The 72089-nt window shown below is 38.5% G+C and overlaps 2 protein-coding genes across 5 annotated transcripts; one reads left to right on the forward strand and one right to left on the reverse strand.

Annotated features, from left to right (window-relative positions):
- The first annotated feature begins 9258 nt into the window (after positions 1-9258).
- LOC148853188 (WRKY transcription factor 55-like) lies at positions 9259-27415 on the forward strand. Of its 4 annotated transcripts, none has more exons than XM_088943337.1 (7): positions 9259-10012; positions 10167-10337; positions 10415-10798; positions 11518-11593; positions 22589-22904; positions 23118-23243; positions 26698-27415. In XM_088943337.1, exons 5-7 carry the CDS (start codon positions 22627-22629, stop codon positions 27158-27160), a joined length of 867 nt encoding a protein of 288 aa, XP_088799463.1. In that variant the 5' UTR covers positions 9259-10012; positions 10167-10337; positions 10415-10798; positions 11518-11593; positions 22589-22626; the 3' UTR covers positions 27161-27415. The 4 variants fall into 4 exon arrangements, 3 of the variants coding, with proteins under 3 accessions (XP_088799463.1, XP_088799464.1, XP_088799462.1); XM_088943338.1 differs by having other exon boundaries at positions 9259-9514; XR_016098919.1 differs by lacking the exons at positions 11518-11593; positions 22589-22904; positions 23118-23243; positions 26698-27415 and having other exon boundaries at positions 9259-9514; positions 10167-10333; positions 10415-11502.
- A 15864-nt stretch (positions 27416-43279) lies between these two features.
- Positions 43280-45036, reverse strand: LOC148853189 (WRKY DNA-binding transcription factor 70-like). The gene is made up of 3 exons (XM_088942934.1): positions 44588-45036; positions 44127-44231; positions 43280-44020 (listed from the first exon to the last, which is right to left on the reverse strand). Exons 1-3 carry the CDS (start codon positions 44935-44937, stop codon positions 43495-43497), a joined length of 981 nt encoding a protein of 326 aa, XP_088799060.1. The 5' UTR covers positions 44938-45036; the 3' UTR covers positions 43280-43494.
- Positions 45037-72089: the final 27053 nt, after the last annotated feature.

Below are 72089 nucleotides of genomic sequence, written 5' to 3' on the forward strand. Positions count from 1 at the left end.
AGAGGGGAACAAAGAAAGTAGCAAGAGAGAGGACTAAATAGTAGAAACAAAGATTTCCAAAAAGAAAAGTTCTAAGGAAGTCCGTGCCACCCTTTGCCACTAATTCTTGATCTACCACCATACACTAGTCCAGCCATTTTTGTTCATGGCATTCTCTGCAAGAGAGGATGCATTTGGGATGAAATTTCAATGGAAATCAGGGTTTGTTAGATTATTTGGATGGAAACCCAAGATTTGGTTTTGGGTTGGTAGTGAAACTCAAACATCAAGGATGTTTAGGGGGTAGTATCAGGACATAGGCGTCAAATTGTATTCCACTAACAATGTCAGTAGGGGTCACAATCAAGGTTGGTCAGGGGTCTGGTTTCCGGGTCAAATAATCTGACTGTTTGAACTGAATGGATGGCTCATTCTGACAAAAAATAAAAAAATAAAAAAATTTTAAAAATAAAAAAACGACCAAAACCGTTAGATGGTTTGAACAGTTTAACCACCTAAGCCAATGGTTTAGTGACAAAATCAACGAATTTTGGTAAAATAACGGTTCTGGGGTAAAACAGAACAGATTACCTGATCGGTTCCCGGTTTTTCTAGTCTGACTATCCGGTCCAATATGGTTTTGAAAACCATGGTCACAATTGTAGTCTCTGTCAAAATGTTGGTTGGTCATTGATCAATCCAAGCAATTACAATTATTCTAATTTATAGAAACTGCTATAGTTAAGGTTGGATTGAAATGTTTTGTTTCCAATTTCCATATAGGGAAAAGTACGGATAGGCCCATTGCAGAAACCTGAACCCCAAGCCAGCCTATACAGAATTTATAATAACAATCAAATTCAACTTTTGAAATTGTAGGACAGATTCCCACGCCAACTAAGCATCATACTTTTTCCTATGCTTTTCCTGTGAGGTGGCAATCCAGCTTGGATTCGATGTCATGATAACATTTATTTAAATTTTTATTTTGAAATTTAACCTTGAGTTGTATACTAACAGGTATTTGACAAATTCTTTGTACATAGTTTATTTTGTTTTAATTTATGAAAAAGTCCATTCAATTACATTTGTTTGTTGATTCTCCTTGCATGCCTATTGTACTAAATGTACGGTTGTTTCTAATTCACTTTCTAACATTAGTTAGTTGGCGTGGAGTTCCCAAATCTGAAATGGGCCAAATTCCCAAATTTAACATTTTCGTTAAATTAGGTATGAGTGAGGATGCATGACAATAATATGAACTAACCTATATTGGTACCTATTTAACAGTTTAGGGAAGTAGAAGATATTTACTCTGTTTCTAATTCATTTTCTAACATTGGTCTTTTAAGGTTTGAATGCCCAAATTTGCAACCAAGTAAATATTTATAAAGTTGGATATGAGATATTGGCAAGTCAATTTTACTCTCATTTTAATTTCTTTTTGTAACATGAAGATCTATTTTTTATCACATATAGTGATGGTTATTGTATAGTCACATTGACTTTGAATATCCCATCTACTATCTTGGTAAATATTTCTTGGGGTGTGGGGCTGATTTCAAAGATGAATTTACATGAAAACCCCGAATTTAGTTAAAATTTACCTAAATGGTTTTGAGGAACTATTTGCACATTGCTTACCTTTACATATGATTCTTCATACCCTTAATGCCATCTTTGTGAGCATTTACCTATTTGTTAAATCGATGAAACTTATTAATTTATATCTTTATAAACATTTAGCTTAGACAAGATCACGACAAATGTATTATTTGCACTTTCACCACCTTCCCACATTAGCCTTTAATGATCTAGTTGCTAAATTGGTAAAATTTTAATAAGATGGGATTAAGGGATTGATTTAAAATACCATCTAATATGTGATTGGAAAAATTACACAACACCCCCAAATATCCCCCTTGAAATATAATAAAGAGACTTCGGTCATGATTATGCCATTTCATAGACTTAGAAATAAGTATGGCAAGGAAAAGAGAGAACTAATGAATTATTTATTAGTTATTTGTGGTCATTATGGCAATCATGGCATTACTTGCCATGAATGCCAACCTTATAAAAATGTACAAAGATAGGTTTAAGCTGTTGGTTGCATCCATTGGCAATAAATTACACTTTTATTTGGCTTTCGTATTGCATGGTGATGGTCTCTTGAACAAAAAATTAGTGGTGTCAATTAATTTCAAGAAAGAGGGCACATGGAATTCAGGTTTTTGAATTTCAACCCATCTGATGTAGATTTGAGAAAGACATCTAAGATATTTTTTTTTGAAAAATTGGGACAGATTCGCTCCCTAACTAAACATTTTTGCTATGTTTGTGAGGTGTCAATTTAATGTGGATTCCATGTCGTATTCCCACACCAGCTAAATTAATTATGGAAACTTGGGGCAGATTTCTTGCATCTCTTTCTCTTTCTCTCTCTCTCTCTTTGCTTTAGAAAAGAAAGGGCCCAATGTATCCTGACCTACACCTTTTTTTTTTCTCTTATCTTGAGGTACACACATGTATTGAATCAAGTGTTCTCTCATGTTCACTTCATTTCTCTCTCATTCTTGAACCAAGTGGGTGTAATATCTCTTTCAACAACAAAAAAAAAAAAAGTGAGCGCATTGAAGACTTGAAGAAGGTAAGGTAATGTTTTTTGAGATAACATTAAAATCTTTAAATAATCAAATACAAGTAGTCATTTAAACCAAATTATATATTAAAGAAATGAAGGGAATAATGATATGGTTTTTTCTTTTCCAATTTATAAATTGTCTACCTTAGTAATCATCTTTGAAGAGAATGCAAATACTGAAATGCGAAGTAGTGTGATATTTTTTATGCGAACATTTTTTTTATTAAATTATAGTTCAAGCATATATATTGTGATGATTAATGATTTACATCCCTACAATCATAATCACGTTGTCCAATAGATGTTTAAGCATCATAATTAACACATTTTATAGTGTACTATGAAATATTTATAGAGGAAAAGGATGGGATAAAAGATCAATATGGATTGAATAATTCATAGTGATAAAAGTAGATCCATGATTTGTAATATTTACAAGATCGCATAGCAATTTTATTTAAATTTATATATTCATGTCTTTATTCTAATTTATGACAATGTTTTCATATTGTTTATTGTGTAGAAATGACAACAACTCCACACAAGGTCTTATTATATTATTGCATTTTTGAGGATACTATAATTGAGGTTCATGTTGATAGCTAAACAGATTTTAATGAATTTATTGATAAAGTGTGGTAGTTTGAAGGTTGATGCTAATAGCGTGAACTTATACTATACAATACATCTCAACAAAACATGATTCTTGCCACTAAATGAGCTACGTAACCTTTCAAATCTGTTGGAGTTTAATAATAAGATTATGATAGTGCAAAGGTGCATGTGTTTTGGAAGGGCATAGAGCAAATTAATGTTGAAACTCAGCCAAGCCCTCATGCACATATTGTACATATTTAACAATATCTTCTAGACAATTAACAATTGAACTTAACATCAACAGTCATGCCAATTTGTTACCAGTTTGGGAGCATGAGATAATTGGAGTGAGGCAAACATTTGACAGTGGAGATGATTTTTTAAATGCATTAAGTAAAATTTCCATTGGTGGAAGATTTGCATATAAGTTTCTAAAGAATGATAGAAAATACATACAATGTAAATGTACTATCAACACTTGTGGATGAGAAATCCGAATAAGTGCAGTTAGTGGTGGACCGGCATACATGGTGTATAAATATAATCCCGTACATACACATTCATCTGGTGATAAATCAAGTTGTCAGCTTTATGTATCAAACAAATTCATAAGTGTTGTTTTGTTGGAAAAGCTTCCTGATTTTCTTTAAGTATCTTCTATCAGATATAATAAATGATTTTAGTTGTGATTATGCCATTTCATTGACTTATAGACAAATATGGTGGGGGAAAGAGAGAGCTAAAGAGTTACTTAATGGGTTTGCAAATGATTCGTATAAGCTTATTCCTTGGTTGTGCAAAAAGTTGGTTGAAACTAATCCAGGAACAATTGCTACTTTTACCACTAATGATTCAGATAGGTTTAATCAATTATTTGTTGCTTTCCACTCATCTTTACATGGCTTTCGAGTTGGTTGTCGTCCAATGCTATTCATTGATGTGGTCTATTTAAAGGGTAACTATCAATGACAATTATTAGTTGTTAATGCATATGATGCAAATAATCAAATGTTTCCAATTGCGTTTGTAGTTGTTTCATCCAAGTCAATTTCAGATTGGACTTGGTTTTTAGAGAATTTGAAAATTGCATTGAATGATAATCGAAAGCTAGTAATCGTTTCTGACCGTAATACTAGCATTTGTCATGTAGTAGAAACTATGCTTGATTCTGAATATCATACTTTTTGTTCAAGACATTTGATGGAGAACCTTAAGGGAAACATGCGTCGTCTACGCATATTAAAGGCTGGGTAATGGATAGTGAACCATCACATTAGGCAAATTCTTTATTCAAGGGTCGACGGTATGATAAGTTTACATCTAATCTTGCAGAATGCATGGGTGTTAGAGGCACAAGAACAACCTATCATGTCCTTAGTCAACATAATTCACTTGAAAATGACAGAATTGATATTTATGAGGCAATGTGAAGCTAAGGGATATAAACAGCCAGTGGGCCCTAATATCACTATAAGAAAAATGACTATGGGAAACAGTAAAAAAATGTTTCCAATATAGAAAAAACTGTTGCCAAATGTTTTACTTATAACTGAATGAACTGTTGCTAGCGAAGTCGTTAAAAGTATTTTGCAACAATCAAGTGTTGTGAAATATATTTTTTCACAACAATTGGTCCAATTACTAGCAAAAGTAGCGTTTTGCAACTGTCGCCAAACAAATTATTTTAACAACAATGAATAAAAAACTGTTACCCATATAATTTTTTAGCAATAACCGATTACTTGTTGTCTAATAGTATCATCCCTAACAATTTTGTTAATTGTTGCTAATTGTAATTTGCAACAGTTAAAGGCTTGTATCTAATAATCATCTTAGGCAACAACCTGTATAAATTGTTATTGAAGCCCTAAAGTTTCTTATACAACGGTCAAATTAATTGTTGCTAATTGTAAATTAGCAATAGCTGAACAATTGTTTCTCATAAATATTTATGGCAACAATTATTATGAACTGTTGTTGAATTAACAACAATCAAGCCCTTATTACCTTAAGCTTCCATACACAACAATCAAAATATTGGGTGGTCATTGATCATCCCAAGCATTTACAAAGATTCTAATTTATAGAAACTGCTATAGTTAAAGGTTGGATTGAAATGTTTTGTTTCCATATAAACGATTACATAGGTCAGAATTGAAAATTTTAATATAATGGTATTTCAGGATAGAGTTGAAATGGCTAAGCATGTGTGTGACACACATTATCATGGCCTTTGATCTTGATTTGATATTGATCTCTGCTAGCGATACTTCGGCTCATCTTAGAATATCAAAAGGGTTGAACTTAAATGCTGATTGGGATTGCACGTCTAGTTTCGACTCATTTTTTCAATGAATTTAAGTATAAGGGAAAAGTGAAAAGGGTAAAATTGGATTTTCAAAAAAACTTCAGCCATCAGAGGTCTTTGTATTTATTGTATAAATGAAGATAGGTTTAAGTCTTTGTATTTATTGTATAGGTTCAGATCGGAAGGAATACAATTGCAAATATGTAAAGGAAAAAACCTTATATTTTGTATTATTTTATATAATGTTTTTGAACCATTGTTGACCTAGCCGGACCATTCGACTTAGAAATTGTTCAAGTAATTGGTTCTGTTTCACTCCTAACTTGTTCGTAGGTAAAAAACCATTGACTTTGTCAGAAAACCGCTGATCCGAGCAATTAAACCATCGACTCGTTTGATTCGGACAACAGTTTGTACTATGAAGTTGCAAGAGAAAAACACACGAACTTAGATCTGAGTTAGTGTCTCAGATCTAAGGAAGAAGAAGAAGAAGAAGTTCACAGATGTTGGATGTTGCAGAGAATCTCAGATCTGAGATCCAAGAACTCAGATCTTAGATCTCACATCCGAGAACTCAGATCCGTGTCTGTTGCCGCTGCTTCACCAACGCTGTTGTTATTATCGTCGCCGATGAGTGTCGAACCATCATCCTCCTCTTCTTTATTCTTCCCTCTTTCCCTCCTCCTTCTTCCCTCCCTTTTCTTTCTCTTCTTTTCTTTTTTTCCTTTTTGCTTTCTTTCTTTCTTTCTTTCTTTTATTCTTTCTTTTTGTCTTTCTCAGCTCACACTATCTCTTCTCAAGTTCTCCTTTCTCAAATCTCATATAAAATATTTGCCCTAATATGCAAACCATATGAACCGTTCGACTTGGACAGTCGAACCGCTGACCTGGAATCTAATAGCTAAAACGGTTCTGTTTCCAAGTCGGTTTTTAAAACTTTGAATTTATATGTATTTGTATTGTACATATTTGTATTTGTCACTGTTTTCAAAACCGGATCGGACCGAACGGTCAGACTGGAAAAACTAGGAATTGGTCACCTGACCGGTTCCGTTTTCCTCCAAAACCGCTTTTTCCCTCAAAACCGTTGATTTTGGTAAGCAAACCGCTGAACCGACTAATTAACTGTTTGAACTGGTAACCGGACCCCGGACCGATTCGATCACCGGTTTGTTTTTAAAAACCATGGTATTTGTAGTTTTTTTCAAACTTGGCCTTAGAAACAAATCTCAATATTAACTGCATGAATATTTTAGACGCTTTCATACCTCTTATTAGACGGTTTCATGAAAGGGGTCTTTTTGCAACTATTTCATAAAATTCAGGAGAAGTTTAAGCAAGGTAAAAAGCTTCAGGGTTTAGCAATTTACCATTTATTTATTTATTTTTTGAGTTTTTACAATCCATACCACCTCAGAATTTTTAATTTCATTGTACAGTTTGGGTCAGTGTGAAGGGGAAAGATGCCAAATTTACGGGTGGGGAAAATAATTTCGCTAGGTGGACTGAACCGTAAAAATCCTTTTTTTTTTTTTTTTTTTTTTTTCCGCTAACGAATAACAGCTTCATTACATGTTTAAATGCGGGATTCAGTTTTGCAACCACTTGTCCAACGAGTTCAGTTTGGGCTGTTTGGTAAAACAGTCTGGACTTTTCTTGTTGGAGCCTTTACACAGGACATCTTAGTTAATTTACGTCTTCATTTGTCTTTTCAATTATAAAAGATAATAACCAAACTCATTATAAGATGCCATTGATTGAGGCTTCTAAAACAGCAAACAGTCAAAGTTTTTCCCTCGTTCAATAATTGGGATCTAAGTATAAAATACTTTTGAAAGTTTGGATATTGGATTGTCACATTTTAAAGTTCAGAAACTAAATTATCACTTAAGCCTAAATACAGGATATTGTTCGGAAAATTTTCCTTTTTTTTTTTAATTTGACAAAAGACTAAAATATCATATTAACAATTATTATTAAAGAAGAAAATATTCCAATCTAATGATAACCTATTTCCACGTTAACGCATTTTATTCATTGCCAATCTCTAAGAAAGGCTAAGAAATGCATCTCATACCACACATCCGGAATGTTATGTGCCGGATCCGGTTGGCTACATCTGAACTTTTGTTTGAGAATCATGGGAACGAGCCCATCAGCCAAACGCTTCATGGGTCTACACAATGGGGGTAGCCCATCCCCCAAACCCATAAGGCATAAACCCACTTATCATGAAAGGGATCTTGCATCCCAGATTTTCTACTCACTTTTTATACCCACACTCAATCTGCCGTGAATTGCAGCCACCCATCTCATCAGAATTCAAGATGGTGACGTGTGGCTGCAATTCAAGGTGGGTAGAGAATAGTGGGCAGGAAATCCAGTCTAGAGATCTTCTGGGTTGTGCTGAAACTGGGACTGGGAGTAGGAAAGCTGTAGCTTTTACCCACACTTTGGCTGCATTTGTTTGCTGTGTAAATATTGGACCGTTGTTATATTTTTCTCCTGTACATTGGAAATGAGGTCTAATATGAGTCCATTACAGATGGATCAGGTCCAATCCGATCCAATGAATATTTTGGACTGATCCAATTCAATGTCTGGCCCATCCAATCTTTTCAAATTGGTTCCAACTCAAAGCTGATTCATTGACACCTCTATTCGTATCTTCTATCAATGCATCGGATATTGGTTGAATCCGACCCAATCCAATAAAAATCTATTATAGATGGATCAAGTCTGATCCAATCCAATAAATACTTTGAACCATTAAGTCTGAACCGATCCAATTCAACGTCGTATTGGTCCATCCAGCTCGTCCAAATTAATTTTGATTTGGATAGACAATCCAAAACCGGTCCATTGACACCCTTACTAGTGAGGGCTCTGCATTGACGACTATTCAAATATACAGCATACAACATAGCCTCATGCCAATCGGTTGTTTTTTGTTTTGTAAATAGACATACAAAACACTTTAATACTAGCGAGGGGAGCACGGGCGATGATTATCGAATTGATACAATTGTAAAAAACAAAGATAGTTTAAAAACAAACAAAGATAGTTATAGCGAGAGCACTATAACTTAATTAATGGCATAAGTGCAAAGGTTTTATAGCCATTTAATTGTGGATATCATGCTTGAACTACAAAAGCGAATTGCGGTTTTAATTGTTTGAATTGTTAATAAAAATAAACAAGTTATTCAATTCAGAGAGTATAATAACAATCAATGTTAGTCTTAAAATAGCTTATTTATGTATTAGATATATTATTACCATAAATATTGTAGCCTTCTAAAAGTGTGAGTTGTTAACTGTAAATGTTGTGTTATTTACCTGAATCAGCCAACATCTTTTCAATTTCAGATAATAATCTTCGACTTTTACCTTCCCAATCCACATTTGATATAGAAATGATAGACAGGAGAAAATTATTGCTAAGGAGACTCAGCAATAATAGTGTATGATTTCCACGTACATGATTGAACCAAGTTGCTTACTTCTTCATTGCCATTCTCGTAAAATTATTTATTATGAAATAAATAGATATATAATTTGTTTTGAATTTTGTTGTACATATTTTAAAAATGAAATTATGAAAATTACCTGAGAAATTAAATCTTTCAATTTTGAAACAGGTTTTCTGATAATATATTCAGTTTGTTTGTCAAATGCCGCGAATGTCTTTGTAGCAGTTAAATCTTGTATGTAGAAGCCAAACATTGCATTTGGTTAGATGGAATAGGACCCTGGAATCGGAATCGGTATCCTACGGTTTGGTTGAGTGGAATGGGATTTCCGACCCCACCCTAAGGAATGTGATTCCCATTCCGGTCCATTTATTTAATTAATTATTTTTTGACGGTTCCAACCCTTACTCCATTAAAGTTTGAAGGCTGTGTAAACAACTCCTTCAACCTTAGGTGCCGCCGCCGACCCCATCTCCGATGAAGCAAGACAACCGTCAACCAACCCCATCTCTGGTGAGTTAAGACCGTCGTCGACCATCCTTCGTCCTCTCCTCCTCCTCCTTCTTCTTTTTCTTCTTCTTCTTCTTCCAAATCAGCCACCACCGTTGCCGCTGCCAATCCCATCTCTTCAATTTCTGGATTTCTGTAAATATCAGAAACCAGAAAGTAGAAGCATGATGTACGAACGCTATGTGAGAATGCAGTAAAAGAAATCGACGGAGCAAAGAAATTCATCAAGGAAGAGAAGTTTCAGGTCATCGATCTCAGTGACATGTCTATGGAGTCTATCCCCAATCCGTTTCTGAATCTCGCCACTATCAGCAACCTAGATATTTCTGTTATCTACAACTTTTCATAGCCTCTTGGTTTCTATTTCGCTTAGCTCTTGGAGTTCTTTTTATCTCCACGTATCAAATCTAAATGCAGTAAATGAGTCTCAGATTGTATGGCTTTTGGTTCTTCTACTACTTCTGAAATTATTCTTTCTTCTTGGCTTCATAAACTCTACAGGTCATCCAATAATATTATTTTATTTCTTTCTTGTATTTTAATGTAAATCCAAGCATGTCTATAAATAGAAAATCTTTTAAGCATGATTCTAGTTCAGTTATCTTGTTTTATTCATAAATTTAATTTATCTATTTTTTTTCTGCAATGTTAACAGAGCATTCCAGTCATTAAACAGCAAGACTATTGAACATTGTGGTGTCAAATGTTCACTCAAACCAACTTAAAATCTCTCCCAAACTCGATTGGGTGTTTATCCAAGCTCCAAGATCTTGAATATCTCTGACAACCTTATCGAATCCCTCCTTAAAACTATTGAGAATTGTAGGTGGGTCCTTTCTTCTTCTTCTCCTTCTTCAGGATTCCTCTGTTTCTTCACCGATACCATTGAAGTTCTTTTAACAGGGCCAAAGTTGGAAATTTAAGCTGATTCCCGTTCTAGCTTCCGGTTGAACAAAACAGCGATGGTCGGAATCTGATTCCGGTTCTTGATTAAACCAAACAGGCACCAGGAATTGGTGATTCCGATTCCGATTCCTGGAGATACTAATTCCGATTCCGATTCTGATCCTGGCCACGAACCAAACGGACCCTAAATGCTTTTAAGGCCTTGAAGAATATGGTCAATAGAAAGTCATATTAATTACCTTGGAGTTGTGGAAACAGCTGGATGGAAGGTTGCAATTGTTGCGAGCATAATTCTCATCAACTTGAACAACTTTATTCTTACAAGTGGAACATGCCTCATACCAAAATCTTTGGTCCATCTCAACATTTGTAACATATCCAGTAAGTCGATATGGCTACATTTATTTGCATAAATATAAGTATATATACAAACTTATATCTTTAATTATTTTTTATTATATATATAACTGACATACCTGTTGAGTATAGAAGAAATATCTGTTCCACTTGGAGCTATTAGACTATTGAATTCAGCAATAGTAGCTGGCTTTGCTGATCCCACTAGATGAGAAGACAACGTAATGTTCTTGTAGTGCTGTATTGTGTTTTGCAAGGTATCGTTTTGTTTAGCCCTATACCCATGAAGTTATTGGTCAAAATGATATCAAATATATAACATAGTTGCCATATTATACAAAAGAAAAGAGTTGAAGTGGATACTACCATGAATAGAGTTCTTCTGCTTCAAGAATGTTCGGGTTCCAAATGATCTTACTGTATTTAATGGTTGAAAGAGACAAACCTAAGAGATGAAAAATGAGAATAGACTTATAATGAAGATAAATTCATTTCTGAACAATTAAAGGGATTATTGTGTAGAGAGTATTTTGTTTACCGAGATATGAAGTGACCTTAACTGCTGAGCTAATCAAAACAACATAGTCATTTTCTATTTGTTGTAATGTATCTTCATTAATGTCTCCATTATTATCCCAATTGGACCGTTAAGTTATACATGGAATTCGACACCATTAAGACATCTCCAAATGAATATGAGGATCCAAGGAGGCACTAATTAACCAATCTCCAAATTCTATCAGGCTCTTTACAAGAAGTGGAAGCTTTCTCCAAATTACCATTTGGCCCTGTTCATTTTTTGGGAAGCTATTTATCCAGGTATGTGCATTTATCCATATTATTTTGTTTCCTAGATAAATATGACAACAGTCGTTTTAGCCATACAAAATCCATTATTAAGAGGTTAATTTTGTCCCATCCAAGTGTTGTCAACTCCCGGTGGGGGAAAGTTAATACCTAGGTAAGTGATACCCAAGAAAAAATGAAAAATGAATCCATATATTCCACATAAATCTGAAAAAAGAACATGCGTATTCTGGTAAAATTCTATTGACCAACTTCCCCCTCTCAAAGTCTGAAAAAAGAATGGGCCTTTGGTGTCAAAAGTTAAAACAAACTTATCCTCCGAAACATGCTGTGAATTTTGACAATCAAATACTCAAGACTTCACTTGCTGCCACCGGGTCCATGAAAACAAACTGAATTTCCTGCCCACTACTCTCTACCCACTCTATCCGTCGTGAATTGCAGCCATACATCGCCATCAGTTCATGGCAAGTAAAGTATGGGTGGAGAGTAGTGGGCAGGAAATCTGGATCAAACTCCTCACGACTTCTTCAGTACAAAGTCCTATTCTTGTTTATCACACAGGCCACCTTCAATCTAACAACATGATTTTCCATTACAACAGGTTTGGACTTATGTAGAGCATGGATACAAGGGTCTTTTGTTACCCTGATCAAATCAACCAACATGACCCTAAACTTAGAGCTTGTCTACCTTTTAGGCCTCATTTGCTTTTTAGGAAATTATTTACCCATGTTCTTTCATTTTCATGTAAATAAAACAATGACAGTTTTAGCCATTAAAGCCATTATTAAAAGGGGGGATTTTGTCCCATTTAAGTGTTGACAACTTTCACTTCAAGTGGGAAAGTTATTTATCCACTTGGAAGATAGGTAAGTGACACCTAGGGAAAATAAATTTTCCGTTAACCCCACATAAATCTGGAAAAAAAATAATGAGTATCTTAGTCAATGGGAACCAAAATTTCATTGATCAACTTTCTCTCTCTCAAAATCCAAAAAAAGGGCTATTAATAAAATCTTCTGCACATAAAAGATGAATTAGTTACCTTTTAACCTTCCCACTAGAACTTAAAGGATCCAAGCAAAAAAGTCAAAATAAGCTACTTAGATCACCTGATTGGTACAGTATTTTCAAATGTTGTTTTTAAATCATTTTAAGGGATTTTATAGTTCAATCCACCTCAGAAATCTTAGCCCCACCATATAGGTGGGATGAATCCTGACCATGGATTGATGCCAAATCCACAGGTAGGATGCGGTTTAGGGGGGGGGGGATACTAATAGGCTAGGAGGGGGCTGTAATTTCAGATTTCTGAGATGGATTGCAGTCTACTTATCCCATTTAAGGGTAATGTACAAAAACCTCCCCTAAAGTTTCTGACAATCATAAAACCTCCCCTATAGTTTAATTATAATAAATATCTCCCCTGAACTTTTGAGAAACTCAACAAAAACCTCCCTTCCTTCATTGACCCAGATGGAAAATGTATACATTTACAAAATTACCCTTACGGTGTCATTTAAAAAAATCACAAAATATCATATTTTCCCTTAACAACATCTCACAATTTCCCTCGTTTCCGCTAACGAATAAGCATGAGCTAACTACAACCATGGCCATTAAACCACTCTCATTCTAATGAAAGAGGGGATCCTCAACTGAACTCATTCATTTTCATTTGAATGAATTCTTTCTCCCACTTAGCCAAACATTTGCCGTCCAAAAGGCATTTCGGAATACCTTTATCATTGATGTCACACATCTGCTCTTTCAGAATTTCAGAATTTCAGAATCTTCAATCCATTTTTCATCATCTCCATTTAATCTATTAGCCTATGCTTTCTTCAGGGCTAACTGCTGCTCAGCAATTTTGCTTCGTATTTTTTTTGGAACTTTAAAAGGCGATTAGGGCTTTGATGATAATTGATAAAGTCAACGGGAACTTATCAGTTAGTCATTGTAATCAATACTAAACCCAATAGCTAATTTGACTAGTTTGCTGTGCAAAGGAGATTTTACGAGGAAAGAACCCAAAAAATAGGCAAGATATGGTGTATATCCTGAGTAAAATGCTGACTTGACAAACTAGAAGATGGCTCGTTGTCTCTTGTTAGAGATCACATGACCAAGTTATAACAAAAGCATTATTTTTACTCTGGACTTCAAATCTAAAACTTGTATCAGGAACATAGAGGCCAATACTTACCAAACAATGAATATGATGTAGTTGTATAAATTGTTTGGACCCTAGGAAACTGCTTACCTAGGTGTTGTATAAACATTCAAAATTCTCTTTAGTGTTCAAAGGATTTGAGATAGTGGCTAGGAAAGAATGATATGGTTTGGACTTCGAAGCCATAGTTGCAGTTTTAGAGTCTTCCTTACTCCACTATCTTTCAAAGTTGGAAAAACAATAATAATACAGGGCCATTACTTTTACGTCAATTAAAACACAAATTGATTCATATGAACTCTCAAATTGTTCTTGTGCTTTACTACTTTAGTCTATTTAGTCTGTAGAAGAGAAGAAACTATTTATGGCGGGCATGGCCTCAGGCATATGCGTACAGAGGAACTTGTGGAGTCCGTGTTCCACATATTTCTCTCCTTCCTTAGCGTTCTTGTAATAAAGTTGATGTAGCGTGATCTGACTACTCCCTACTGGAGGATGATATGACTTTCAGTCGGGTGACGAGCTAGGTGAATCTACAAGAAAGGATCAGAGAACCCGAGGTGATTAACCCAACGAGGTCGCTCTGATGCTTAAGTCAGTAAACTAATGCAAGCTGAAAAGCTTTGAGAGATTAGAGAGCTAGAGAGTAGAAAAATCACGCATGTACCTTGCACCATTGGGGTTGGTGCCTTTATATACTGAAGTAGTCGTGGAGCTCACAAAAGAGCTCCGGGATATCCGGGGTGTGGAGATAGAGTTTGTTCCACTTCTGAAGGAGCAGTATACATGTAAGGCTTATCATTCCACTTCTGACTCCGGCAGAGTCGGGATGAGTCCTCATCGTAATCTCGGAAAAGTCGGGATCTATTAGTTCATTGTGATCTCGAGAGATTCGAGATCCGTTGTCGAGACCTCTGGAGTTGGTTATGCGGGAGTCTGTTACGTGGTGATTCATGTTGTTGGTCCTGAGTTGGTATTTCGGTCTTTTAGTTCCGAACTGGATTGAATACTGAGGTGCCTCGATGCCGAGGTGAGCCTTATGCTGAGGTGGCCCTGCATCGAGGTGAGTCTTATGCCGAGGTGACTGAATACCTGAGCTCAATTGTTGCGAACTAAACTTGTCAGGTTGAGTTGTCATCTCTTGGTCAGGTTGTGTCCATGTGTCCCCTTTTCGCTAGGTCGGGCCAAATCACCCTTCATCAAAAGTGTGGGTGAGTACAGATTTAACTAGTTAGCCGTTGGGTGAGACATCAGTTCTTGTGTTTACTCAACCTAGGAGAATAAAACAAATGCAAAGAGAAATAGGGTAGTGTGGACGTGGCAGAGGAAACGAAGATGTAGATTTGTTCCCTCGACAACAGAGTTCAAGAGGAAGCTTGCGGTCATTGACAACGTTTATAATGGCAGAGAGACGACAAGAGAGCTTTTTCTTTTTGGGCTTAAACAAGCCGACGAGGAAGTGGTTGGGTTTTCCGGCTGGTTCGATGAGGAAGAAACATATCTCGGTCTAAGTCTGACCTGGCCTAGGAGAAGGAATAACGCAAAGACCTACCTTGATCTCGGAAAAAGCGATGGCGCCAATGCCATTGCCACATGGGTGGTCAGTGACATTTTTCCATTTGGGTCAGTAATAAAAGGGTAAAATCAGTATTTGAAAAAAAATATGCATCAGTTAACGTTTTCTGTCTAGGTCAATGACAAAAGGGAGGTTTTTATTGAATTTTTCAAAAGTTCAAGGGAATTATTTGTTACAATGAAACTTTAGGGGAGGCTTTTATGATTGTCAGAAATTTCAGGAGAGGCTTTTGTATTTTATCCTTATTTTAATGTCAACAAAAATATTTTTAACTTGTCTGAATGCACTATTTGTTACGGAAAATAATATATTAATCTTATCTTCAAGTCAAATTTAACTTTTTAATGTAAGAAAGTTCTATTCCTCCTTGGAAGCTAGCAATATAGAAACTTGGTTTCTAATTCTAACTCTGGTTGAGATTATAGTGACGTTCTTTGCAGGGAAACCATTGCCGAACCAGGTTTAAATCTTTGCCTTTTCCATCAATTCCATCAATTTTGTCTTCTCATGATGAAAAATTTTTCTTACAAACCTTATATTCGGTTTGAAGGAAAAAGTAGGGAAAAAGAAACGAAAGGGAGGAAAACCCTTACAAACCTAATATAAATTTTTCTATCTTTCCTTTCCTTTCTTTTCCCTACCTTTTCTTTCAAACCAAACATGGCTTTAATGAACCCCACTCCCCAGTCCCCACCAATGGTAAATATACCAACATGTCATCTCCACGTAAAATTCTTAATCAACTCCAACGATTGAAAAGAAAAATGTTGGGTCAGTGATGGCATATCTTTAATTTCTGATCATACTTTGACAGTTCAAAACAGAAAAAAAAAATTCCCTAGTTATTTATAAATACAATACTCGAAGATTGAGGCCCCGTTTGGTTCGGAAATGGAATTGGAATCCAACTGTTTGGTTGGGCAGAATTGGAATCTCATTTTCATTCTTGCAGGTATGGCATTCTCTCATTTGAGTGAATGGCCATTCCCAGCCCCTCTCTTGGGAATGAAATTGCATTCCTGCTGATTCCAGTTCTTATTCACATTCTTGTTTGAACCAAACAGACTATAGGAATAAATTATTCTGATTTCGATTCTGATTCCGATTTCAGCTGTGAACCAAATAGGCCCTCATTCTTTGGCCATCCATATTTTAATAACTGTTAGTATATATTATGAAAACTATTGTTTGGTTCTCAGTTGGAATCAGAATCAAAATCCTTCAGAATTGGAATTGGAATGGCCTATTCCCATAGTCTATTTGGTCCAGACATGAATGAGAATGGGAATTGGAATCAGCAGGAATGGGATTTCATTCCCAAGGTAGGAGCAATGAATGACCATTCTGCCCAGCCAAATGGGATTCTGATTTCGCTCAACCAAACAATTGGATTCGGGATAACCCATTTCGATTCCGATTCTAGACCCCTATTCCTATGAACCAAACAGAGCCTCAGTATAAGTGATAATTTATTGACAATCATAAACCAAATTCATGAAATGAGCAGGAAAGAGGAATGCAATGTGTCTATACCAAGGTTTTAAAACTAACCCAGGACCAGAACCGTTTTGGGCACTAGTTTTTGGGTTGATAGTTCAATTGTCCAGGTTAAACGGATGGCTTGTTATGATGAAAAAAAAAATTAAAATCAAAACGAACGAAACCATAGAATGAGTCAAATGAGTTGACAGTTTGACCGCCTAGGTCAATAGGTCATTGATCAATTCAACGGTTTCTGGCCAAGGACTGGTTTTAGGGTAAAACGAAACTAGTTGCCTAAACCAATCTTTTCAACTTGCCATTGACTCGGCCGGTCGAACTGGTCATACCATCACCTGGCCAGGATTTTGGGTCTGGTTCAGTCAAGATCTATTAGACGGTAAAAAACTGTTGACTTGGTCAAGAATTGTTTGACTTGGCCGGTTCGACCATTGACTGGGTCGCCGGTTGCACACTCAATGCATGCAAACTTTCGGAGGCCATAGCAGTGCACTCCGATGTCCGATTGAGGTGATTTTTTTTATTATTTTGGGTAATTTTTTGAGATCTATGCATCCCAAGGTGACGTAGGTGCTTTGCACGACTATTTTTACAAAAAAAAACTCTTTTTTGGCCTTAAATTGCAATTTTTAGTATTTTTTATAAATAAAAATTTTAAACTGAATTAAAAAACATAAATTAAATATAAAATAATACATATAACATATCTAAAACATATTTATACATTATTTATTGTTAAAATATATATTTGTACACACATATATACATATACACACATATATGCATATAAATATATAATACATATATGCACTAACATGGCACGGTCTGAATCGTTCAACACAGTCGTCGAACTGGTGACCCACAACCCAAAGGCAAAAACAATTTGGCCACCAAGTTAGTTTTTAAAACATTGGCCTGATCGGTTCCCAGAACGAACGGTCTAACTCTCTAGGTCAATAGCGGTTCGAAATCATTGGTCTATACTACATTTCTCTCCTCATTTTCTTTCATGCACACAAGAAATGTAGATTTCCATGTCACAGTCCCTTTTTTTGACCTTTTTCTTCTCAAGCATTCTAATCACCCAGAACTGATTCAGTTATATAATATTACTCCATGGATTATATTATGGTAAATCTTTTAAAAATCAGTTTGTGCATCGCAAGGCTCTGTTGAAGCTAGTACATTTTAAATAATCTTTTTACACCAAATGATGACCAATCATAATAGTCAACAAGGTAGCGCACCGGAATTCAACAAAATTCCCAACGATCAAAAAAGTCTGAGAAGAAAAGGTCCTGTGTCGATAGAAGCTTCATATTTCCTAAGACTGTTGGGGAATATTCAATTCTCTGAACGAGCAATTAACTGCAATTCTGCATTAGCGTGATTGTGGGCTCTATCGCTCCCAATATTAACAATTATTGCCGCGAGGAAGACTTCCTCGAGTTTAGAGTTCAGATTGGCCACGCCCTCTCAGCATGCATTAGACCATTTTTATTGAATTCACATCTCCGCCCCACAATGCCTTATAATACATTATCGCCGTGTATTGAGAATATCTCTCGATAATGATATCATTAGTTCTGATACTATCATCGAGACATGTTTTTAATACACGGCGGGGATGTGCAATAGGGCATTGTGGGGTGGAGATATGAACTCATTTTTATTAAGATGAATATTAATTTACAAGTTGTAAGATGACAATCGGTTGGTTGGTAAGTTCTCTTGTTCAATGTAGATTTGGGATTGAGTCATTGAATTTCGCCTACACCTGGGTTGGGAGGGTTATGCCATTATGGGTTGGGAGATGGGCTACCCCGTTATATTGCCCTTGAATAAAAAAAAAGAATATTTTCAAATTTCACTACTTGCATAACAATTCTAAATAACTTTCTTGTATTGTCAGAAGCGGATTAATACAACAAAAATAGACTATTTTGCACGGATTTTTCATATCTATAAGGCTGCATTCGGTAGCGGAAATGCAAATATGTATGGTTTATGAAAATGTGAAGTTGGTTTGGTTTTCCATTGATAACTTTTGTATTCTTATTGATACAAATATGAATTCTAAAACTCTAATATGCTTTTTTAGGAAAAATTCCCGATTAGTATCTCGTACTTTGGGCCTAGTGCCACTCATGGTCATCAAACTTTAAAATGCGACAATTCAGTAACTGGACTTTCAAAACATGACAATCCAGTACCTGTTACTGTTAACCAGTCGTTAAGTGGCATTTGAAAAAGATACAAATGCCCTTCAAGTGTTATTTAATTTTCTTTATCAACCATCTAAACGTTGAGAAAAAAATAACAGTCTCAAATCCTTGCCTCTTCTATTCAAGAAAGTTGGGGTCACCAAAATGCCCACTCAAACATGACCCCAACTTTCTTGAATTAAGAGGCGGGGATTTGAGATTGTTAATTTTTTTGTCAACGTTTAGATGGTTGATAAAGAAAATTAAATAACACTTGAGGGGCATTTATGTCTTTTTCAAATGCCACTTAAGGACTAGTTAACAACTAGTTAACAGTAGGTACTGGATTGTCACGTTTTAAAAGTTTGGGTACTGAATTGTTGCATTTTAAAGATCGGGGACCAAAGTGGCACTAAGCCCAGCATACAGGGTACTAATCAGAAAATTTCCCTTTTTTTTTTATATTGACCAACTTGGAATGCAAAGTTTGTATCCATTTTTTCAAAGCAAACTTTGCTCTCATCTGAATGCAAATATGTTAGAAAAAACAAATATATTGTCATTTTTAGTATAAAAACATGTTCTTATGAAATACCTTCAAAATTGAATTCCGAAGCTCAAATTCACTTTGGTCAATAAGTAAAATACCTTCACCTTCACGCAGTCCTCCAGTTCTTCCACCCAAACCCGATCCAAGTCAACTTAATAACAAGCAATTTTCATACCCATCCGGGTCACCCTGACCTTATAGTGTTTAACCTGATACAAATTCAAATGTAATCTTCCAAATGTATATTTTTATTATATATTTTAAATATTCAAAAATCACTAATTTTTAGACGACATGCACTTCCTCCCTAATAAAAATATTAGGGGGCGTTCTCTTTTTGGATTTTGAGAGGGGAGAAGTTGATCAATGGGATTTTGGTTTTTATTGACCAAGAATCCCATGCTCTTTTTTCAGATTTATGTGGGGAGTAGGGAAAGTTTATTTTCTTGGATCTCCTAGGTGGGTAAATAATTTTCCCACCTATGGGGAAGTTGCCAACACTTTAATGAGACAAAAATACCCCTTTTAATAATTGATTTTTATGGATAAAATGGTCATTGCCTTATTTACATGAGAAATAAAAGAACATGGGTAAATGCACTTGCCCGGATAGGTGTTTCCTATGAAAAACTTACCTAGGTAACTGCACTTACCTGAGTAAGTAACTTACAAAAAATTGAACGAGGCCTAAAAACCAAACTTTAAAGTTATGGGGTTGAAAGTCATACAATCATGACCCGAGGGGCTAGACAACGAAACCCAAGCCCAATTTGTGTTGAAGAAACCTCCCCTAAAGTTTGGTAATTGCAATCACTTCTCCTAAAATTTATGACACTGTTGCAAGTAGTCCCCCTCTAATAGAATCTTCTAAAAAAATGAAAATGTCTAAAATACTCGTACTATTATTATTGAGATTGGTTCTACAGAAAATAATATAAACTTCAAAAAATAAATCAATTTTACTAAAAAAAAAATTGGAAGGATTTGGGATAGTGATTTATGTAGAAAAATTTTGAAAAATAAACATTTTGATCAAAAGTAATTGCATGGATCTTTTGGACATTTTATTGCCTTTTTTTAGAAGATTTTAACATAAGGGGTGTACTACATCTATGCCCAAAATTTCAGGGGAGGTGACTGCAATTACCAAACTTTAGGGGTGGGTTTTAGCAATGGTCCAAAATTTTAGGGGAGGTTTAAGCAATTTACCCTTTAACCCCAACTAAACCCAAACCCAATTCGGATTGAAGAATTAAACCCTAACCCACACTATTAAGTATACCATTTAGAGAGAGAGAGAGAGAGAGAGAGAGAGAGAGAGAGAGAGAGAGAGAGAGAGATGGGGGAGGTGGATTTCGTATCCAAAGCCACATAGTTTGAAGTTTGAACTATGAATTAGTCAGGGCTAGGAATGGCAACGGGGCGGGTTCGGGGCAGGGATTACATTCTCCATCCTTGACCCTGACCCCCAAATCAATCCCATTCCCATCCCCAATCCCCAATGGGGAAAGGAATCCCCCTCCATCCCTGACCCCAATGGGGATGCAGAGACACGAATCCCCGATGGGCTGAGAGTGATTACCCAATTCTAGAGAGATTGAGAGAAAGACTGAGAGTGAGGTCGGCGGCAAAGAGAGAAATAGAGAGAGATTGAGAGAAAGACTGAGAATTTGAGATAGAGATAGAGATAGAGAGAGAGAGAGAGATCGTTGCGAGAGTTGAGGTTGGTGATTAGAGAGAGTCCGACGGTGTCGACGACGATAGACAAAGGTTGAAGGAAGTTTAAAGAACCAAAACTCTTCTTTAAGTATCTCTTCTCTGTCACTTGAGTATCTCTATCCTCTGTTTGATGTTTGAGGGGCAAGTGGCGACAGTGACGGCGGTAGGCGAATTGGCAACGAAGACGAAGACGGAGGAAGACGAATGCATGAAGCTAGGGTTCAGAGAAGAGTTCTCTCTTGTCTCTATCAAAGACTCGAAGTCGAGTGTTTTGTGTTTTAATGTCGAGGGTTTTAGTGTTTTATTGTTTTTTAAGTTTTAATATATATATATATATATATTGGGGCGGGGTCGGGGCAGGGATTGCATTCCCCATCCCCGTCCCTGAACCCGATCGGGGATTCAGGGATTGCCTATCCCCGACCCGGACCCCACCAAAGTATCCCCATACCCGACCCCGTTGGGTCGGGGAGCACAGGTACCGGTCGGGGACGGGGAAAATTGCCACCCCTTGCCGGGGCCTCACAGAACAGACTACATAGGTAGCATCCGCCCTACGAATCTCAGTGCTAGTAATGGTTGCGAGCCGTGAAGCAGGGGTCAGGGGTGACCCCAATTTACATCCCACAGCCGGTACCATGTCTTTCCGCTATCAATCGATAGATCGATCGAGAGAATGCGTGGTCTTCTTCAAAGTTCAAAATGAAAGGCAATTTCAATGGGAACGAAGTCTTCCCGTGGACTCTTGTTGAGAAAACAAAATCTGCTAACCATGACCAAGTCATTCCTTCCCTTCCTACATTTTTCTGTTTTTTTCTGCTTCGTAACGTGTTCGGGAGTCTCAAATACTTTGAGTATTTTATTTTTTGTTCAATATTTCTTCTGCAAAGAGACGAAAGAGGCAGGAGCGTAGAAAACCCACCACCCAAAAACCAATAGATATTGCCATTTAAGAACTACCCCAACATCGATCGTTCAATCATCGATACACTAAAACAGCCCGAGGAAAGGTTACGAAAAACTAGTATTTCTGCTGCTGCTGCTGCTGCAACAATGGACGACAAGACCTTGTCTTCAATCATCCATGGATGCAGTTTAGCCAAGGACCTTGAGTCAAATCTTCCAACCTTATCAAACCAACCCAGTCTCCTCATTAACTCTTGTGAGGAAATCATGAACGTCTTCAAAAGCGCAACCGGTCGACTGCGCAGTCACAATAACCCATCTTCCAATTCCCAGACAACCTTCAACCGGGAGCCTCAGCCTTCTGCAATTGATGCAGCTGTGCAGGAATTGATCGGGACTGGTTACACACAAGCCATGGATCTCCCCCAGGCTCAATTGTTGGCTGATCATGACAGAAAACCGTTTGACGCGCTTGTGTTTCCCGGTAGTAGGACCACCACCACGACGGAGATGTCCAGATTGGGCCTGGAGATTCCGGTGGCTACCTCTGGCGTAAACGTCCTTGGATTAGGTGCAACACATACAGACGGAGCAGAGGGTTCCTCACTGTCGAAGAGCGGCGGAGAGTTTCAGCTGGTGCCGGAGGGGTCGAACTCTGGAAAGAGTCGAGCGGTGCAAAGATCACGAAAGAGGTAATGCACTCCCAAATTTCATTTACAAAGGCGTGCGCCTGATTGTTAAAGATGGGACCCATTAAGGGGACACGTGGTAAGTTATGGGTCCCATACCCGTATAAGAGTCCTGTGGAAAGGCAACAAACTAGCATGAGAGAAAGGAGACATGTATATTCAATAATTCAAACTCCGGGGAATTTAACGGTTGTTTATTTGATTGATCGATTTCAGGAAGGATGGATTGGAGACAAAATACGAAGCTGCACCTCTTATGGGAAATACGGAGATTCCACCTGATGACGATTACACATGGAGAAAGTATGGACAGAAAGAAATACTCGGTTCAAAGTTTCCGAGGTGAATTTTCTGCAACTCATATAGATTAAACTATGGATAGGATACACTGGGTTCATCATATTCATCCATGTACATTTGTACAATGTACATGATACGCTATAATTCTGTGTATCCTACCAATTATGTGTATCGTTATGATACATTTCTGTGTATCATACTCTATCGATGGATATGATCAAATATTCATTGATATGGAAGCATGTATTGGCATGATAAATTACTGTGTATCATACTCTATCGATGGATATGATCAAATATTCATCGATATGGAAGCATGTATTGGCATGATACATTATTGTGTATCATACTGTATCGGTGGATATGGCCAAATATTCATCGATATGGAGGGATATTGGACCCTAATTTTACGATATATTCAAACATTGATTTAAGATTTATTTTTTCCTAAAAAATTAATAAGAACTGAAAATTATAAAACTAATTTATTTTATTTATCTTAAATAATTTATATATTTTATTTACATATAAATTATATATTAAAAATAAAAAAACATATTTATTATTTGAAAATATAGATTTATTATCTATATAAAATAATAAATAAATAAATTTCCCAAAAATATAATAAAAAATTGTAAATTATAATTATAAAAATTGAACTAAATAAATTAGGAGTGAATTTTCCCCAGAATTTTACTAAAAAATATAAAAATAATTTATTTCATCTATCTTAAATTATTTATATGTTTTATTTTAAAATTATATGTAAAATAAGCAATTGTATGTTAAAAATAAAAATATATTTATTATTTTAAATTTAGAGATTATTTATATAAACATACTAAATAATTTTTTTTCCAAAAATTAATAAAAACTGAAATTTATAATTAAAAAAACTGAAATATAGTGATAATTATTGTATGATATGTACATCTTCTAGAGTCCAAGTATTGTTGATTGTAATGTTTCTCTTCATATAACCTATTAAAGTGTGCATTTTGTCATGTATTTATACCTCATTCATAGTTAATTCACCTTTAGATTTAGTGTTATTAACATATTTATATGATTTGTATGCATTTCCTTAATGTATCCAAGCATTTTCATATTTTTCGTTCATACCTATGTGTTTTCAAAGCGTATTTGCATCTGAATTTGTATCGAAGCTGTTGAATGCAATATTTAATACCGATACTTTAATCCTTACATATATACTACTGTTGAAAATGGGATTTGGAAATGAGGTTTAGGTTTTGGTATCTCTTTGTTATGAGGGAAATATATACAATTTGAATTACTACATTTAAATTTATTTTAGTGATTTCAAATCTCCTAATAAAAATCTCTTTGAACATATTCCAACATGATCTATGCTAGTACATTTCAAACACATCCCATCAATATTTGAGATGTGCAAGCATAGCTCATATTAATTGGAATATGTTGGCAGGGTTTTTTATTGGGAGGAGATCTAGACTTTATTCTATTCCCTCTCATTAGGTCCTAAAATTAAGTTACTATTAACTCACATTCCCTCCCATTAAATTTTATAGTTGATGGATATTAAATAAATGTTTTTTGTGTTTTGCTACAACACCTTTACTTTTTTCTTTTTTGAATTTGGTACATTTTTAAATGTGAGGGAAGAAAATATAATTTGAATTACTTTTCACTTTATTTGATTCACTCTCATTAAGTCCTATTATTAATTGTGAATTCTTATTCTCTTCCATTGGATCTTTTATTCTAAATTTCATTTAAATTTTATTAATTATATCTATATCTAATAATTTTAACAATGCAAAACCAATGTGTTTAAATTTTGCATGAAAAGAGACACAGTTCTTATGTTTGGGCAGTGGATAATTATTTCAACCAGCCATGTCAAATTGATCAACCTATATAATGTTATGGTTAAATAATAAAATTTTAAAAATAAACAAAAATAAGTATGATAAATAAGTAAGTACTAACACATAAACCAAACTGTTTTCCTATTCAAGTGGTGGATCAATGCTTCAATCCTTTCAGTTTTAGGTCAAATGGATCAGCCTGTGATATCATTTTGACTACATCTTGAATATTATATATTTATCATATTAAACAAAAATAAGTATAGTAAATAAGAGTTCTTTTTATTAACAATAAAAATGAAATAAAAACAATTAAACTAGATTAATTGAAAATAAAACTGTTTTTTCCGTTTAAGTAATGGTCAACGATTCAACCATTTTTCCATTAAGGCCAATTAAATTGCTCGATTGATGTCAATTTCCCTCTCAAGCATAAAAAAATGAAAGGAATAAACAAATGGATGCGATGAACGTTGACCGAGTTTCCTTGTCATAAGGCATCACGACGAGAAAACTTTGACTGTCCACGCTCGACAGCCTGTGGCATCCAATCTCCCTACACATGGACCACATGACATGACACGTCAGTCTATAATTTTATGCCATGCCTCTGCCTTTTTTAGCACCGTTCCGTTACTACTGTTGTGTTGCATAAAATTCATAATGACTGACGTATCATGCAGGGAGAGTCCTGTGTGTCCAATTTAGCAACCGAATACATCCCCCCCCCCCCCCCCCCCCTCTTTTTTTTAATTGTGATTGTGAGCTGGATTGTCTCAAGTTAGAAGTCTCAACCCCGTTTGTTCAGTCTTCAGGCGAGGTGACGTGGACGTCCACTCGGCCCACTCGAGTCATAAACTCATAATTAAGGTGATGTCCATATCTGCCCGCCCGCCCAACTCTAGAATAAAGTTGACCAGGCCAGAGCCCAGCATCGGTCAAAGGTCTGACCTCTTACCACCGTCATTAATTGGACGTGGTCTGAGTATCGAGTTAAGTGCTGTTTGGCATATTTTTTCATGCAGTCTTTTGGTTGTTTATAAGCCCAGTAGATCAGTTTTTGGTTATTCCCGTTTGGTTTGTGAAAGATTTAATCATCAAGAGCTAGAGATCGAAAAAACACGAAAAACCTAATTTAGGTTGATTTTGAGAAGCTCTAAATAATGCTTTTTGAATGAAAAGACATGAAAAGATGCATAAAAAAACATGCATCTACATGCAAAAGCTCAATACGTCTGTGAGAGCTACCGAAAAATCTTCCAAAAAAGAATTGCCAGACTAACTGTTTAGAAGCCCGATAGTTCGTGTTTTCATTTTTTAACCATTGAAAGACTATTTCAAAAAGATGTAAGAAATTAGATTCAAACTTATTTTGGAAAATTATAAATAGAATTTCTCGCTTTTTTTTGTTTTATCTTTGTACAAAAAAAAGTCCAAAAATATGCACCTCCAACCAAACGATCTATGAACTGACAAGATCTTTTTGTAAAAACCTATTACATCTTTTGATTATTGTAGCCCATGCATGTGTAGCACGTATCAGAACTTAAGCCAGAAATTTTGAGTTGTGTAGAGATGAAAGGATGGATGAGATCAGAGTCAGAGCTCTTACGTAGTTTTCTACTTGTTCCTTATTGTAGGAGCTACTACAGGTGCACCCACAAGAACTTCTACGGGTGCGATGCAAAGAAGCAAGTTCAACGATTGGACGACGACCCGAATACCTTCGAGATCATCTACTATGGCGTCCATACATGTCACTTGTCATCCACCGCTCCATCTGCGCGGCCTTCGGTTGACATTGACCGAGAGGTGCTTGAATCAACTAAACCACCACCTTCTTCACTTTCAATTCCTCTAAGTAGATGGCTTTCTATGGATCTCGAGGAAACGACCAGCGGAAAAGGCACTAACATCCCTATGGATTTGCACGTGACAACAATGTATAGGGACTTTGACATGGGTAGTTCCGGTGCAGTTGTGCCGGACGGCCAACAAGCGGCGCCGGAGTGTCCAGTGGTGGATCTTGCCGATGCCATGTTCAATTCTCGGACCTGTAGCAATATCTTGGATTCCATCTTCCCTTCCATCGACGAGAATTAATTGACAAGAGCAGCAGATCGGTATGGAGACAACGAACACTTCTTCCTTCAGCTTAATTTTCGATAGGAAGCTTGATTGATTATTGTTAGAATGTTGAGGATGGAGAACCAATTTTGACAGGCCAAACCGACTCCCAAAATGAACTGATGAACACGGTTTTGAGAGTTGCATGAATCATTCATTTTTTTTCTACATGTAGATGGAGACCCAGTATTCATTTGGCCATTGCTTATATGCCTTCAGTAGAATTTGATAGATTAAGACTCTAGAATAACTACTATAACTCATTCTTTTATCGGGTCCATTTCCTGATGAAATAGTCTCAAAGGACAAAAAATGTAGCGATTTGCATTGATTCATCATTAGCATTCAGAGTTCATCAAATCTAGATTGATCTGGGATTTGTATCTATTTTGAACAACATTAAATACCATTAATAAATTAAACTAAAAAAATTATCAAATTAAATATTGTAAATCAATTGAACTAAAAATGAGAATTTGATATTATATGTCACAAACAAATGAATTGAAAATAAATTCTACGGGACTTGAACCTATGGGTACATAGAATTAAATTATTTCATGTAGATATATGAGTATTTGTGGGATAGGGGCAATATCTATATTCTGGTCACCCTTAACTGGATTAAATTCGAATGGGATAGTATAGGTATTTTGAAAAAGTATTTATTTCAAATGGGATAGTATAGGTATTTTGAAAATTACATGGTGAGTAAAGATGGGCCAGAAATACAATAAGCCCTTTTCAAAAAGCACTTGCAAAAAAAGCCAAAATTTTGAGCCTATTCAAAGGGGGGCTTATTTTCTTGAAATATGCTTATCCAGCTTATTTACCAAGTACATATAAGTGCTTATTGATGTGGCCTGGCCTCAAATAAGCACTCCTTCCAGTAAATGCTTAAAATTAAGCACTCCCAAACGGGGGCTCAATATCGTTTTTAAACACTAGAGGCAGTTTTAGGCAATTGCAGAAGATTATCGAAATAAAAATATGGCTAAATTTCATGTGTACTTAATTATTTCGATTGTGATTTCAGAATATATTACAATCCACTCATTTTAACAAAAAATCAAGCTTATTATTTAAATTAATAAAATATAAATGGGAGAATAACCAATAACCCCAGGGTCAGAATTTGTAGGCTCAAAGCACATCTAGGGTAGGTATCAACTTGGAATTGATGCTAATTCACAGACAGGTATAAGGGCATAGAGTGTGCTTTTTAGACCTTCTGAATATTTTTAGCTTTGCAATGAGAATCAGAAATCTGCATTATAAATACAAATTTATAAAGAGCGCAAAATAAAATCATAAAAAAGATAATAATTTTGTCAGGAATTAAAACGATTAGGACTGTTACTGTGAACAAGCCAGGTTTCTTAGATATATTTAGGCTGTGACAACTGACAAGACTGCCGAAAACAAGCTTGTCTATTATTAGTTATTACTTAAAGATTCAAGCCCAATCATAGAAATCTTACGGCCCACTAGTTAAAGCCCAAGCATGAAAATAACTAAAATCAGCGCCCACATATATTCATTATTCACCACAGAAGGTATAGACCAGTGAAGAAAAAAAAGAAAAGGAAAACTTAGTAGATTCAACTACTAACTGACAACATTAATAGAGAACAAAAGTTGCAGTTACCTACAAAATTAGATTGACTAATCAGGAATTGGATTTGGTATTCGGGCTTGCAACTTGAGAGGATTGGGTTTGGCCCATGGTCCACGTAATCCAATCCTAAGTTGAGAGTTAAACCACCAACCCAGTCCGGTATCGTACATGGTCAAATCTAAGGTTGAAAGTATCGATACATATGTTTGATATTATATATATATTTTTTATTTCAACACATCTATTTACAGGTGTTTTGGGACCTATTTATATTAATAAAAAACCCCTTACAAAACATCTCCAAAAATCAAATTAAAAAAAAAATCTAAAAAAAATAATTAAGGGAAACTCTTTCAATACTGATATGCGTATCGATACTTTGAACCTTGATCAAATCTGACCTACGCCTCATCTAGGTATCTGGTATATATGAGAAGCAGCTCGCCTTCATTCTGAACAATTTAACTGCTAGACTCAATAGCCCAACCTAACTCAGATCAGACTAATCTCTATCAGCTTGAGACTAAACTGAGTGAAAGGTTGCTCTTCCAAGCCCAATCCATGAAATGATGGATTTGGGTCGACCCAGATCTTGGGTTGCGTGAATCCAATTGTACTTATTACTATTACTAATTTTACTTTTCATGTTCTAAGCAAAGTTACAAAGTCATCATCATTATCTCAGCTCTGTACCAACTATATAAGTTTGGTTATATGAATGCTGTTTCACCATTTTAGTCAATTTAGTGCCGTATCCATTGTTAAATTATAAATGCATAAATTATTTCTTATTACTTCAACCGATGCCCTTTTTCTAGTTTCTCCTTTGGCCCTAGTGCCCTTCAACTTGTAACAGATTGTTTCTTTTCACCGGTCTCTATCATTCTATGCATATGATGAAAACATTTTCATCTAATTTCATTTTATCATCTATTGTCACTATTTTTAGGATGATGTTTTCATTATCTAGATTCAAGTAATAATTCTAGGGCAAGAAAAAATAATACAATTTTCACTATTATTGATATTACACGTGATGAGGAAAAATTTGGCTCGCCAAATGATGTGACGACACGTGGAGTGGCAAAACGATGTGGAGATACCTCAACGAACTCGGTGACCTCAGCGGTCCCAATTACCTCGCGCACCTTGGGTCACTTAGCTAGACCAAGGCTCAAGTAGCTCAACTATATGCACCGATATGCCAAGGTGCCACGTAACCTCTATATAGAAGCAAACCAACTGTCTCAGGTCTCCTCAGGTCCTGACACCACGTCAACGGAGTTCATCTTCTCCACACCCGATTCAGACGAACCTGGATAAGCTTTATCAGCTTATGCGGAGTTCATCTTTGGATGTAAAACCAACTCTAGACCAGACGAGCCAAGAATCTTGGACATGCATCGTGAGGTCCACGTCAATTCGCCTATATAAATGCCTTGCTTCTAGCCTTACAAGGTATGTGTGACTCAACTCTCTGAATTCTCTTATAATCTAGCTTTTAGCTCTCTCAAAATCTCCAAACCACTAACTTAAGCATTAGAGTGCCCATACTGGGTAAAGCACCCTGGACACTCTGACATACTTGTCTTGCGGCTTGACTAGGCGACCTCACTAGCCTGATGTTCGAGTTATCCTCTAGTAGGGGGTACCAGATCGTGCACCATCAACTTTATAACCTGTAATTGGCCATAAATGTGTAGTATTACATGGCAAACACATAGGGATGCAAACGGCTTGTATCAGATTCAGATCAGGGTATATTCAAATCTAATCCGACACTATTTATGTCGAATCCAATGAGATCTGATAGGACTCGATTTGAATTCGAATCCTATTGGTAAGTGGGATCTTTATATCTGATCCAATCCGATTTGTATTCTTTAAAAATTAATAAATTATTAAAAGAAAAATAAAATATATTAATTTAAATAAAGTAAAAACAAAAAACAAGTATTTTTTAATTATTTTCATCATATATATACATATTTTTTATAAAAAATAAATAATATAACAAATTTATAAAAATATATTTATAAATAAATAAATAACATATATATATTATATATTTATATTTATAAATATATAATATATATCAGATCGGATCTTCTCATATCAGATAGAGGGATCCAAATCTGGTCTAATTTCTGATTGGATCCTATTATCCAATCCGATCCAAAGATCCAATCAAGATGATCCAAATTCGACCAAATGAGATCTAATCTTGAATCGTATGATCCGATCCATTTCAATCCCTACAAACAAATCAGATCATCATCCGATCCATTAGCACCCCTACACACACATGGGATGTCTCAAAATTCCTAATATATTTAGACCCTAGTTGTAATTATAGAAATTCTTTTCCTAAAGCTCAATTTGTTCATTTGTAACAAGGTTGAACTTTCTTTAAATTTGTTTCTTTGCCATTTATCTAAAGAAAAACACTGCCTAGCAAAATTTCATCTACAACAGAAGCAAATAAGGAATTATGAGTAAAGGGCCCAGCCATCTTGAAAAATAAATAAAGACAAACATAAGAAATTATTAAATTAAGACAAACTAGCAAGCAGAAGGATATTGGTTTGAAAACTGGAACCCAGCTTTGACGTACCAGCACACAGACTGTCTAAGATATGAAACGAAAGAGAAATCTTATAAGAGGGTCATTTAGCTAGAAACCCTTTTATGGTTTTACATATTTACTATAAGACTTACCTTATTTCATATATTATCGAAAATACCCGCAATAGTTTGCAAACTCTATCAGTTTCTAAACAAATGGAGAATGAGATGCATTTCAAACAAGTCCCCATCTCTGAGAAACCTTTCTACTCATTCAAAGTTTATTCAATAAACCAGCAGGTTCGAGATCTAGAGTCTACACTTCTAGACCGAACTCAGAACTTTGACACCATGGTGGAGGCCGAGCGAGATAAGGCGGTCTGGGACTTCAAGGACTCCTAGGAGTATCACGACCTCCAAGTGGAGTATGGCTCGAGATTGTACCACTCTGGGTTCAAGCTCTACCGTTGGTTGGTCCAAAAGAAGTTCTCTGGGCTCAACCTCGACACCATCACAATGAAGGGCCTGGTTCCCGAGACGGCGGACCAGGCGGAGGAGGAGGAGCCTGACTCCTTGGAGGATGAGGACGAAATGGAGGAGGTGGACCCTTGAGGCTGGCGGCTCTGTTTTTCCATTTTTCTGACTGACTTCTGGTGATTCCCGGGTGCCAGAACCCGGTTTTGAAGAAATCTCCTTCTTGGGCAATTGTGCCCTTTTTACTTTTTGTTGAACCTTCCCCAGCCATTTAGCTCAGTTTTATTTATTAGTAATGAAAATTTTCTTTTTCCGCTAAGTATGATGTGCTCTTTTTATTTTTTGCCAAAGTGATCTCATCGCTCGAGCTATTAGAGCTACATACCCAAAGTAGGATTTTTCAGTAATCGTTATCCCGAGCTATCCCTTAGTGTTTTAGGCATTTTTATAATATAACGTGAAGTAATTACCATGTATGCCTAAACTGTACGTTTGTAGGTTGTACCTCATATGGTCCAACCGGTGTATTGAGACGAGCTATGCTTCATAGGGTTCAGACCCGAGTTGCTTACGCCTCTGATGCTTCATACTTTGCCTTCGCTGGCGAAGAGGCTAGGTCTTTCATTGTGTCGAGGTCTTGGTTAGCTCGGTGTTCTAGCCCTTAGGATGAAGGGTGATTTATATTCTACCATTGAAGTTTGCCCATGCCATGGAGGCGATTGGGTCTCATTGTGCCAAGATCGTGTTAGCTCGGCATTTTGGCCCTTTGGCTCTAAGAGTGACGAATGGTCTACTCAGTAGTTTGCCCATGCCATAGAGGCGACTGGGTCTTATTGCGCTGAGGACATGTTAGTTCGCCATTTTAGCCCTTAGGCTCTAGGAGTGACTCATGGTCTACTCAATAGTTACAGGTAATACTGCCTTAAGTTGACAATATTCCATGCTCGAGGTACTTGTTTCCCTTCAAGGTTTTCGAGCTCGTATGTTCCTTCCCCGAGCACCCATTTCACTCGGTAAGGTCCTTCCCAATTCGGTCCAAACTTGCCAACATCGGGCTCAAGTACCATAACTTTACGAAGGACCAGGTCGCCGACACGGAGGTTCCACTTTTTGACCCTGGCGTTATAGTACCGAGCTACTCTTTGCTAGTAAGCTGCGGTCCTAATATATGTGAGGTCCCTTACTTTGTCGAGTAGGTCGAGGTTGGTACGTAGCTCATCTTCATTTGCCTTGTCGTCATATGCTTTCAGTCATAGTAAGGGAACCTCGATCTCACCTGGGATGACTGTCTCGGTGTCATAGGTGAGGTTGAAGGGAGTCTCTCCTGTGGTGGTCTTCTCGGTGGTTCGGTAAGCCCACAGAACACTGGGCAGCTTGTCTGGCCATAGTCCTTTAACTCGGTCTAACTGTGTCTTCAGTTCGTGGAGGATAGCTCTATTAGTGACCTCTGCTTGACCGTTTGCTTGAGGGTGTGCGACGGAAGTGAAATTTTGTCGGATCCCCATGTATTGGCACCAGTGGAGGGAGCTTGAAGTACCTTGGCATGGGGACAACAAGTTCTGGAGATAATGGGGAAGAAACTGAGAGGAAAGGGGTATTTTTCACTTCACTTGAGCATACCTCCTATTTTTCTTTGAGCTCAGGAGAGACTTGGGTAGCAGTTCGGCGAGATCGTTGACGTCTTCGTTGCTGCTTTGCTGGCTCGGCGTTGGTGCTTTATGCTTCAGTGTCGTCGAGCTCGACGGGCTCAGACTGCTAGTGGTGGCTCTGAACCGAAGGGCCCTGCCTATAGTCTGTGGCTAGGACCTCGAATGGATTCTCTGCGAACGAGAGCTGGAACCGCGAAGGCCGGGGCGATACGGGCTTGGTTGGTTGGGAGGCCCCCGACCTGCCCATAGGCTGTGAGGCGGGGGTGGCTGGCCTCTCCTTCTGGCTATGGGAAGAGGCTTGGCTCTTGGTGGGATCCTGGGCCTGGGAGGCCTCTCCCCGGCGAGGTTGTTCGCTCTGGTGGGAGGGCTTGGTCTGCTTCATGGCCAGATGCCGGGGGAGAAGTGATGGCTAGGCCTAAGGCAAAGAGGGAAACTGTTGTTGTTACTGGTATTGGGAAACCTGGTGTAGCACTTGTTGTTGATAGAGTTGGAATTGTTGAAATTGTTGCATTTGAGCTTGCATGGCTCGCAAGCACTGCATTAAGTCCTCCAACTGGTTCAGGTTTTTCGCTAGGGGTACAACCAAGGGTTCAACAAAGGTTGCTCCAACTGTGGAAGGGAGTGGAGCGACCGCGAGTGCCACTGTGAGAGGCACGTTCAAACTGGGAACTCTGTCCACGGAGAGGGAGACAGTGAGCTGCCCAATACAGATAGTAGGAAGTTAGGGCTGCTCCCCACAAGCGTTCTAGCTAGCACCACATCTGGCGTTGTTGGAGGAAGCCATGAATGCTGAGTTTTCAAAAAAGGAAACTGTAAAAACTTAGAGGAAGGCTTCTTGAAGCGTTTCCCACAGACGACGCCAAATGATGCGGTGCGATTCGAGCACTCCTAGCTGGCTACTGATTGGCTCCTAGCTGGTAATGGATGGCACTTGAGAAGAAGAAGGTGAAGATTCTCAGGGGATTTGCCCGACGGGAATACTCCGAAGCTTAAGTTAGAACACTGGGGGAGAAAGCAAAAAGTGTAAAGAGGCTAAGAGTGTAGGTCGCGCTGGATCACTGAGTTCTCAAGATTAGCTTGAAAGTAAGTAAGTTTTAGATAAGATCTCAGATGTTCGAGAGAGAGCTTCCCTTCAACTAGGGAGCTCTTCTATAGGCGTTCTTGTCAAATCGGGCGTAACCGCCACTAGGCTTCTGTCATAGTCGTTACCTGCCAGGGCTGCACAGGTAACTGTTGCAGGGTACTTCCCAATCGGGTGAGTGACACATCCCGGGAGGACAGGCACGCCACCATCTGTCGAGAGATGTGGGTGCAGTGTGTTGAATTGGCAGGGACTGCGCCGTCGATCAGGAGACGTGGCGCAGTTTGACGGGTACGGTCTTGTCAGATAGAAGCTTCCTAAAAGCATCGCGTCGCTTAGCCGCGAGCTACCTTGTAGCGAGCTATCAAGTCGCGAGCTACTTTGTAGCGAGCTCCTAGGAGTAATTCGAGGTGACTCTTCTCAAAGTTGTCTTTGGGGCAGTTTCTCTGCCTAAGTGTTGGAGCGAGCTGGTTATCCTAGCTCGCGAGCTGGGATAGACTTGTCTTGGAGTATTCCTTTTCAGTAGCTTGGGGGACCTTGAGGTCGCGTTGTGACGAGCTCCTCTTATAGCAAGCTATGACGTAGCTAGTTGTCTTGTAGGCTCGCTATTTAGTCGCAATGAGGCTATGGTGCTGAACTGTTGCTCATGCTGAATCAGTTCCACATGTCATTGTCTCAAGGGGTCGGGTCAAATCATCCTCCATCAGTTCTCATATCATCCTTATGAGTGTGACTTAGGTTAGGTTTTGATTAAAATTTGAATAGGCCTGATCCCAAACAGTGTAAAATACTAAGTGGAGCCAATCCGATTATCTGTCCTAACAACCTTTAGAAAATACAAACAAAACCCACCCCGTTCCCCCGCCCACCCCATGTTATGACTGTTTTGAGAAGGTGAGGAGTGCATCAGAATTCTGATATGAGAAATGCCAGGGGCATTTTTAAAATAAAAAAACCTAGATTCATGGACCAATACACCCAAATAAAAATATAAATAGTTCTTAATAGAAAATCAATTAACTAAATAAAACAATTGCAAATCTTAGGAGATATTTTAATAATATGCAAACTAGAAGATAGGTTTTAGTAAATAAGTGAGATTATTAAGAGGTGGTTAAGTAAGTGAAAGTGATCCCAAATTTTACAACCAACCCACGAAAGATTGCAAAATGTTTTAGCATCTCAAAATCAGTCTCAATCTCAAGCAGTGGCCCGGAAAGATTGCATGGCCATCTACATTTATCATCTCACTTGTCCCTTCCATTTTTTATTTCGAAAAGTATGGATTTTCCCAATACAGATTTCTGATTTACACTGCAGGATTATAAACATTTAAATGGGTCGATAATCACATTCTATGCATTCATGCCCGTATTGGTTGTATCCCTATCTTATCTGGAATGTTTGTTTTTTGTTTAAAAAAAAAAACAAAAAAGAGGTAACGAAAGGTAAGAAAGCTATGGACTTTTCCTTTCGAACCAAACACAACCTAAATCATAAACCTGTATGATTCGGAATGTCAATGGGTCAGGTTCGGAATGGGTTTCCCTCAATCCTAACCCGAGGGTGCCCCAACCCAAATCCGAACCGATTCTATAGGGTCTAACCCGATACCAATCCGATCAGATTTGTAACATTCTAATTGCATGTTGTAAATACGTTTTGAAGACATAAAATCCATTAATTTAAGTTAAGAAGTTGTTTTATAGATTTTAGTCACTTTTCTCATTTAAAAAAAAAAAAAAAAAGAAGAAAACCAAAATCAATATGTAACTAAATCTTACACTTTAAAGCTATAGAGTTAAAGTCAAAAACTTAGAACAATACTTTGTATATATTAAAGGTATCATGATCCATCAAGATGGGTCAGTCAATATCCAAACCCAATTCGAGTTAAAGAATCAAAACCCTAAACCAAATATATTTGTCCCTAACTTGACCTTATACATTTGGGTCAAACTGGATTAACCATTTAACCCGACCCATTGACATCCCTACGTTTAATTTGATGAGATTCTTATACAATCAAATAAACAAGTGACTAGAAAATCTGATAGTGGTAACACAAGATGGCAGCTTAGTGAGCAGTTTGACTGTGTAGAAGCTTCATCGTCATCTATGCCTTATCCCAATTATATGGGATCAATTATACGAGTCTTGTTTCATTGTTTTTGTTCTATTCACTGTGATATCCATTGTTAAATTATAAGCACAGTTGATGTGAGGTGAGAAGAGCTCCGGCTCTGGGCTATTAAATTTCTTTAATTGAGTCTCTGAAGACGCAAGATTGGGAATATATGCAATAGAAAATAGATGGATTAAATGCAAAGGCAAGAATTGACAGAAAGAAAGAAAGATAAAAAGGAGTCGTAAAAGAGATGTCCTTAGAGACGTTAATGGGATAGGTGGCTAAAGATTATTAGGGATCCAAATCACCATCCAGCAGATAGCTAATCAATAGATTGGGACTGAATCAAAAGAACAAATTTGGAGGGGTCAATTATTCTCGCAATTGGGATCCAGTAACACGAGGGTTTGGAAGCCTTCCTTTCATACTTGGAGAGCATATCGACCACCGAAATCAGTCCTCACGAGACCTGTTCACACTGTATTCAACTATTCATAGCCAATAACTCCGTATTTAGACGTTTTTATTCGTAGAAAGATATTCTCAATGTACAGTTATAAATGTCTGTGAGTATCAAATGAACACGATCTTGTGAGAATTGAATCCAAATTTCTATACCATCTCGCTGTCACCGAAGGATGGTGATAAACTTCCTGTCTGTTACTCCTTTTTTTCCTCTTTTGTCTTTAGTGGAGACAAATGTACATTTTATCTTGTTTGGTTTTAAAACAGGGTACAAATTTCCGTGAAATGACTGGAAATCTTCGTTGATAGTCATTATTAGAGTTGAATATTCTTCGTCTCTTCCACAAACAAATAATTTCATGGCATCCCATCTCATCTCTACAACTTGCTTAGAACTTGTCCTGTTTTTTCTATGAAACTTCTTTTCGCTTCCCCATCTCCACCCTCTCCCTATAGAGCCATAAAAGCCATGTGAAGTTTGTTGACAACTTCTCGTCGTTTCTCTCTCCTCATCTCATCTGTCAAACCAAACATAGCCTAAAACAAAATTCATATTGTTCTGCAGCCTTTTTGTCTAAATGGGTTCAGAGTATTTCTCTTTCTTTGTTGTTTTGCTATATTTATAAATTTGTATGTGCCCAACAGGGGATGAAATTCAGAATGAAAGCCTGACATAGATACTAGAGATAAAATATATGGAAAAGTAAGGATAGATTCACTGCAGATTTCTGATTTTCACTATATAACTATAAATATTTAAAATGTCAATAACCCACATTTTATGCATTAACCCCGCCTGTGAATTGACATCAATTCCAAATTGGCATCTACCCCAATAATATTTTGGACCTACAAATTCTGACCCTGGGGTAAAATATAAATATTGATACATGCCTCTTCTGCCAGATTTAAAATATTAACACAGGTGCATGTATTTTTAAATTACGTTATTTTTGTTCTTTTGTGATACTCCTTTTTAAAAGGGTGGGGACAGAATAGGATACACATGAGCTTACCATGAAGAGCCAAAAGTTAGATGGGCTTGATCTTATTTTTAATAAGGATGTCAAGTGATTAACTCAGCTACTGCATCATCAACAACTTTGTCTTGAATTGCATTTTTGTTGCATGTCAGTTTAGCTTGGGTGGAACATTCATACTAACGAATAATTTTTGTATTAGTCTACATGTCCGGATCTTCTCGTAATTGGGTACGGTTCCAATCTTCTAGAAGACAATCAAATCGCCTACTAATAAGGCAAGATGTCAATATTGTTTGTTTGTATGCTTTTGACATTGTATGTTACAGGTGTAGGCTTGAAGAAAATGCTTAATCTTGACCTTCTATTTTCCATAAATAGATTCAATGTTTTTTTTATATAGGCGCATGTGGCAGGGTCAGGGAGCAATTCTGGCCGTCCGCTTCTAATCAACTCCAGTTCATCCCAAGGGAGTTCAAGTATAAATAAGTAGCATCATTCCCTAGGTAAGCTATCTTGGATTCTATTGCTCTTTAGCTCCCTAGCTCCTGTGTGACCTCGTTTGAGTACTCTTTCCTTAGGCCTCGTCCGACTCCTTTGTTATGCACCGACTAACTTGACCATTGGAGACTCCACCCTTGGGATAATACCTAGGGCCTTTAACATGCTTTCTCCCTCTTAGATCGGACTTATGAACCCTTGGCTAAGAAAGTAAAAGTACCTTGTTGCCCTCGGCCCATCCTTGGCAGCAATATTTTTAAAAACCGGGCCAGACATGAAATTGTTTTGGAGACTAGTTCCCAGGTCAAATGGTCCAACTATCCAATTTGAATGGATGGCCTGTTCTGATTTGAAAAAAAAATAAATAAATAATCAAAAACTATTGTCTAGATCAATAGTTCGATTGCTTGGGTCAATGATGTTGCTGATCAAATCAATGGTTTTTAGTCCAAAAGCGGTTTTAGGGTGAAATGGAACCAATTGCCTAACCAGTCCCAAGTCATCTGGTCTGACAGTCCTGTCTAATCCAATTTTTCAAAACCATGAATACACCTTTCTTCTCTTCTTTGGCCATGTTGTTTATTTCTTTTAGGCTCCATTTGGTTTGTGAGAAGATTTGGGTGGGATGGGAAAAGATGGGATGGGATGGGAAGCTGTAAAAAATTAAGTTTCCATTGTTTGGTTTTATTGGAATGGGAAAATGCAAAAAGGGGGAGAAGTTTACGAAGAAACACTATTCACTCTCGTCCTCCTCTCGATCGAACAGAGCAGTGACTAGGAAGAGAAGCGGCGGATCTGAACCTATCTCTGGCTTCCCTCTCCCTCTCTCTCTCCCTGTCTTCTTCTCTCTTCTCCTTCTTCTTCCCCTCTTCCTCCATTTTCTCTCATTCCATTTCATCATCGCTACTGCAAATTGCAGTGGCGGTAGATCTGCACATCGTGTCTCTAATCTCTCTCTCTCTCTCTCTCTCTCCCTCTCTCTCTCTCTCTCTCTCTTCTTCTTCTTCTTCTTCTTCTTCTCCACTACTCTATCACCACTGAACCAGAAATGACGAGAGTGGCGGCGGCGTACTGGTGGATCAGCGTCAACTTCGGCATGGTCATTTTATGGGAGTGGTGAAGGCATACCAATAAATTCCTTCTCTGTTACGGGAGGAGGGAGATGAAACTCGAGTTTTCTCATCGGGGTTGCACGGTTTTGGTGTGACCCCAAATCCATGATTTTGGGATCTGACATCCCACACTTTTCTCATCCCATCCCTCTCTTTCCCTCAAAACCATGTTTTTTAAAACCGACCCGATGATCGAACCGATTAAGGGTCCGGTTACTAGGTCGAACGGTCTGATCGTTCGAACCGAACACTCAGCCCGTTCTGAAAAAAAAATATAAAAAATAAAATAAAATACGATCAAAACGGTTCAAACGGTTAACCGCCTGGTTCAGCGATTCATTGACCAAAATCATCAGTTTTGGGGGTAAATCTGGTTTTTGGGGAAAACGGAATAGGTCACCTGACCGATTCCCGGTTTTTCTTTTGACTGTCCGATTCGGTCCAGTTTTGAAAACTATGCTCAAAACAAATGAGAGAAAGAGAATATTTTCAAAATATTCCCTTTTTCTCATCCCCATCCCACAAACCAAACAGAGCCTTAAAGTCTCTCTCTCTTTCTCTCATCTAGTTGATGGGAATGGGCTCATCATATATAGAACCCATCACCCATCTCCGTTGGTCCAGTCTTTGACAAGAGATGAGAAACATCTCATTGTTGGAATAAGAAATGTTGGAATAAGAAACGTTGGTCCAGTCTCATTGTTGGAATAAGAAAAAAAAATTGCACACATATATTGGAAAATAGATTTTTTATATTATTAAAACTAGTTTTCAACTTGTCCCACATTGGAAATTACAAAACTTGTTTTGAGTTTTTAAATAGGAGCTTATTTATACTCCTTAGAATTAAAGAGGAGAGTAGGGAGGCTTATTACGGTGCAACACGTGCACATACATGTATGTGGGGCAATAAGGCGCTTTAAAAGTGCACTTGTGTGTTTTATTAACTATCTTTGACTTTTGGTGCAAGGTATCAACGGTCACGATTCGATGATTCGATTGGGTGTGGTCAAGAGGCACTATTCAAAGTCAATGGTTATTAATTGTCAACTAATTTTTGGTCAATGAGCCTTTTTTGAACCAACACCTTCTATGTTCCATGATTCTTCAAAAACTATTTAAGGAATGTGAATCAAGCAATTGAACACAAGTTCTCATAAACATTCTTGTCCAACGTTTTAAAAAATGACCCAGAAGTGGAACCATTCTAAGTCACCGGTTTCCGGGTCGACAGTCCGATCTTCCAGTTTGAGCGAACGGCCCGTTTTTATAAAAATAATTAAAAATAAAAAATAGTAAAAAACTGTTAAACGGGTCAATGGGTCAACGGTTCGACCATTGGATCAACAGGTTGTTGATTTTTTTAACGATTTTTTTGCCAGATATCGAGTTTGAAGTAAAATGAAACTAATTGGCTGGACGATTTTCGGGCCAAATGATCGAACCATCCGGGTCAACGATGATTTAAAAACCATACTCTTGTCTCTCTTACTTCAACCTGCTACTGTCTCAAAGAAAATTGCTTAGAAGACACCTCAACTCATCAAATCAGTTCTCCTCGAAGTTTCCGTAACCCTGTCTTTTCCAACAAGGAAGCAGGAGCAGTATCCGACAAAATGCATAGAAAACGACTGTAAAGGAAGCAATTACAATGGTATCGGCCATTCGGCCGGGTGGGGACTTGATGCTCCTTGTACGTTCACCAATAGAAAAGAAAAAACCTCCTTGTAGAGTCTACATTTCCGGCCACGGCGACAATGGGACTTCATTTTTTTAACTTTATTACGCTTGGCCTTGGTTGCCCATCTCTCATTACTCATGATCATATTACTAATATCAGAATTGGGTTGCTCCTTCCATTGATGTAGCCACTCATATGTTAGTCAAACATGCCCTAATTATTAATCATATGCATACATGATCTTAATTTGTGTCCATCTTTTTTACACTATGCTATCATTTAAGATTATAATCATGAGCGGTTGAATTAATGAATTTAGTTGAGACATTCCACTTAGGGGTGTTGATGGGTCGGGTTGGATTGATTTATTGGGTTTTCCCAATTGAACCGACCTGGTCGGGTTACCTGAGGTGGAAACCGAAACCGATCCACTAATAGGCCAAACTGACCTGATTGGTTTGAATCGAGTTGGGTCGGTTTCGGTCAGTTTCGGTATAAAAGATTATAGAAAGTCAGAAATTAGGATAGATTGCCTATTTCTAATTGTAATTGCCTAATGGGTTTTCTAGTTCTAGTAGAAGACTAGTTATAGTTAAGTAGGAAATTAATCAAACTAGGAACTACCAAACTAATAGAAGACTAGTTCGATTCGAATCTATTTATATATTTGTCCAATCCAAAACCGACCGATACTAATAAAAACCCGACCGACTCGGATTGAATCAGTCCGGATTGATCGGGTTGAGCATTATTATGAACAGCCCTAACTCCGCCTTATAACCTTTTTACCTTCCAAAAAAAATTGAGAACTGCTCACAACACAAACGTCCAAAACCTACATTTTTCATTCTCTAGTCTCTGCTACTGTGTATTGTCCAACCTCGGCCTCTCCCCCTCTTCAATCAAAAATAGATTTAACTTTGTCAATTTCCCATTATTACTACATTTCCATGTACAATTATTCAATACTCTATCATATTTGTACGTTATCCAAAGGGGTGCTGAACAAAGAACAATAGTTGTGGTCCATTTAGCTCGTCTCCGTTTTAAAACGATTACCTAACCCTACAGCCAACCATTTGTGTCAATTTAAGTACATGGGGTCGGCCATATGACTCTAGTTTTGTCATTGTTCTATTCTGTCAGAATAATGCCATATATTCATACTCAAAATTATCAACAATTCTTATTTTAAAAACAAATACAGCCTTAATCTGCATTTGTTTGCTGTGTAAATGCCAATCGATGTAAAATTCTATTGTTGGCGTTTGTTTTCAATGTACCCAATAAGTTGAGTTTTACATCGATTATCACACTTTAAATAAATTCCAACCATTCACTGATTTTAAATCCATTGGCGTTGAACTCTATTTTACAACAAAAACAAACGCAGGTGTAAGAAATGTTCTATAGGCTGCGTTTGGAAAGATGCAAATAAATGTAAATGCAAAGTTGAGTTAGTTTTGCATTTACAAATTTATCCTCTTATCAAATAGATTTTTAACTGTAATGGATGCAAATATGAATTTCAATAAAGTATATATTTTTTTTTATCGAAAATCCTTTTAAATGCAAATTTACTTCTTTTTTATTAATATATTTTTCCATCTTATTATCAATGTAAATATACATTAATCTGTCATTTATCAATGCGTCAAGGTAATATTGCCAAAAACAAAGTACAAATTTACCCTGAACTGAAATAACAACATGATTGGTTTTGTTTTTTAAAACAAAAACAAACACTCACATTAGTAAAATTATTTGAAAAAAGAAAAACAAAGCAAAGCGAAAGAGGCATCAAACCAAGAATTAACCCACCTCCACAACGATGAAGCTCATTCATAAAACCCAGTGCCGAGTGTGGCTCGATCCGGGATTTTATTTAAATTACAGAGAATACAAGTATTTACAGCTACAACCAAAAGCCATTCATCTACACCGCTCAAATCAAACCTTAATTAAGCTGCTCATAAATGGGTTTACATAATATTATATAAACTGATTAGACTAAAATAGACAAAATCCCTTCCTCCAAGCTTCACTTCACTTCCCTTTACATTGAAACCTGAAAGAAGTCCTCTTCAAAGCGGAATACGTCATCAAAGTCACTCATCCCCACAAAATCAATGTCCAGACTGCGAGAGCGGGTGCTGCATGAGTACACGCCCGAGATCACATCCCCGTGATCCGACCCGGGTGTCGACGGCAATACTGTTGTGGGGCATGACGATCCGAATGTGATTTCATCGTGGGAAAGATGGTATTCCGATGAACATTGCTTGTGGGTCGGGTCACTCGGGATCTCCACCTCTTTGCATTCCTGTTTTAATGAGGGAGAAAAGCAGGAGAAAAAGGGGTGGGGCTTGTCTTGCTTCCTCGGAGCTTCGGGTTCAAAGCTGAGCACAAAAGCGTTGTTGTGGGTAGAATCCAGGATGAATCGAGGAGCCTTTGACATGTCCATGCATGTGTGATCGCCTATGTATGTGGTCCGATACATGGGCGGGTTGTCTTCGGTTTGTTGGACCTGTTTGGTTGCTTGGCAGCCTTGATCGTTCTTGTGGGTACACCTGTAGTAGTTCCTGTACATGGCACAGATCGAATTTGTTTCATCATCAGCATCCAAACACCTCTAAATTACTGTTATTGTTGAAGAAGAAAGAAGGAGGAGGAGGAAAGTCAATACACCTTGGGTATTTGGAGTTGAGGATCACTTTCTGGCCGTATTTCCGCCACGCACGGCCGTCATCGATCGGAGTAGCGCTGAGCTTTGTCCATGTCTGCAACACCTTTCTGCACCCAAAGAAACAAATTTTTTTTTGTTGGTATACAATGTTTGATTTCCCAAACAAGTTTTTTTCTCTCGAAGAATTAGGCCCCTTGTTGAGAATAATAACCAAGTTTTGGCAACAGTGGGCCTAGGGGCCTAGTGTAGCCGCAAATTCGAATAGGAACCAAGGACATATTTGTCATTCGACTTCCAAGATATGAGTAGTCTCTTGTTGACTTGGAAGCCAACCAATGGGATATTCAGAAATCGAATAACGAAATGACCACTATGCCCCTATTCTAGCTAAGATGACAAAATTGCCTTCTCTCTCTCTCTCTCCGTTGATAAAGGATATCATGATGGATGAACGGCTGTTCACCTTCGCTTATAACTTCCTCTGCGATCCTTGAGAACCGTAGACTTTTTGCTCTCACCGGAATCCTCGGTCGCCCGGTCACCGCAACTGGGCGAACTTACATGGGTACTCGCCGGATTCTGGGAAACCTCCCCGGATTCGACAGTGGTGTTGAGTGCCGCAATAGCCTCAGTGAACGATGTTAAGATTTTTGGGAGGAGGTCTTCCGCCGACACGGATCCATGACCTCCGAGGGAATTCCGGAGGATAATTTGAAGCTGGGTCGTAAATTCACGGCCACGGACAAGCTCGTTGATCGCCTTTCTTCGGTTGATTGGCGAATTTTCCGGCCACGGAGATTCCACTGTCCCCATCTCTTTATCCTTCTATGTGTTCGAGTAACTGACTCTAGTTCTTTTCTTTCTTTCTTTCCTGTTTTTTTCGCCTTCTCGTCTTACTTATCCTTGCTATGATGAGAAGAGAGAGCCTTTTATAGGCGTTGGAGGAAAGGATGATAGCAAGAAAATGAAAATGCTGAGAAATCAGAACGAAGGTAGACAGGAAAAATCCTCGTCGTGATCCCCTTGACGTCACCGACGATCGTCACTTGGCTGGCGTCAGCTTGCTTGTTCCACAGCGGAGCGTGTCCTCTTTTGGACAACCGTTTGATTGACAATCGATGGCTGAGATTATTAGGATTATTAATTACGTGGATTGAGATTCTTATTGAAAGGTTTTTATACAGTGACTATCCATAGTATAATACGCGATGTATTTTATCAATCCTCCCATATTTATTATCCACTCATATAAAGTAAGCGTAAATCACAGTTCACAGATGGTGACCCTGTAACTCTTCGAAAGAATCTAAGGACTAAGCAGTGGGTGACACTTAGACTTAACCCCCGAATTTTGTTTTGCGACGAAGAAACAACCATTCAAGACTTTATGGACAACACATAAAAATGATAAAACAAACGTTCTAAGCCCCCATTTGGGGGTATTAGTTATTGGATAAATAAAGGTTTATAAGTTTTTTATTTTAAAAAAAAGTGCTTATGAGTGTTAATAAATGCTTATTTCAAACAAGTAGTATAGATATTTTTAAATTTACATGTGGAGCCAAGATGGACCAGAAACAGGTTTGTTTTTTCGAATAAGTACTTATTTGGCTTTTTTGCCCAAATGCACATATATGTTTATTTGTGTGATCTCAACCTAAAACAAGTGCTTAAAAATAAACACTCCCAAATGAGGTCTAGAACACAAATTGTCCTCAAGGTGTTAATCAACTGATCATTTGAAGGTTTTTCCACGATAAACTTGGATGAAATAATGCTAAAAACATGTGAGTATAAGGATTTAAGACAAAAAAAAAAAAGTCGAAATGGTTAGAAATATTTTCAGAAACATTCTATAAAGTTAATTGAACAAATGATGAAGGGAAATAGTAACTGGGCTTGTATTTGACTTTTCCAAAATTTGAATGAACCCGGCCCAAAACTAGAGCCCAAAACTGTATTAAGTTTGGACAGAAGCTATTGAGATTAAATCCAATGGGTTTGATTGGTCAATTATATGAGAAATTGCACCTGCAAACTTGTTTGGAAAATTAGTTTTTTCTCTTACAAAACCCAATTTTGAACATCTCCCACATTGGAAAATTATAAGCTTTGTTTTCAGTATTTTAATAGGAGTTTATTTACACTTCTTAGAAATAGTAGAGGAGAGAATGGAGGTTTGATACCGCACAACGTGCGCACATGTGTGCGGTGCAATGAGACACTTTAGAGGCGCACTTTGCTCACACTTCACGTGACTTTGGTTTTGGTGCGATGCTGACTGTTGATCCCCATTGATGAGATCAACTATCACGGTTTGATTGGGTGTGATCAAGAGGCACAATTCAATGTTAACAGTCATTAACTATTAACTACTTTTTAAACAGTCACAATATTTGAAATTGTGACTGTTCAAGGTGCCTTCTCTAAACCAGCACCTACCTTTTCTTCATATATCTTCATAAACTATTTAAGGAGCATGAATAAGACTTCAAAAGCACACATTTTTGAATCCACTTTCTCTCTCTCTCTCTCTCTCTCTCTCTCTCTCTCACTCTCTTAGTCCAGTCTACTACAGTCTCACAGAAGGTTTCTTTGAAGATTCTTCAACTTTGCTGGTTGTAGACTCTCGCCCAAGGCTTTGTTGTATCTTGGGAATGGATTTGCCTGTAACCCAACAGCAAACTCAATAAAACTGAGTGGGGGAAAATAACATTCTAAAGACAGTGTCTTCAGACGCACCTCAAAGCTTCTCCTCCAAAGTTACAATGACCCATTTCCCAGTAATTTTAGAATGTTATTCTACAATGGAGGCAAAAGCAAATAGGACTTCAATCAAGATGATGAACCAAGATCTTGTTCGATTGGACCAGTTCGATGGAGCAAACTTTAGCCGATGGCAAGACAAGATGATCTTCTTTCTGACCACACTAAAACTATACTATTTGCTGGACTTGAACCTACAATCACTTCTTGAACCCACTGACAAAGTCTCAGAAAAACTAAAGAAGGAAAGAGCAAAACGAGAAGATGACTCATTTTATGCCGATGACACATACTGAATGCCTTACCAGACCGGCCATAAGTATCTTATTGCAGAATAGTTTGACTTCACCATGAACAACCATAAACCCATACTAGAACAGGTTCATGAACTACAGGTGATAGTCAACAAAATTCAATCCCTTACCATCATCATTCCTGAATCTTTCCAAGTGAGAGCAATTATTGCCAAACTCCCACCCTCTTGAAAGGATTACAAGAAGAAGCTTTTACACAAGGCTGAAGAACTTACCTTGGAGCAAATTCAGCAACACCTTCGTATTGAAGAAGAGTCTCGGTTTAGAGACAATAGGGATAAGACCCTGGCCGATATGATCAACTCTAGGGTCAATTTTGTGGAAAACGGATCGAAGAAAACTAACCCTGCATTACAAGTAAAGAAGAAGGATGGGAACTTCAAGAATAGCAATAATAAGAAATGATCCTGCTATGTTTGTGGAAAGAATGGGCATTATGCCCGAGTCTGCCGACATCGAAAAGGCAGAACCAAGTCTGCAAACATGGTAGAAGATAATCTCGTGGCCATGATTACTGAAGTCAACATGGCAGAATCGTCTTTTGGATGGTGGTTTGATTTAGGCACCACAGTCCATTTTTGCAAGGAGAAATCCTTGTTCAAGACATATGAAGAAGTGACTGATGGCCAAGAGGTACGGATGGGAAATCAAACATGTGCCAAAGTTGCTGGAAGAGGCAATGTAGAGTTGAACTTCACCTCCGGAAATACACTGACTCTCCTGAATGTTCTCCATGTTCCTAACATTAGAAAGAACTTGGTCTCAGTAAATCTTGTTTGTAAGAGGGGATTCAAAGTTGTCGTTGAATCTGACAAACTAATCTTATCCAAGAATGGGATGTTTGTTGGAAAGGGATATGGTTGTAATGGTATGTTCAAATTAAGTATTAATGAAGGAAAAGTTTCTACTTATATTGTTGATTCTTTCTCTTTATGGCATGATAGATTAGCACACTTGAATTTTAAATCCATAAAGAACATGAGCAAACTTGGTATAATTGCTTACAGTAATGAATCAACTGAAAAATGTGAAATATGTGTAAAATCTAAAATGGCTAAGAAATTTTTCTCCAGTGTTAAGAGAAATTCTCAACTTCTAGAACTAATCCATTTTGACATCTGTAAACTCAATGGTGTATTAACTAGAAGAGGTAAGAGATACTTCATAACATTTGTAGACGACTTTTCTAGGTACACCTATGTCTACCTTATGAGAACTAAGGATGAAGCTTTTGACATATTTAAACTGTATAAGGCTGAAGTTGAAAATCAACTAGAAAAGAAAATTAAAATCCTTAGAAGTGATAGGGTATTGAATACTTTAAAAATGAATTTAATTCTTTCTATGAAGAATTTGGAATAATACATCAGTGTTCTACTCCCTATACCCTTCAACAGAATGGTCTGACTAAAAGGAAAAATAAAACACTTACAGAAATGATAAACTGCATGTTGTTAAAAGCTAATGCACCCTTAAACATGTGGGGAAAGCACTCCTAATAGACTGTCATTTACATAATAGAATTGTTTCTAGAGATAATAACAAATGCCCATATGAATTATGGACAGAAAGAAAGCTTAATTTAGCATATCTAAAAGTGTGGGGGTGCTTAGCATATTATAGAGTTCTAGATCCTAAAAGAATCAAATTATGACTCAGAACTAAGAAAAGTATGTGTGTTGGATATGCAAAACATAGCAAGGTCTATAGGCTTCTAAACTTAGAGTTCAACATAATAATTGAAACTAGAGATGTTGAATTCTTTGAAAATAAACTGTGTTTTGAACCTATAGAAAATGAATCCATAGAAAATGACAGAGAAACTCAGATCTCAATACTTGTTGATAATAATGAGACTGAAAGAAGAAACGACACAACTGTAACACCTACAATAGGACTTAGAAGAAGTCAAAGACAAAGAAAAGAGAAACACTTAGGTTCAGATTTTATCTCCACTCAGTCAATTGTATTTTTGGTTGAGGCTGATAGAGAGAAGATTTTAAATAAGTTACCTATTGTCCTAAACATTGAAAATGATCCAAAAACCTATAGTGAGGCTATAACCTCTAGAGATGTTGCCTTTTGGAATGAAGCGATGAATGATGAAATGGATTCAATAATGTCAAATAACACATGGATACTAGTAGACCTGCCTCTACGATCAAAACCAATAAAATGTAAATGGGTATTTAGAAGAAAATACAACACTAGTGGAACTATACAAACTTTTAAGGCTAGATTGGTAGCCAAAGGATTTAGTCAAAAGGAAGGGATTGATTACTTTGACAGCTATGCACCAGTGGCTAGTACAACTTTTATTAGAATACTCATAGCATTAGCATCCATTTATCACTTGTCTGTTCACCAAATGGATGTTAAAACTGATTTCTTAAATGGTGATTTAAAAGAAGAGGTTTATATGGAACAACCAGAAGGATTTGTTCATCCTGGAAATGAAAAGAAAGTCTGTAAATTGGTTAAATCACTATATGAATTAAAACAAGCACCTAAACAGTGGCATGAGAAATTTGATTATTGCATTTTAGCTTTTGGTTTTAAACATAATAGTGCTGATAGATGCATCTATTCAAAATTCACTGAAAATTATGGAGTAATTTGTATGTCTTTATGTTGATGATATGCTTATTGTGGGTACAAATATGGTTGCCATAAATAAAACTAAAACTACTTATCCTCTATCTTCAAGATGAAAGATTTAGGAGAAGTAGATATCATATTGGGAATAAAAGTTAAAAAAAAACATAGTAGGTGATGGAGCGCAATCTGGTCGGTCTTAGCTGTTAATGAATCTGCCTCTGAGTTAGAGCGTCGGGGAGCCTGAAACGGGAAAGATGAGAGAACTCCGGGGGGAACCCGGTGTGATAACTCCGAAGCTCAATTCAGTAATCTCTCAAAGGCAAAGTGTAGACCAGATAGCGCAAAGTTCACATACATTGTTTGTTGGGGGTAGGGGGCCTTTTATAATCACTTTGTGCACTCTCTCCGAGGCCCTTGTCAGGTCGGGTATGATTACCCTTGCGTCTGTCAATTTGGGCATTGTCCTTTCTGTTGGGACAAAACCGTCACTGCCTAACCGTCTCTCTAACTAGATATGGCGGTGTCAGGAGGCGGTGGTAGGTGGCCGTTTAGAGTGTGGCCGTCAAGTGTTAGATCCCAAGTCAGTCGGGTGCGACGCCCTCAGGTACGGACTTCATCGGTGTCAGGCGTAGTACGGTTTGTTTGGTTTTGGTTCTGTGAAGGTGATGTGGTGGAGTGGTGAGCGAGGCGAAGTGTCGAGTTCGGAGGTATGTATAGGGAAGGTCAGTTCGGCGAGGGGTATCTCGAGCTGTTACAAGGCAGGCTAGCTCGGCGAGGTGTATCCCAAACTATTACAAGGTAGGCCAGTTTGGCGAGGTGTATCCCGAACTATTACAAGGCAGGCCAGTTCGGCGAAGTATGTCCCGAACTGTTACAAGGCAGGCCAGTTCGGATTACTTTCTGGTTTGGGGCCAAGGGTGAGTTCGGGCCCCTAGTAGGGAGTTCAGACCCTTGGTTTCTCCCCTTGGTGCTCGCACCTTAGGCTTGATTTTGTGCTGAGCTGTTGCCTTTGCCACGTGTCGCATAACTGTGAGGTCGGGACAAATCTTCCTTCATCAATTGCCCCCCACTCCTCGTGCCAAGGGTCTTGCCCTAGTGCGGGGAGTTTTGCGAGGTGGTAGGTGGATTTGTCCTGTTCTTTGAATCTTGACTGTGCGAGTTGCTTTTGCCGAGGTTCTTCGGTTTTCTGGGGTGTCCGAGAAGGCAGGAAACGTGCCTACTGCTCATAAATGTTGATAGACGTGACAGCGGGTCATTTAAATTTGAAAAAAGCGCGCCACTCCCGTTCTGAAGGGACGTGCGCTGGCGGTTTTTAGTTGTAGGGAGACGTGCGGCGTGTTGTCAGTTTCAGAAAGACGTGCGCCAGCACGATGTCGGTTTCAAAAAGATGTGCACTGACGTTTCACTCTTTTCGGAAAGACGTGCGCCAATCACGTCTCGATCTCAGGGGACGTGCGATCAGCGCGAATGCGGGTCGTTGGATTGTCTTTGATATGCACTGTCGGTTCTTGGTTACTGTAGCTATAAATAGTGGGGGACCCTAATCGATTTGTCACTTTTGCGGTTTGCCTCTTGAGCTCGCGTCCAGGTTTTTCAGCTCATGTCTAGGCTTGTTACTTAGCCTTCAAGGTTTTTGGCTTGTTCCCATCTCTGGAGCCTTCAAAACTTTTCGGTGAGTACCTTCCTGAGTCCACATCTTTTCCTCGATGTCTAGCTTTGATAGCTCAGACGACTCTTCAAATAGGACTGATGTAGGTTCGACAAACCGTGCCATATCCCCCGACTGCCTTAGTGATCCTAAGGTGGAACTTGATGACTATGAACCCGTAGGCCGAGCCGCTTCGGGCAGTTTGGCGTCTACCTCTCGCCTAGGTCGGATGCTAGACAGGTTTGGTCCCTCAACCATGACGCCCAAGGGTCTCCAATCTATACTTACGTCTTACAATCTGCCTGAGGGGTATACAAATTTCATTCCTTCGGGTAGCTTTCCTTGGGAACACGGTCCTGATGTGATCGTGATTTTTTGAGAGCAGCTTGTTGCGGGGTTGCGACTGCCTTTCCACCCTCTTCTCGTCGAAGTTATAAACCACTTCAGTGTTACCATTGGCCAGCTTCATCCGAACTCTATTCGGAACCTAGTGGGGACTGTCTCTCTTTTTTGCGAGCAGAATTTCCCTTTAGACTTGGAGATATTCTCCTCCATCTTGATGCTCAAGAGACAAGCGGGTTCTCTTCCTGTGGGAAGACGGGCGTATTACCTTTCTCCTTGCCCGGGCTTTAAGCTTCTACACGATCTTCCTAATAAGGTCCCGGCATGAAGCAGGACTACTTCGGTGTGCAAAGTGCATAAGGATGGCCCTTTCAGACCGGGTGGGGTGAGGCCGCTCCTGATTCAGGTGTCACTCTCGACAAAGAGACGATGAAGGGCCTCCGGCAATGGGCACGACAAGGTTTAAAGTGCCATCAGTACTTAATGGAGGCCAAGCTCATTGTAGTCGGCCTGAGTTCGGGTAGGTTTCTAGTTCTGTGGTTTCTTGCTTGCTTTGTTCCTTCATTTTTTTTTGATGTCGAACTCGTTTCTGCAGGTGTGATGGATGCGGAGAGAACTCGTGGGGGGCGTCTGTTCCAAGGCATGAAGAGGAGGAAGTGGGTCGCCAAACGAACTCGTACCGAGCTGCCCCCGGATGAGGAGCTTCAAGTTCCAGGCCACATGCCGAAGGATCTGCCCAGGGAGCCCGAGGTGACTCCACCGATGCATGAAGCGGCTGGGGTGCCTTATGCTGAGACTACTCGAACGGGTGCTCCTACTTACTCCAATGCTCCTTCTCACTCTGGGTCCACTCATACGCGAGCTGGGCCCTCGAGCTCGGGAGCTCAAGGAGAGTTCAGGATCATGTTGACGTTGAACTATGCTCTTCAGAAGAGTAGGGAGGCTACTTTCCCCGAGGAGATCGCGGTGTGGACCGATCTTCCTTTGAATCAGGTCGCCTGCCGCGCCGTAACACATGCTATGGTGGTAAGTCAGATTTCGTCTGCCTTCTTCATTTTCTATCACTTTTGCTGTTAATCACTTGTTTCTTTTGGTAGGTGAATTCTTCAATTCACGCCTTAGCAGCCCAAGTGGAGAGGAGTTCGCGACAGATTCGAGCTGCTGAGGCTGCCGCCCATGTTGCTGAAGAGGCTTTCCGTGCCGCCGAGGCGAATACCCGAGCTGCTGAGGCGGCCGCTTATGCTGCCGAAGAGGCTGCTCGCGTTGCCATGGCCAGGCAAGCGATGTCTCAGCGTGATGCCAAGGCCATGGGGGTAGTCGTCGGGCACATGGCGGACTTGAAGTTGGACTTGCAGCATCAAGTCGAATATCTTCAAGAGGACATCAGGGAGAAAATGCAGATTTTTTCCCAAGGCATTGAAGACGCCTAGAAGAAGGCCGTTGAAGACTATATTGCCTCTCCACATTTTGACGATCTGATGGTGGATTCTTACAGAAGGGGGTTCAAGCTGAGCCGGTGGATGATCCGGAACACGTACCCCGACCTCGATGTTAGTGTCATATCCTCTTCGCGTATAACTCAGGAGATGGCCAATGTTGCCGGTGGCGAGCTAGATTCTGAAGGAGAGGCAGGGCCTTCAGGTGTTGTTGAAGTGCCTTCTGATGGCGAAGAAGTAGCTCTGGGCATGTAAAGATTTTTTTTTTGAAGTGCCTTCTGATGGCCAATGTACTCCTGTTTCTTGCAACGGAATAGACAATCTTTTTGACTAAGTGTTCTTTTTTCCGAACTGATTCTTTGTCGAACTGAAAATATGCCATTGTTTCTTGTCCGGGTTATTGTACTTACGCGACCTGTTTCGACGCTAAGGATTTTGTAGCGAACTGATTTTTTGTCGAGTTGATAATATGCCCGACTTTTCTTTGCTTGCTTATGCCGAGGTTCCTCTTGGCTCTGCATCATGGCCCTTGGGCCCTTGAAGAGATTTCGTCCACTTCGCTTGGCGGTTTATAGGTAGTATCGCCTTAAGTTCACAATGTTCTATGCTCGATGTACTTGTTTTCCTTCTAAGGTTTCGAGCTTGTATGCCCCCCCGAGCGCTCTCTTTACCTTATAGGGCCCTTCCCAATTTGGTGCAAGTCGCCAACCCGGAAGCTTTGCTGCTTTACTCTAGCATTGTAGTAGCGAGCTACCTGCTGCTAATAGGCCATTGTCCGGATGTGCGCGAGGTCCCTTACCTTGTCCTGTAGGTCAAGGTTGGTCCGTAACTCATCTCCGTTTGTCCGATCGTCGTATGTTTCTAGTCGCAATGTTGGTACTTTGATTTCCGCCGGGATCACTGCTTCGGTGCCGTAGGTGAGGTTGAAGGGGGTTTCTCCCGTGGCGGTTTTTTCTGTAGTTTGGTGAGCCCATAAAACGCTTGGTAGCTCTTCGGCCCACAATCCCTTAGCTCGATCTAAACATGCTTTTAGTCCGCGCAGGATGGCTCTATTCATAACTTCCGCCTGATTGTTTGCCTGCGGGTGCGCGACTGATGTGAAGTTCTGCCGAATCCCCATGCTTTGGCACCACTCTTGGAACTTGATATCCTCGAACTGTTTGCTGTTGTCAGAGATTAGTACCCGAGGTAACTCGAAACGACATACTATGTTATTCCAAAAGAAGTTCTGTATGTTTTAGGTCATAACTGTTGCCAGAGGTTCGGCTTCTATCCACTTCGTGAAGTAATCCACTGCCACAACTAGGAATTTTCTCCCTCCTATTGCTGGCGGGAATGGCCCCAAGAGGTCGATGCCCCATTGTGCAAAGGGCCATGGACTGGCGAGGTATTTGAGGTCGGAAGCAGGCTGATGGTGGATATTGGCATGCTTCTAGCATTTGTCACATTTTCTGACGAGCTCGACTGCTTCTGCCTTCATCGTTGGCCAGTAGTATCATTGTCGAAGTGCTTTTTGGGCGAGTGCTCTGCCACCCAGGTGTCTGCCACATAGGCCTTCATGAATGTCGCGGAGTATGAATTCGGCTTCGGCAGGTCGCAGGCAACGCAAGTAGGGGAGCGTGTAGGACCGTCGGTACAATCGTTCGTCAATTATGACGTATTTGGCTGTCTGGCGCTGCACCCTCTTGGCCGCATTGCGTTCTGCAGGGAGGGTTCCGTCTACCAGGAAGCTCATGAGTGGGTCGATCCAGTTCAGCTCTACTTCGAGGACGGGAGCGACCTCCTCTACCCCCCTGAGAATACTAGGCCGAGGTAAATCCTCTATGTACATGGTTCTCATGTTGCTGCGACTTGTGCTGGCTAACTGGGACAGAGTGTCGGCCTCAGTGTTCTCTAACCTCGGAATTTGCCTGATGAAGTGTGACTGGAAGTTGAGCAGGGCCTCTTTTACTTTCGCCAAATATGCGATCATAGAGAGCTCGCGTGCTTCATTCTCGCCCGTAACTTGGTTGACCACGAGCTGGGAATCGCTGTAGAAGACCAAGTGCTTTGCTCTTACCTTTTGCGCTAAGTTCAGCTCGGCTATCAGTGCTTTGTATTCTGCCTCATTGTTAGATGCCGCGAACTCAAAGCGTAGTGCGTATTCCAATTTTGTGCTGCCCAGGCCGTATAAGACTATTCCAGCCCCGCTGCCTTGTTGGTTCGAGGAACCATCTACATGAAGGATCCAAGGCTCCTCATCCCAGTTCGCGTTTCGCCTGACCAGGAGAGTGGCCACACTGGCTGCTACTTCATGGGGTTCAGACTCAATTGGCTTGGGAGCTCCGGGTTCGCCCGAACTGGGGACCTCAAGTTCAACCTGTTGGCCTTCGAGGCTGAAAGTGCACTCGACGATAAAATCTGCCAAAGCTTGCGCTTTAATTGCGGTCCGTGGTTTGTACTGGAGATAGTATTCGCTGAGTTCGATGGCCCACTTCGTCAGCCTACCGGAGACCTCGGGCGGGTTTGTCGGTTAAGACGACGATGGTGTGAGCTTGGAAGTACGGGCGGAGTTTCCGAGTTGATATCACTAGTGCGTAGGTAATTTTTTCTATCTGTGGGTACCTTGTTTCTGCTCCCTACAGAATTTTACTAACATAATAGACGGGCCGCTGGACCCGATCTACTTGTTTTACTAATACCGAACTAACTACCTTGTCGCTCGTCGAGAGGTACAGTTCTAAGACCTCGCCCTCCTCGGATCTGGCTAAGGTTGGTACGGTGGCGAGGTAAGTCTTTAGCTCGTCGAATGCGAGCTGGCAATCTTGGGTCCATTCGAACCCTTTGCCTTTGATTGCCTTAAAGAAAGGCAGGCAGCGGTCTACCGACTTGGACATGAAGCGGCTTAGAGCGGCTATGCGGCCGTTTAGACTTTGAACTTCTTTTACTTTCCGAGGTGGTCTCATATCAAGGATGGTCTTTATTTTTTCCGGGTTGGCCTCAATACTGCGCCGGTTGACAATGTACCCTAGAAACTTACCCGAGGTGACACCGAAGACACACTTGTTTGGGTTTAGTCTCATGTTATATTGACGCAGAATTTGGAAGACGGAATCCAAGTCTTTTATTAATTCTCGCAAAAACTATGTTTTGACAACCATGTCGTCTATATAACATTCGATTTTTGTGCCAATTAAAGGCTCAAAAAGTTTATTTACAAGTCTTTGAAAGGTCGCGCCAGCATTCTTTAGCCCGAAGGGCATGACCTTGTAACAGTACAGGCCGAACTCGGTAATGAAGCTGGTTTTTTCTTTGTCGGACTGGTCCATCTTGATCTGGTTGTAGCCTGAGTAGGCATCCAGGAAGCTTAGCAGCTCATGTCTCGAGGTCGCGTTCACTAGGCGGTCAATTCAGGGTAGGGGGAAGCAGTCTTTTGGGCAAGCTTGGTTCAGGTCGGTGTAGTCGACGCACATGCGCCACTTGCCGTTGGTTTTTTTCACCAGCACTGGGTTGGCTACCCAGCTCGGGTAATGAACTTCCCTTATGAAGTCTGCTGCGATGAGCTTTTTGACTTCTTCGTCGACCGCCCTCCAGCACTCCGGTGCTAAGTTGCGTTTCTTCTGTCTAATGGGTTTGACTACAGGGTCAGTGTTAAGCTTGTGAGTTATAAGGCCAGGGTCAATACCGGGCATATCTGCCGCGGACCATGCAAAAATATCTAAATTTTGGAGTAAGAAACTCACTAGTTCAGTTCGCAAAGGTTCCTTGACGGAGGCACCGATCTGTAGTGTTCGCATCGGATCTGTAGCCGAGGTCAGGACTGCGATTGTTTCCTTAGTAGGTGAAGCTCGTTCCTCGCCCTGCTCCACAGGCCGCTCCGGTTCGAGGTTGTCGGCTGCCTTGGTTTTTCCCTTTAGGGCGGAAACATAGCATTTGCGGGACTCAAGTTGGTCACCCCGCGCTACCTCCACATCGAAGTCCATTGGGAACTTCATTGTTAGATAATAGGTGGAGACCACAGCACGCAGAATATGCATAATTGGTCGCCCTATTATGGCATTGTATGGGGAGGGGGTCATGACCACCAGAAAATCGTGGTTGAGTCTTTCCGCACATGGCCATGTGCCGACTTCCACAGGTATTGTTATCTTCCCCAGGGGTCTAACTTCCTCTCAACTGAAGCCCACCAGAGGAGTCTACGCGGGTTTCAACTTGCTTTTCTGCAATTGCAATTGGTCGAACGCCGATTTGAATAGGATGTCTGCCGAACTGCCTGAGTCTACCAGTACGCGTCGGACTTCGAAGTCGCTGATCCTTAGCTTTATGACAAGTGCATCGTCGTGTGGGTAGTGAACACCTCGTGCGTCGTCTTCTATAAAAAAGATCGGTTCTTCTGTCTTTGGCCTCTTGGGAGGGTTCTACTCCTCTCGGGTTGCTTCGTGAACTGACATTCGTGCTGCTGCCGAAGTGCATCCTGCCACCACTGAACTGCCCACTATCACGTGGATTGTTCCCCGGACTGGCCTCTCTTCTGGGGGAGGTCGCTGCAAAGCTTCGGCCGGTCTGTTGCTCGGCTCGGGGACATCTTTTTCGTGTTCCCCTTGCCGACCTGCTTTATTACTATTGTCGTAATGTACAAAATTTCTCAAGTACCCGCGACAGATGAGTCCCTCTATCTCGTCGCGAAGATTATTACATTGCTCGGTGCTATGACCGTGATTTTTATGAAAACTACAATATAAATTTTTGTTCCTCTCGTTGGGGTTGCTCTTCAGGCGAGGTGGCCACTTTACGTAAGGGGCATCCTTGATCGTCATCAGGATCTCAGTCCGCCTTGTGTTCAATGGCGTGTAATCCGTCCGAACTACTAAGGGAGCTCGAAACGGCTGGCTTGGCTTCGTCTCTCGGTTTTGACTTCTTTTGTCACCGGGGTTGGAGGGCTCGCCTTCTCTTTTTCTTTTTTCTACCCCGCTTTCGGCTCTCTGGTTGATCTCTTCCTTTGTTCTCATAAACTTGTCCATGAGCTTGAGGAAGTCGGCTACGGTTGCGGGCTGGCTGGCCACCATGTGCCATTTGAATTCTTTGTGCGTCACCCCTCTTTTGGCCGTGGCGAGCTGTACCGCGGGGTCTAACCAAGGGATCTGCAAACATGCTTCATTGAACCGCTTGATGTAGCTTCGGATCGGTTCTCCCTCTCTTTGGATTACCCCGAAGATGCTTTCCTCGGTTTTGGGGCACCTCTTGCTGGTAACAAAGTGCATAGTGAAGATCTGCATGAACTGGGCCCTACTTCTTATTGACCCGGAAGCTAGGTTTCGGTACCAGGTGCGAACCACCCCTCTGAAGTTGGTGGTGAAGGCCACGCACATACACGACTCACTGGCCCTAGTGAGGTGCATTTGCAACTCGAACGCGTCGACGTGGTCGTTGGGGTCAAAGGACCCATCGTTCTTGTCCAGAGATGGGAGTTTAAAATCTCTAGGCAAAGGGACTGCTAGAAGTTTTGCTGAAAGGGGGGAAGGAACTGAGAGAATGGGGACGGTTTTTACCTCGCCCGAGCTTGTTTCTTCCTTGCCTCTGAGCTCAGGTAGCTCGCGGGTAGCAGTTCGGCGACTTCGCCGGCGCCTTCTTTGAGTGGGCCTGGTGATGGTGCTATTTGCCTCCGTGTTGTCGAGCTCGATGGGCTCGGAATGCTGGCCTGCTGCTAAGGCGCTGAAGCGGTTCTCCGTGAGTGGGAACTCGGGCTTGGAGCACCGAGGTGACTTTGTTGGCGAGGTTCTTGACCCACCCGCGGGCTGCGAGGCGGGGGTGAGGCCTGACTGTTAGGTGGGTTCTGTGGTCGGGAAGCCTCTCCTTGGTGAGGTCATCCACCTTGAGGGGAGGCCTTGACTGACTTTGAAACAGGGTGCCGGGGGGGGAGCAGTGGTTGGTTCAAGGGTAGCTGAGGGAACTGTTGTTGATAATGGTGTTGGGAAAGGTGGTGCAACACCTGGTGTTGCTGAAGTTGGTGCTGCTGGAATTGCTGCATTTGGGCCTGCATTGCCCGCATGCATTGGATCAGATCATCTAGCTGGTTTTGGTGGGCTGCTAGTGGGACAGTAGTTGGTTCCGCGAAGTTGGTTTCGATGGGGAGTGGAAGAGGAATGTTCAGCAAGGGAGTGTTCAGAGGTGCCACCGCCTGTGGCACATTCAAACTTGGGATCCCATCCACTGAAAGGGGGATGGTAAACTGCCCAATGCATACCATCGGAACATGAAGTTGTTCTCTGGTAATGGTTGTTTCGGTTCCATGTCCGGCACTGGTGGAGGAGGCCATTTCAGTGTTGGAGTTTTTGAAAGAAGGGTAGGTAAAAGAGATTTAGAGGGAGGCTTTTAGAAGCGTTCCCACAGACGGCGCCAATTGATGGAGCGCAATCCGGCCAGTCTTATCTGTCAACGAATTCGCCTCTGAGCTAGAGCATCGGGGTGCCTGAAACGGGAAAGATGAGAGAACTCTAGGGGGAACCCGGTGTGATAACTCCGAAGCTCAAGTCAGTAATCTCTCAAAGGCAAAGTGTAGACCAGATAGCACAAAGTTCACATACCTTGTTTGTTGTGGGCAAGGGGCCTTTTATAATCACTTCGCGCACTTGCTCCGAGGCCCTTGTCGGGTTGGGTATGATTACCCTTGCGTCTGTCAATTCGGGCATCGTCCTTTTTGTTGGGACAAAACCGTCACTGCCTAACCGTCTCTCTAATTGGAGATGGCAGTGTCAAGAGGCGGTGGCAGGTGGCCGTTTAGAGTGCGGCCGTCAAGCGTTAGATCCTAAGTCAGTCGGGTGCGGTGCCCTCGGGTACGGACTTCATCGGTGTCAGGCATAGTACGGTTTGTTTAGTTTTGGTGCCCTGAAGGTGATGTGGTGGAGTGGTAAGCGAGGCGAAGTCTTGAGTTTGGAGATATGTATAGGGATGGTCAGTTCGACGAGGTGTATCACGAACTGTTACAAGGTAGGCCAGTTCGGCGAGGTGTATCCCGAACTGTTACAAGGCAGGCCAATTCGGCGAAGTATGTCCCGAACTGTTACAAGGCAGGCCAGTTCGGCGAAGTATGTCCCGAACTGTTACAAGGCAGGCCAGTTTGGATTACTTTCTAGTTTGGGGCCAAGGGTGAGTTCGGGCCCCTAGTAGGGAGTTCGGACCACTGGTTTCTCCCCTTGGTGCTCGCGCCTTATGCTTGCTTTTGTGCCGAGCTGTTGCCTTTGCCACGTGTCGCATAACTGTGAGGTCGGGCCAAATCTTCCTTCATCAGTAGGGGTTATGCGTGAAACCAATCATATTATATTGAGAAAGTACTTGAGAAATTTAATCATTTAGGGTTTAAGGAATATAGCATGACATATGATTATAGTATAAAACTAGTAAAAAATACTGGTAGAGCAATTGCACAACTTGATTATGCTAGTGCAATAGGAAGCTTGATGTATGCTATGCTTTGTAGTAGACCTGATATTACATTTGCAGTAAGTAAACTCAATTAGTTTACAAGTAATCTCGGTGCAGAGCACTGGAAGGCAATTGAGAGAATTCTTGGGTATCTCAAGAGAACATTGAAACTTGGATTGTTTTACTCTGATTATCCAACTATACTAGAAGGGTACACTGATGCAAGTTGGATTACCAATAATGGAGACAATAAGTCCACCTCTGGATGGATTTTCGTCCTTGGTGGGGGTGTGATCTCTTGGGCATCAAAGAGACAAACTTGTATATCTCACTTGACCATGGAATCCAAATTCATAGCATTGGTGGATGCTGAATGGATTAGGAATTTACAATTGGATATAAAATTTTGGCCTAGTCCTATGCCTTCAATTTCCATTTACTGTGATAATGAGGCAAGTCTGTTAAGAGCCTATAGTGGTACCTACAATGGTAAGTCTAGACATATAAGTCTGAAATATGAATTTGTTAGGCAATTGATTCAAGATGGAGTCGTCACTATAACCTATGTGAAGTCAAGTAAAATTTGATTGATCCTCTTACCAAGGTTTTGGCTAGAGAATTGGTAAGAATGACAATAAAAAAGATGAGATTAAAACTCTTTACTTAGTCACTTGTAATGGTAACCCGACCTGAACTAAAAAACCATCAGTATTGGGTTTAATGGGTAACGACAAGTTACAACAATGTGATTGTTAGCACTAACATTGAGAAATATCCCATCACAACATAAACAATGCTGTCTGTTATGATGAGAGGTTGAGCTAAACTCTTAATGAAGTTCTGAAATATGTCAAATAACGAAACACATAATGGAAATTCACCTATGTGAACATGGAAGTGGTGTTGCTTCTCATGAGAGTTTGGGTTTGCTCTCGGGATTGTTCATGAAACCAGGAAAGAAGCACATGGCCATAACAGTGCTGAACAAAACTTGAAACTCTTGCAGAGACTGGACATTTTTGTGTGTATGGGTGTCTCTGTTCTGTCTTGAGAGTAATTGGTTTAAGGTCTTACTATCAATAACTTTGACAAGGCTCTGAAATATCTATACTAACAAAAGGTTTAAGTTGATAAATACATTTAGTATGCATAACTGTGTCATAGTAGTTTGGATTGAGAGAGAACTATGTAATTGATCAATCAATGTGGGGGATTGTCGGATTTTAGTCTCATAAGAGATTAAATCCAATGGGTTTGATTGGTCAATTACATGAGAAATTGCAACTGCACACTTGTTTGGAAAATTAGTTTGTTCTCTTACAAAACCTAGTTTTGAAGTTGTCCCATATTGGAAAATTATAAGCTTTGTTTTCAGTATTTTAATAGGAGTTGATTTACACTCCTTAAAAATAGTAGATCAATGGTCACGATTCGATCGGGTGTGATCAAGAGGCACAATTCAAAGTTAAGAGTCATTAACTGCTAACTACTTTTTAAACAATCACAATGTTTGAAATTGTAACTGTTCAAGGTGCATTATTTGAACAAACACCTACATTTTCTTCATACCTCTTCATAAACTCTCTCTCTCTCTCTCTCTCTCTCTCTCTCAGTCTAATCTGCTACAATCTCACAAAATATTTTTTCAGAGATTCCTCAACTTTGTTGGTTGTATATTCTTGCCCAAGGCTCTGTTGTATCCTGAAAACAGATTTGCTTGTAACCCAACAAAAAAATCAATGAAACTAAATAAGGGCAATAACGTTCTAAAGACAATATCTTTAAACACACTTCAGAGCTTCTCCAAAATTATAATGAACTCATTTGCCTATCAGTGCCGTCTATTAGTGGTTATCGGTGGATGGAGTACGATATGAAAAATGCATAATATCTAACAACTTTATAACCAATCAACAATTGCTTGGTATTTCTCAAAATTCATTTGGGCCTATTGATTGGTCAAATCTCTGCCATTATTATATCTTTATTGCGATAGACTTTTCCTGATTTGAGGCACTCCTATTATTTGATTATGATTTATGATGTCGAAAAGATATCATATCTATTGAGAGGGGGGCTCTCCTTATTTATTAAACCCCTTGGGCTTAGATATTCTGCCAATAATACCTAACATCTTACCATGAGACTGGGACGCAAATGTGGTGTGAAATCATGCTGACAGAGGGTTGAAACATCTTTTATTGGCAGATCCGGACTGTGGGGTAATATCTGATCCAAATGTACGGTTGGAACTTAAATCACCCATCCCAACAACGATCACCTAGAGAGAGTCCGACAACATGATTCATGATGTAGGGCGCCAATCCGAACTCTCCTGTTCCATGTCAATCAGTTGGCAAGCAAGGAATCATTAATGGTAAAAATCTCAATACAGAGAAGCATACCGTTGGGAAGCATATTTAATTTTACTGGAAAAACATTGCACAAATTATCTGTACCCATGCAGGAACCGGACGATACTAATTAGTGATGCGCATTGCGCCACGCCACTGATGGATAAGACCCACGAGTAGGAATTAATGTGGCACTTGCAAGGAGTTCGGGTTTGCTACTAATAATACGCTGCCAACCAACATGTCCCAACAGGCCACGTTGGCAGAGGGTCTGGCTTCGATCAGGGCAAAGCCCGTTCCAACAGCCTTACGTTGGAAATTAGAGGTACAAGTTGGATTGGTTAGGTCTATTGAAATTTTGATAAAATTACAATCCTAACCCAAAAAAGAATATATCTCTATGTGTTATTTCGTAGGAGATATCCCAATGCAAGTTACTGCTCCGGAATTCTGCCTACACAAACTCTATTTATATTTACTCGCATAAGAACAGCCGAACTCGATGGCAGATATCTGCCCAAAGGCAAGATATTTGCAAAGAGTTGTATAACCCATTTACCAACCAAAACGTCATCTTTCTTTCTGTAAACCTGGTCTCAAATATGTGCTTATTCCATGAATAAGAATTTATTGGGGTTTATTTAGCAAAGATCAATAATTGCTTGTTGGTGGGAATTTGGCCTCAAATAAGTATTTACTCCAAAAAGGGTTTAAAAATAATTACTTATTCCAAAATCCTATGAATACTGAATTTTTAACTGCGAAAAGGAGATAATCATTAAAATAAGAAATGTCAAATGCAATTATGGGTGCTCACGGTTTGGTTTTTCGGTTTTTCTTTGTGCAGTAATCTTCCACTCAAACACAAATGAAAAATAACAAACACACTAATATTTATGCAAAAAAATACTTAAAACAAGTTGAAAATGGAAATACAACAAACTAAACTATTAATCAACATTCATTCACTCATTCAGTAACAATCCAAAAAAATGAAAAGATACACTATAAATGAACAAGCTAAAATGAAAATACAAGCTGAAGCCTGAAGGCCTGTACATTTGTGCAAAAAATAAAAAATAGACTATAAATAATAATAACTTAAACAAGCTAAAGGCCTGAAGTCGAACTTGGACAATGAAGGGGGTGTTTTTGTAGTGTGGATGAGAAATTGGTGGGTGTGGACTAATCCACACCACATCCTGTGGTAGGGACCTATTCACACCATACCACAGTCCATTGTTCTGAGCTGTGAATAGATTGTGTGGACCATACCAATCCACACTCACGATGGCATTCTATAAGTGTGGTGTGGATCTTGATTCCATGTATCTCATATACATTTTATGGGAAATCTACACAATCGATAATAAATGTCTAACTTTTGCATTTTATATGGTAAATAAATTGAAAAAATGCAATAATAAATTAATATGTAGGAAACAATTGCATTTTTTAAATAGTAAAAATTTATTATTTTACATATTAAAAAAATTAAAATAATATATTTTAAATATTATTTTATTGATAAAAATATTAAAATTTTAATATTTAAATAACAAAAAAATGAATGGAGAAGGAGAACCATTGGACTTGTGCTAGAATTAACATTAAAAATATTATTTTATTGATAAAATATTAAAAATTTAAAATTTAAAAATTATTAAAAGATAAAATAAAATGGGAGTAATTGGACCAATGTAACAAATGTACGTTACACTGAAAACTTCCCACAAACTATCCATGCCATAGTGTGGACCATACATGAGAAAATACTATGGATGATAAATTGGGGTGTGACCCATCCCTGTCCACGCTATTTTGTGGACAAAGACCATCCACACATAGCAGAACACTATATCTTACCATGGATAGGGCCAAAATGGTCCCGCCCACGATATTTACACACTATTGAATGCCACTGAACATTGATGTGGTGAACAATTTGCTAGTATTAAACTGATTGTTGTTAGAGGTGCAAGTTGAGCGAGTTGGGCTGGGTTTATGATTAACCCATGCTTACCCTAAAATTTGGGCTTAAGGCCCGAGCCCGAGGTCAAGCTCGAATTTCCCAACCCGAGCCCAGTTCACCCTATTACTTGTTGCACTCGAGTTGGGTTCGAGCCCAGGTCGGGCTCGCGTTGGTCAATGAACCCACTCTAAAATTATACATATAGAAATGTATTTATGCAAATATATATATTCATATATTTATGTATGTATATAAATATGTATGCAAAATGTCTATACAAATATGTATGTATATATTTGTAAATATGTATGCAACATTTACATATATACACACACACACACATATATATATATATATATATATATATATATATATATATATATATATATATATATATATATATATGTGTATAAATGTATATAATTGGGTCGGGTTTGGGCTACCTAAGGGATAGGCCTGAGCCCGGTCCGAAAAATAAAAAAAACCTAACTTCTTGGGCCCGAGGACCGAAAACCCAAGCCCGACCCTATAAAATTTCAGGTTGGGTCAGTTCGATGTTGGGCTGAGCCCACCCAAGTTGCACCCCTAGTTGTTGTCGCTTGAACCCAAAGTGAGAGGGGGTGAAGATGATAGGTGTCACCAGAGAGGAAGTAGCTGGCGCTTGGCTTTGGTGGCTTGGTGCTTGCCAACAACTGGCATTGCCACTTGGTAGTTGGTGCAAAGAGACATAGGAGATGATAAGAGAGAAAGAGAGAGAGAGAGTGAGAGAGAGAGAGAGTTCTTAGTTTTGGGCCTTCTAGCATGGTTGTAAAAGAGCAGGGAGGGAGAGAGGCCATTGGAGGACAACCATCAATTGATGCCGACGTTGAATGGCAGGAGATGATGACTAGAGTCAGAGGAATGCAAGGGGAACTAGGGAGGAAGACGAACAAGAGGAAAGCAAGGGTTTTTAGTTTTGGTATTCGCCTTTAGGTATCGATTATCGAAGAAGGGGAAGGGGAAAAACTCAAAAAGTCAAATGGTAGTAAGTTTATTTCGAATTAAAAAAATAAGAAAAAGTATAATATATAATACATAATATAATATATATATATATATATATATATATATATATATATATATATATTATGTACATCGGTTAGTTCGATTAACCACTAGTTTTTTAAAAGTTTAATTAAAAGCAAACCAAAACTTGCGGTTTTTTAAAAATAGCAAGCCAAAACCGAACCGCTCAGTTCGATTAGCCAAATTTTGGTTTGGTTTTGATCAGTTTTTTGGTCTAGTTTAGTTTTTCAAGCTTTCTTGCTCACCCCTAAGGCCCTATTCGCTTTTTGGTAAGTTACTTACCCTAGTAAGTGTTTCCCAAGAAAGGTTTACCCGGGTAAGTGCTTTTACTCGTGTTCTTTTATTTCCCATGCAAATAAGGCAATGCCCATTTTAGCCATAAAAATCCATTATTCAAAGGGGCATTTTTGTCTCATTCAAGTGTTGGCAACTTTCTCCCTAGGTGAGAAAGTTATTTACCCACCTAGGATACCAAGGAAAATAAACTTTCCTTGGTCCCCACATAAATCTGAGGAAAAAAAACATGGGTTTCTTGGGCAATGCTAATCAAAATCCCATTGACAAATGCCCCCCTAAGGGGCATTCTTTTTTTGGATTTTGAGAGGGGAAAAGTTCGTCAATGGGATTTTGATTACCATTAACCAAGAAACCCATGTTCTTTCTTCACATTTATGTGGGGACCAGGGAAAGTTTATTTTCCTGGGTAGTAAGTGATATCCATCTCCTAGGTGGGTAAATAACTTTCCCACCTAGGGGAAAGTTGCCAACACTTGAATGGGATAAAAATGCCCTTTTTAGTAATGGATTTTTATAGTTAAAATGGTCATTGCCTTATTTACATGAGAAATAAAAGAACATAGGTAAATGCACTTACCCGAATAAGTGTTTCCCAAAAAAAAGCTTACCCAAATAACTGCATTTACCCTAATAAGTAATTGTTTGTTAATGGTCGAAAACTACGGTAGCTAAAAATCTCTGATTGAACAAATTAGTGATAAACACAATAGAACACAACTATCATTTAATTAACTAGTAGAGTATCCTCATTGAACACCTCACACAAGTGGAATCATGTTCTTAACGGAGGTTTTCTTCTAAATTGCTAAGAGAGTGAGAGAGAGGTTTTTTGTTAAAAAAAAATGAAAGAAGGAGGACATTTTGATCAACTAATTTTGAATCATAATGAAATTGGGTTAAGGTTAGGTAATCCTTAATCAGCTTTTTGGATTGAGGTGAACCTGTATTTCATCAAATCCTTTGACATTGCTATCTATCTATCTATCTATCTATCTATCTATCTATCTATCTATATATATATACTATTTATTATTAAGTACATGTGTTGCACGTGAAATTTTTTTCTTCATATTGATTAATTGAATTTTAGATATATCATAATTAAGATAAAAATTGAAGGTTAACAAAAGTAACAATATGATTAAAAATAAACTTAAATGCTTGTAGCAAATAACAACTATTATTATTATTATTATTATTATTATTACTATTATTATTAAATTTTGTTTTCCATTTCTATCTTTACTATCAATAATTCTCATTTTTTCAAACATATTTTTGTTTAATATAAAGAATATATAATATTAATGTATCTTGAAAGTTTTTATAAAATTTATATTTATATTTTTTATTATTTATTTTATGAAGTGATAAAAATTACATATTTACCAAAAGGAAATGCAATTCCAATATATTATTTGAGCATTGGCTTTTAATGTTGTGGTCAAATTAATTATTTATATATATAATATATATTATTTATATGTAATATATGTTATTTATTATTTATTTATAAATATATTATTTATATTGCATTTTTGTAAACTTTTTATATATAATATATGTTATTTCTTTTTCTTTTAATATTTTATTACTTTTTTTAAATTAAATCAGATCATATCAGATTTGAATATCTGACATCTTGATCAGATTCGAGTTCGAATCAATATTTATGAGATCCAGTCAAATCTTTGGATATGATCAGATTTGAATATACCGTAATTCAAATCTAATATAATCTATTTGCATCCCTACCAAACCACTTGTTTACGATGACCTAGTTAATTAAATTATTAAACCATTTGACATGGTTAATCGGGTCTTAATGTTCTTTAAGTTTTATCATATTTCTATCATTAATGAAAATAATTCTCATTAATCACACTTTTTTATATGATGAATATATAATATTATAGAATGTACCCAAAATTATTGACAAGTTTTTATACTTTTTAGAATTTTATGTATTTTATTATTCAATTAGTAGCATCCATTTGGCATGCATAGTTTAACCACTAACCCATCACTTGGATGGAAAAACCATTTTGCTTTTTTCGGTTTATTTTAAATCATGTATTCTATTTTCATCGTCGATAAAAGCAATTCTTATTTTCATATTTATTTTTGTTTAATATGGTGAATATATTATAATAGAATTGTATCAAAATTCTTTATACAAAGCTTATATTTTTCTTAGTTTATGAAAGCACTTTTATTATTTTATAAAAGTACTTTTACATGAAAACATTTTCATGAAATCACTTTTCAAAAAAAAAATTACTGAAGTACTTTTATGAAAACACTTTTATAGAAGTATTTTTATAAAAGCACTTTTATGAAAGCACTTTTGTAGAAGCATTTTTAGAAAATCACTTTTACGAAAGCATTTTTATAAAAACTTCTACAAAAGCACTTTTATTAACCAAAGTACTTTCAATAAAGTGCTTTGTAAAAGCATTTTTACGAAATATTTTTATCAAATTACATTTACAAAAGTTGTTTTTCAATGCTAAAAGTGCTTTTATTGGATTGGATTTGAACTGGATTGGGTCTAGCCCAATTGACACCTCTATTCAAAACCTATTTAACTAATAGACCTAGTGTTCAATCCTCATCTCCCTCAACTTAATTAGGTTTTAGCACAAAGTATGTGTGGGACTGTGCTTGCCTTTACTTCAAGTCCATTGAGCTTTCATGTAAAGGTGTAGAGTATAAAAACCTTTTCAGGAACCTCATCTAACAGCTTAAACTTTTAGGTAAACGGCTAGGCTTTATTTGATTATTTAGAGAAAGGCTTTTCCAAAATATAAGAAGCCAAAAGTGCAAATGCCGTTCTGGTTTTGTTAGGTGCTTTTGGCTTCTAATAGGCAATAATAATCCACAAATAGGAGTTTGTTAAAAGCTGTTCCAAACACAGTAAGAAGACCACACAATAAGTGTAGAACGGATTATCCATAGACTTATCCTAAGTATATACATGGAGTTGGTTACATGAATCTCTATTCCCCAATCAGATGTGTTTAGAACAGATTATATATCCCAATCACAAATAAACAGATCAATTGCTAGTACATCGAGTAACAAATTTGGATTCCTAACATGTTTATTTGTGATTCCCATGTTATGTTACACTGAACATCTAGTTTGCAGCAGATTGAGTCATATAAAATACATTGACATTGGAGAAACTGTAATTCAAACCATTAGAGAGGAATACTTCTTTGCTTCTTGCTATCATATGCATGTGATGCACCATCCATGATTCGTAGCAGGTTTCACTGAGCCAAGTATTATTGGGGCTGTTTCAGAAAATGTTTTAAAAATCGATTTGGAATCGGAATCAGAACCGTTTTGGCCACCAGTTTTTGGGTCAATTGTTTGACCATCTGGTTCGAATGAACGGTTTGTTCTGACAAATAAATTTAAAAAATCAAAAAAAGCAATGAAAATAAAAAAAGGTCAAAACCATTGAATGGGTTGATGGTTTGACCGCCTGGATCAATGAGTCATTCACCAATTCAATAATTTTTGGCTAGGAACCAGGTTTGGGGTAAAATGGAATTGATAGCCTAAACGGTTTCCAGTCCGAATGATTCGATCATCCTGATCAACAACGGTTTGAAAACATTGGTTCCAGATTCAACCCCCTGCAATCATTCATTCACCAATAAGTGATATAAAAGTTTGATGAAAAAATTAGAGTAAATTATAAATTGCCACCCTGTACTTAGGGGTAATAATACTTAGTTCTTAAACCTTATTTTGCAAAAAAGACCCCCCGCTGTACTTCTGAATTCCAACATTTCATTTTCACTGCATTTAGTTAATAAGCTTGATCGAAGATTCCCAAATGACTGTCATGTGCATGTTTAAGCATTTCCAAAACTCGGTGTTATTTTATGAGAACAATGAATTCTGCTTTTTCATTGGTGAGGGTTTGGAAGCATAGTAATCTAATCCAAAGAATATATTATGCTTTAGTATGCCTATTTTTTGTCACACTTTGATAGCTTTTTCTCATAGCCCATTGAACCTTGAATGAACAATTAAGTCTACGGCTTTATCGCCAACCCTGTTAATGGAATAGGGAACAAAGTTCTAAAATCCAGAATTTCAGGAGGGGCTCTTTACTGCAAAACAAAGTTTAGTGGGATCTTTGAAAGGAGTATAAATACAAATATGTAGAGTGCAAAATCTTATATTTTATATTATTTTATATATATATATATATTTGTACCGTACATATTTGTTTTTGTACTCTCTCCAAACTGTGCCTTTTTGGAGTACAAATACAAATTTGTAAAGTATAAAACCTTATCTTTTGTATTATTTTGTATGTATTTGCGCCACACATATTTGTATTTGTACTCCTTCCAAACTGAGCCTAAGGCTGTATTTGATTGCAATGCAATTTTATTTGCACTAATATAAATTGTATTTGTACTCCCATTTAATTCTGTTTTGGATTTTATTCTATTCTACTTCAGTCTTAGTTTACTTATTTTTTACTACAATCAAACAAGATAATCTAAAATTTAAAACAAAAGTAGGTAAAAATTTACAATCAAACCATTTGCACTGCCATAATTTTGCATCAATCCAAACTTATCTGAATTGCAACCAAATACAGCCTAAGTGTCAAAATATAGGGTGACAGTCTATAAATTATCCAACAACTTATGTGATATCAAAAGATAGTGAAGGGTTATCTCAAAGGTGGAGGCAAACCTTACGAGCTAGGCCACACATTTCTCAATTCACCGAAGGACAAGCACCTCCCGTAGGTGCTTGGTTCTAAACCGTTTATCAGATAATTGGCGTCAGTCAAATAGGTGTTTCTCCGGCCCAACATAGCCTGAAATATTTTGGGTAAAATAGAAAAACCTCCACTAAAGTTTTTAACAATCATAAAAACCTCCCTTGTAGTTTTATTTAACAAATACCTCCCCTGAATTTTTGAGAAATTCAACAAAAACCTCCCTTCCATCATCATCCTAGATTAGAAACGTTAGACTGATACATCAATTTTTTCCAAATACCCATTCTATCCTTTTATAAATTATTTTAATACAAAATTATTGAAATAATCCCGTTTTAACTCAACAAAAACCTCATTTAACGATCATCTCAATAATTTTACACACAAAATTACTGAAACATATATTTGTTGAGTTAAAATGGGATTATTTCAGTAATTTTGCATATAAAATAATTTATAAAAAGGTAGAATGGATATTTGGAAAAAAATTGGTGCATCAGTCTAACGTTTTTCATCTGGGATGGTGACAAAAGGGAGGTTTTTGTCAAGTTTCTGAAAAGTTCAAGGGAGGTATTTATTAAAATGAAATTATAGAGAATGTTTTATAATTGTCAGAAACTTCAGGGGAGGCTTTTGCGTTTTACCCAAATATTTTTTAGTTAAGTTGTTTATCAAATCAACATTTTTCTCAAATTATGTGAGAGCCATCCATTAGGCTTAATTTGGAAGAAGAACAAGTATAAATATATACAATACAAATATATACAAAATAATACAAAATAAAAGATTTTCTACTCTATATATTTGTTTTTATACAACTTCCAAACTGAGCCTTAGGAAAATAATATTTAGTAGGCAAATGATGTTTCTCTCAATGGTAAGACATTTTTTTACTATATATTTAGCACATGTATCACAATTGAGCCTTTATTATCTAAAACACTAATAAATTAAAGTTTCTCAGCAACTTTTTTCCGTTTTCTAGAAAAGCATTGTACAAAATATTCATTGGA

The sequence above is a fragment of the Nelumbo lutea genome, chromosome 5 (genome assembly GCF_056320005.1).
Source record: "Nelumbo lutea isolate HS-2025 chromosome 5, American lotus-T2T, whole genome shotgun sequence".
NCBI lineage: Eukaryota > Viridiplantae > Streptophyta > Magnoliopsida > Proteales > Nelumbonaceae > Nelumbo > Nelumbo lutea.

Excerpts from the sequence above, each read along its gene's own strand:
- LOC148853188 (XM_088943336.1), top strand. The coding sequence starts at position 22,360 with ATGGACGACAAGACCTTGTCTTCAATCATCCATGGATGCAGTTTAGCC. Across the intron at positions 22,905-23,117 it reads GTGCAAAGATCACGAAAGAG|GAAGGATGGATTGGAGACAA; the intron begins GTAATGCACTCC and ends GATCGATTTCAG. Across the intron at positions 23,244-26,697 it reads CTCGGTTCAAAGTTTCCGAG|GAGCTACTACAGGTGCACCC; the intron begins GTGAATTTTCTG and ends TCCTTATTGTAG.
- LOC148853189 (XM_088942934.1), bottom strand. The coding sequence starts at position 44,937 with ATGGGGACAGTGGAATCTCCGTGGCCGGAAAATTCGCCAATCAACCGA. Across the intron at positions 44,232-44,587 it reads AGAGGAAGTTATAAGCGAAG|AAAGGTGTTGCAGACATGGA; the intron begins GTGAACAGCCGT and ends CTTTGGGTGCAG. Across the intron at positions 44,021-44,126 it reads CTCAACTCCAAATACCCAAG|GAACTACTACAGGTGTACCC; the intron begins GTGTATTGACTT and ends TGCCATGTACAG.